The sequence below is a fragment of the Arachis duranensis genome, chromosome 10, assembly GCF_000817695.3.
Source record: "Arachis duranensis cultivar V14167 chromosome 10, aradu.V14167.gnm2.J7QH, whole genome shotgun sequence".
Classification (NCBI taxonomy): domain Eukaryota; kingdom Viridiplantae; phylum Streptophyta; class Magnoliopsida; order Fabales; family Fabaceae; genus Arachis; species Arachis duranensis.
The window spans coordinates 17,633,188-17,696,905 of record NC_029781.3 but is presented as its reverse complement, the minus strand read 5'-3'; the positions used below and the strand labels follow the sequence as shown (position 1 = coordinate 17,696,905).

General features: G+C 35.3%; 5 protein-coding genes and 1 pseudogene across 6 annotated transcripts in view; 3 read left to right on the top strand and 3 right to left on the bottom strand.

Annotated features, from left to right (window-relative positions):
• The first annotated feature begins 3,348 nt into the window (after positions 1–3,348).
• On the top strand, positions 3,349–8,802 carry LOC107469324 (uncharacterized). Its single transcript, XM_016088702.3, has 9 exons — positions 3,349–3,808; positions 4,602–4,796; positions 5,194–5,270; positions 6,238–6,291; positions 6,673–6,933; positions 7,043–7,105; positions 7,570–7,638; positions 7,721–7,766; positions 8,379–8,802. The coding sequence occupies exons 1-9, from the start codon at positions 3,775–3,777 to the stop codon at positions 8,438–8,440; spliced, it is 861 nt and encodes a 286-aa protein (XP_015944188.1). The 5' UTR covers positions 3,349–3,774; the 3' UTR covers positions 8,441–8,802.
• Positions 8,803–9,843: 1,041 nt separating this feature from the next.
• On the top strand, positions 9,844–15,186 carry LOC110277063 (uncharacterized). The gene is made up of 2 exons (XM_052255159.1): positions 9,844–12,546; positions 13,487–15,186. Exons 1-2 carry the CDS (start codon positions 11,585–11,587, stop codon positions 13,491–13,493), a joined length of 969 nt encoding a protein of 322 aa, XP_052111119.1. The 5' UTR covers positions 9,844–11,584; the 3' UTR covers positions 13,494–15,186.
• A 6,388-nt stretch (positions 15,187–21,574) lies between these two features.
• LOC107469322 (uncharacterized) lies at positions 21,575–28,045 on the bottom strand. Of its 2 annotated transcripts, none has more exons than XM_016088701.3 (12): positions 27,690–27,761; positions 27,152–27,335; positions 26,572–26,753; positions 25,619–26,476; positions 25,437–25,514; positions 24,927–25,227; positions 24,602–24,801; positions 24,259–24,335; positions 23,351–23,452; positions 22,497–22,683; positions 22,319–22,409; positions 21,575–21,853 (listed from the first exon to the last, which is right to left on the bottom strand). In XM_016088701.3, exons 2-11 carry the CDS (start codon positions 27,333–27,335, stop codon positions 22,320–22,322), a joined length of 2,259 nt encoding a protein of 752 aa, XP_015944187.1. In that variant the 5' UTR covers positions 27,690–27,761; the 3' UTR covers positions 21,575–21,853; position 22,319. The 2 variants fall into 2 exon arrangements, with proteins under 2 accessions (XP_015944187.1, XP_015944186.1); XM_016088700.3 differs by lacking the exon at positions 27,690–27,761 and adding an exon at positions 27,806–28,045 and having other exon boundaries at positions 21,576–21,853.
• Positions 28,046–28,632: 587 nt separating this feature from the next.
• On the top strand, positions 28,633–33,681 carry LOC107469320 (protein RETICULATA-RELATED 5, chloroplastic). Its single transcript, XM_016088699.3, has 7 exons — positions 28,633–29,475; positions 29,996–30,125; positions 30,603–31,130; positions 31,715–31,822; positions 31,928–32,476; positions 33,002–33,115; positions 33,314–33,681. The coding sequence occupies exons 1-7, from the start codon at positions 28,805–28,807 to the stop codon at positions 33,446–33,448; spliced, it is 2,235 nt and encodes a 744-aa protein (XP_015944185.1). The 5' UTR covers positions 28,633–28,804; the 3' UTR covers positions 33,449–33,681.
• A 291-nt stretch (positions 33,682–33,972) lies between these two features.
• Positions 33,973–36,070, bottom strand: LOC107469321 (arogenate dehydrogenase 1, chloroplastic-like; annotated as a pseudogene).
• A 26,792-nt stretch (positions 36,071–62,862) lies between these two features.
• LOC107469318 (cation/H(+) antiporter 15-like) overlaps positions 62,863–63,718 on the bottom strand; it is a 3,615-nt gene continuing 2,759 nt past the window's right edge. Inside the window, exon 5 of the mRNA XM_052255581.1 lies at positions 62,863–63,718. This exon is cut by the window's right edge and continues 48 nt beyond it. Coding sequence (XP_052111541.1) covers positions 62,863–63,718 — 856 coding nt within the window.

Sequence of the window (63,718 nt, the reverse complement as noted above, 5' to 3'; positions counted from 1 at the left end):
TTTAAAATTTATAAATTTAAATTATATTATTAAAAAAATTAATTATATTAATTTTAAGTATTTTAATTAATTAATTAATTGGGATCACAACAGGGACTAAAGTTAGTTCCTCCTAATAGAGAAGAGAGAGATGCTTTGACTTCCTATTTATTGTTTACGATGCAAAAGCTGATATGGAATTACTTTTTATAATAGGTGAGTCATAAACAGGCATGAGTTTTCTAATAGAGATGGTCTTAAGTGTTGTCCTTAAATATATATATAAAGATGCATAAAAGGTGACGTGTCTTTTGCTTGTGTTAGTGTCTTTTGTCATTTTTAGAAGTTTGTAGTTTACTTACAAATGCCATAAGAAGCTACTTGAAAATTATTTTGTCATTAATTAAAGGCTTTCTAAGATAAATAATTTTTTCGTGGCTTTATTAGCTTTTTGTTCCTAAATAGACACAAGGTGTGTTTTGAGATATCTAAATTTATTTCTAAACCAGCTCAGTAACTTTTAAGGGGGTCATGTGTTAGAATTTGGTTGAATTAGTCCCACATTACTTAGGATAGCAAATGGAGTGAGTGGCTTAGGCTATAAATATGAGGCTAAGTTCTCCATATTTTTTGCACCAGTCAGAAACACTTAAAGCTTGTATCTGATTTTTCTTTTCCTCTGTACCTTTTTATTAGAGAGTGTTGTGAGGTGTAGTTAAATATTTGCTTTGAGAGTGTGGGTGTACTGGGGTGCCGGTGTTAGAGAGAAAGAAGTCTATGTGTTGTAACAATTTTCACATAGTGATATTCTCTGGTTGTCATTTGGCAACGGCCATGGTTTTTTCTCCAGTAATTGGAGTTTCCACGTTAAATTCTTGTGTTGTGATTGTGTCTATTTTATTTCTCTGTGAAAAGTATTTTCTCAAAGGGAAATGGTGTATTATTCCCAACAAGTGGTATCAAAGTTTCAGTTCGGTGGGATTTATTCTTAGTATGCTCTGTGGTTGCAGCCTAATCTGACCTTCCACATCAGAAAAGAATTTTGTCCTGTAGCTTGAGGTTGATCTTTGGTTGCTGTTGTTGTTGCTGGAAGGCAGTGTGACACTATGAGAGTGCAGTTTGGAAAGGTTCTGGCTAAGGAAAGACCTGGTATTTAGATGTGTCCATTGTGACCCACCTCTTTTTCCTGGAGACCCTTCCTAGTGCACAGTCTACAGTTGAGTTATACTATTCCAGTATACGGTTGCAACAATGTCAAGATATTCAAGAGCTGTGAAGCTTGAAATAGAAAAATTTGATGGAAGAATCAATTTTGCCTTGTGGCAAATACAAGTCAAGGATGTGTTGATACAATCAAGTTTGCACAAGGCGTTGAAGGAGAAGATGTCTGGTATGAAGGATGAAGAATGAGAGGAACTAGATTTGAGAGCTGCAAGTGCTATTCGCATGTGTTTGGCTAAGAATGTTCTTGCAAATGTGCAAGGAATGAAAACAGCCAAGGAACTTTGGGATAAACTCGAAGGGTTGTATCAGGCAAAGGGCATCTCAAATCGGTTGTTATTGGAGGAGCAGTTCCATAATCTACGCATGGATCACAATGTGAAAATCTCTGACCATCTTAGTGCTATCAATGGTATTGTCTCTGAATTAGAGGCAATTGGAGTGAAAATTGATGATGAAGATAAGGCACTGAGACTCATATTGTCTCTTCCTTCTTCCTATAAGTATATCAAACCTGTTTTAATATATGGGAAGAAAACTATGAATTTTGAAGAAGTTGCCAGTAAGCTCATTGCTGAAGAAAGAAGAATGAAAAATGAGGGTAGCACTTCATCAGAAGCTTGTAGCTAGAAGTGACAATTATGGAAAAGGAAATCGTGGAAGGAGTGTAACATGCTGGAAATGTGGAAAGCTTGGGCATGTAAAGAGAAATTGTCCAGGTAATGCGATTTCAAAAAAAGGCTCTCAATCTGATACTTGCAATATTGCTCTCTCTATGAGAGAAGATGATGTTCTCTAGAAGACAAGAAGTATCCTCATGGTCTTGTCGCACTGCCATGGATAAGGATAAGTTGTGGCAATCGGGTCCACAATTGCACACGGGAATTGGTTGGTGTTGAGATGCAAGGCGTGTGGCAGAGTTATGTCGATGGCTGAAGAACTTCCAGGAAAAGCCAATTTGGAAGTTGCACCATGAATTTTCAGCAAGGTTTCGATCTGTACCAAGGCGAAATGCTTGGAGTGGTCTAATTCCAAGTGAGTATACTTTCATGGTGGAGTATGATAGTTCTCTGAACTATGATTGTCGGTATGGACAATGGCAGCAAAGAATTGTCGGTGTTGACTATGGAAGTTGAAGATGTGTAACTATTTCAATTAAGGTGGAGATTGTTAGAATTTGGTTGAATTAGTCCCACATTGCTTAGGATAGCAAATGGAGTGGGTGGCCTAGGCTATAAATATGAGGCTAAGTTCTTCATATTTTTTGCACCAGTCGGAAACACTTAAAGCTTGTATCTGACTTTTCTTTTCCTCTATACCTTTTGATTAGAGAGTGTTGTGAGGTGTAGTTAAATATTTGCTTTGAGAGTGTGTGTGTACTGGGGTGCCGGTGTTAGAGAGAAAGAAGTCTATGTGTTGTAACAATTTTCACATAGTGATATTCTCTTGTTGTCATTTGGCAACGATCGTGATTTTTTTTCCAGTAATTGGAGTTTCCACATTAAATTCTTGTGTTGTGATTGTGTTTATTTTATTTCTCTGTAAAAGATATTTTCTCAAAGGAGAATGATATATTATTCCCAACATCATGTTATTCAGTTTAACTTCTAAGGTTGTTCTTATATATATATTAACTTTTTCAAATTTATAAAATATCTAGTTTATTTATTACGTAAAGAGAGTTTCTTATTACGTTAACATACTTGAATAAACATTAATTAGAACATGATTAAAATTATTAACTTATATTTAATTTTATTGAGAAATGTTATTTGTACATTAAAATTTGTCACTAAAATTAGTCACCAATATATTTTTGTATAAATATATATGTAGTTTAATTTATTTTTAATGTATATTTTATATTTTAATATATATTTTATAGTAGTAGTTCACTTTAATAGCTGATTTTAGTGTACATGCAGCATAATTTTTTTTATTAATTTATCAAAATTTAATTTAAAATATTTTGGAGTTAACAAATTGTAGTAGTAGTGGTGTTATTATTGTTAGGGGAAAAAAAGGGGGCGAATGATAGTATTGAATTTCGATTTTGTAGATAATTTTATGAATATTCGAATGGCAGCATATTCCCCCACGTAGCTTATTCTTATGCATTTCACGCATTTGATCCCAATATTCGAAATTTTGAGCCTTTTGCTTATATTTATGAAGAAAAAATTGATCAAGCACAGAAAATTGCGAGAACCTACCAGGCTACCACACGCCACAAGGAGCAGAGAAATCGAACGGCAGAGTGCAAGAGATGCGCGTAGGTTAATATTACAACCCGGCGCAGGTTAGCCTCGGGTAGGTCCGAAATTAGAACGGAGAAAGTAATGAGGGGGGCGGAAATCTCAAAGACATAGCAGCTACTAAGACTGATTTATCCACTCTCCTCTTCTCTTCTCTGCTCAACACCTCAACTACACAGACTTTCTCACTTCTTTAAGACTCTAACCGTTTTCTCTTCTCCTTTCCTCACTCGTCACGCTTTTTCCATTGGTTTTCCCTCCCATTTCATTTCCTCTCTTTCACCCTGCGCGATTATTTCGATCTCTCTCGCTTTCTTCCATGGAGGCTTCCGCAGCTATTCGATCCTTGAACTGTATTCTCTCTCTCTCTCTCTCTTGCTCTTGCTCTTTGTATTTTTGATTCTGCTGTGTGCTTTGCTGAATGCGATATCTGTTACTGTGTTTACGATCTCTAATCTCGCTGTTGCTGTGTGTTGCGTTGCTTTTCTTTGTTTGCGTGAATGTGATATGTTAGCGAAATCGGAAATGTTTAAGAGTTTGTGTTCGATTTTTCGAGATTGTGCTGAGGCCAGGTTACGTGGAATCAGGGTTATAGAATTTGGATTAGGTCGTGATTTTCCGAACAAGGAACTAGGAGATGAATCTAAGGAGCTAATGGTTTTTAGTTTTGTAGCAATGTCTAGAGAGTAGAGGCACTTTGTGGATTTTCCGAAGCTTTTTAAAGTGTAAATTATAGTCAAATTAACTGTTGAACTTTAGGATGAAGCTTCTGGTTCTTGTGATTTAACTTTTATGAGAAATTAAATCATGCTTACTTACAAGGATAATACTGTATATACATCGCTCTTTTGGATTTTGATTAACCTTTGAAATTTCGTAGTTGAATCTTGCTTGACTAGTTGGTGACTTCTGTTAAATTAAGCTTTTATATATTTAGATTAGACTTTTGAAGAGGTAACTCTGGAAAGGTGTAAAGAACCAATCTAACACATATCTTAATTAAGGAAATTGAATTTAAATTTATTCCTTTTGATGTTTCAAATCAAGCACATGGTTGAAGTTTGTTTTAATTGGATGGCATAGTAAAATGTAAAAAATTAGTGTAATCAGATATTCAGATGTCTAATGTTTACTGCTGGATTTCAGATCCCATAGGCTCTATGGCCCCTATGCGATGCTCACTTGAGAAGCCAGCTATAGTTCCCAGCCATAATATAAGGTGGAACTCCAAAAGTAGGCTTTTTGTTCAGCGGTTGGTGAATGGTGAGAAATACAAAGGGAATAAAACCTTAGTGTTGTGTGCAAAAACTGCTGACACCATCAACACAACCAAGTCTGAGGGTGAGTTATTAAGATTGTGAAATGAACTATGTAATTATGCTTTTTTCTTTTGGCTATTGTTTTACTTAAGCTTTTGAAAGACTATTCACTTGCAAATATTTTATAAATAGGTTTATAGTATTTTTGTAGATGTAATCCCAAATTTATTTCCAAAACCTTCTATATGTATTAGAAAGAAGAAGGTCCAAGAGACCTATGCTCCCAAACAAAATCTGTGCCATCTTGTTAATGTGCTTAATTTTCAACTATTATGTTGTTTACATGGATATGTAATAGTAAGAACCAGGAATCATTTACTTCTGTTGCTGTTATTATGATGGTATTTTTGAAACTTGATGTGGAGGTTAAAAGCATTACCTAATGTTCTTATTGATTTAAATTATTATTTATGATGCAGCTTCTTCAGATACCACTTTACAGGATTCATTGGAGAAAAAGCCTTTGCAAAATGCCACTTTTCCTAATGGCTTCGAGGTTTATAGCTATCCTTTTTCTTTTTGTCGCTTGCAATCTCTACTCCATCTTTATCTTGTTGGGAATTAGCAATAGTATCCAGTGATTCTGAAAATTCACCTAGCTATTATAGTATAATCATAGTTGTTAGTATCGTATGATTTGCGATTGATCATCCCAGCAATACAAAAGCAAGACTGAATTGAACATGGCTATGAATCGCAAACGAATCATTAGAATCAATCTGATTCTGTATCAGTGATATGAATAGCTGATATGAGCGATACAAAAACAAGACATTTTTTCCCGTGTTCTACCCCCAAGAACCATGATAACAGCCACGTCTCATTGCTGTTGGTGGACACAACTGCTTCTGTTAGCCTTTGTGATCTCTTCTCTTCTTTGTCGTGGTTGGAATGATGGAGAAAGGAAGATGAACAGAGGCTGTGCAACTAGTTGATGCGTCTTCACTTCATTTTTGTTAAGTGCAGCACTGCAACTAGTTGTCTTGTTCATTAGGAGTTCCTGTTTGTTTTTTCTTTATGGGTTATCGGTGAAATGTATTTTTGGGCTAATTGAACGAGTTCTAGGTTTTTCCTCCCATTTCTTAGTTGGGCTTCCTCCTTTGTCAAAAATATATAACGGGTCTATATCAATGGATATTTAGTAGCTTAAATTTTCTCGGGGCCTGGTGGCGTATTTGTTTTTATCCCTTATGACTTTTTCTTAAATGTTAAACCTTATTCAATTTTTTATAGCATTTTCTTTATGTTTAAGGTATGACATTTTGTAGCTTTTTTTTAACATGTTTCTGTATTGTACAATTGGAAACGATTCTCAATTCCCGATTCTAAAATTGGGCAAGTGATTCACGCAACTATTTATGATTTGTTAACTATGAGTTAATTACAAGAGATAGACAATTATGGCCATGTTTTTGAATGTGAATTGATTAACTCCTACTTGTGTCTGGTTTCCTTGTCCTCAGGCTTTGGTATTAGAAGTCTGTGATGAGACTGAAATTGCTGAACTGAAAGTAAAGGTGATTTCTCTAGTCTCTTCTTTGCTACTTTTGCAAAATTTGTGTTACTTGAAAGGTGAAATATAACAGCAAGGATGCAAAGAAACTTCAAGTATATGCTTTAAAACAATAGGTTCACAGTTCACAGTTTGCACACACAAACACACATCAAATAGTTTAGCTGTATGTGTCCATAGCACTGTGATATAATATGCTGTGTGAATCTTTAGTCAAAGCAATGAATTTGATTATTCAAGATATGTCTTAGGCTTATCTTTATATTCGATCATAAAGATTTCTACCAATTTAGTTTTTAGTGATACAACAATGTAGACTGTACCAATAATTTTAATATAACCACATTTAATTTCTGTTGTGACCTTCATAAAAACACTCGTACAGGTTGGAGAGTTTGAGATGCATCTTAAGAGAAACATTGGAGCAACAAAAGCTCCTCTCTCTAACATTTCACCAACTACACCACCACCTATTCCAAGTGAACCCATGGTTGAATTGGCAGCTGGTACACCACCACCATCACCACCAAAGTCATCTCCAGAAAAGACCAACCCATTTGTAAATGTTTCTTTAGAAAAGTCATCAAAGTTGGCAGCATTGGAGGCTTCTGGTAACAATACCTATGTGTTGGTATCATCTCCCACGGTATTTCACCCCTCAATATATTTAATAAGCTCTGTTTTCACTAATTATCTACGACAATAGCTATGTGACATTTTTGATAGCTTCTGTCTTTTCTTCTCTCTTTTTTCAGGTTGGCTTATTCCGAAGGGGTAGAACAGTGAAAGGGAAGAAGCAGCCTCCCATATGTAAAGAGGTATATGTGACATGCTTGTCATTATCCTTCATCAACAATGGTTTCTTTGAGTCACATGCTTGCTTTAACCAAGATCTATGATTGCTTCCATTTACATACCATGTGATCTAGGTTATGACCACCAAAACAACGGATAAATTTCTTTTTATTTGAACTTTACATATTATTTTTCAGTTTTATGCTAATTTTCCGTCTCTTCCTGATATCTGAGTCTTCTGTAGTAATATAAAACAGATCATTGTAATATTAGTTTCTCAAACTTTTGCACAAAATTTGTAGTGTCAATAAGTTTCTAACAAAATGAATATTTTACATCTCGAGATGTGAAAGATTCAAATTTATATGCTTTGGTTTCATCAAGCTATTTGACTCGGTCTTGCTGAACTCATTTTCAATATCTTTGCTATTTCAAACCTAGCATTTCTGCTTAAATTCACTTTTCTGTTTTTAATTAACATCTGCAGGGTGATTTCATCAAAGAAGGGCAAGTCATAGGGTATTTAGATCAGTTTGGCACTGGACTTCCTGTTAAGGTAATGTGTCTCACTTTCTTTCAGGTGGCTCTTTGCTAAATATCTGAATATGCTGAATGGTTTTATTTTTAAAATCTTGCAGTCCGATGTTGCTGGAGAAGTGCTAAAGCTTCTTGTTGAGGATGGAGGTATAATGCATGTCTAAGTCGGTTTAAATATTTTGAGAGATAATGTTCAGTTTGGCACCCGAAAATTGGTCAGAAAAGTCAGTTTAATCTGTGACATTTTAAACTGACCAAGCCCCCCACTTTTAAAAACATAGTTCCTGTTAGGGGCTCTGCAAAATTTCATCTCACAGTTGTAAGTTAGTGCTTATGTGGACTGTTAAATGCTATCTTCGCACAAAGATGACTAATTGATGTCAACACTTTTCAATTATGGTCAATATAGTATCCAAAGTTGTTTCACAAGTTTTAATTAAATAAAATATGGTAGATACCAATTAAGTCACATGAACCAATTTCGGACACTATATTGACCACAATTAAAAGTGTTGACATCAAATATCAAAGTGAGCATTTAACTGTCCACATCAACACTATACTAGGGTTTGTGAAACGGAAATTTGCCAAGGGACTACAGGGAATCACATTTCTTAAAGTGGGATATTTAGTTGGTCATTTTGAAAAGTCATGAATCAAATTGACTCATCGGTTCAATTTTAAGGATCAAAATAGACATTTATAGGCATAAACTCTGTTTAAGTTTCTTACCGTTTTTCAATTGTTTCTAATTTACAGAGCCCGTTGGTTACGGAGACCCCCTTATTGCTGTCTTGCCGTCTTTCCATGACATCAAGTGAGCAAAGCCTAATGCTATTGTTCCTGGTTAGTCATGCTGCATTTATTTTTTGGGAAATATCGGCGAAAGTTTTAATTAATTTGAGAAACAATTATTAGTGCCTTTTTATTGGGAAAAGGCGTTCTTGTGAAAATTATGCTTTGTATACCAATTGCTTATATTATATTGGTTAGCTATTTCAAGACCATAAGTAAAGGTGAGCAAGCCAAAGGAGTTTGATTGCTTTCTTTCTTTTTGTCCCAAAACTGTGTGTAGGTGTTGCTTTTAATGTCTGAACCAGAACGATTCGTTTCATTGTTTGCATATTCGTCACTGATATGATCTAAATGAAAATCTTATAAAGAGAAAGTTAGCATTGAAGAATGTTTACAATTTTACTCTGATCAAGTCTTGCATTGTGATTCGTATCACAATCTGCCGCTTTAACCCAACACCTTCACCAATTTGATAACTACGATACATGGCATATTTTTGGATGTATTTAGATTCATTTTCATGCGGAGTATGCTGGACAACTCATTCGAGGGTAGTGTCAGTGTAATTTCTTACTACATCAAAACAATGGCTAAGCAAACACCGTCACATTTATCCCTTATATCTTACTTGGTCAACCAAACACGACTTATTGTTTAAAAGGGTAATTTAACAAAAGAGTAAATAGTCATTTTTGGCTATGAAAGATTTTGATGCTGACATTTTTATTCATGAAAGATGAAAATTAAAGTTATACTCATGAAAGATAGGTTTTTATAAACAAAATTATCCAAATCTTAAAATTAAATAAAATTTTCAAACTACCCTCTAATATAATCTAATTTTAACCTTTAACTTTACTCTACTCCACCATTTTCATCTTCAACAACTATTGTCACTATTGCCATCATCATCATCACCACTATTAGGAGTGTACATTAAAAAATCAAAATATAGTTAATCGGTTAAAAAATTATAACTACATTTTGGTTAATTAATTTAATAAAATTTTTAAAAACTATATATTTTTTTAAAATTGGTTAATCAAAATCAAATTTAAAAAAAAATAATTTTTAACTGGTTAATCAAAACCAAGACAAAATTTTAAGTTTTAGTTTCAATTTTTTAGATTAAAAATTCAATTTAAAAAATAGTTTTTTTAGAAAATCTATTTTTTGGTCCAAAAATTGATTTTTTTATCCAAAAATAGGTTTTTATCCAAAAACTGATTCTATTTTTTCCAAAACCAGCTTTTTTTATTCAAAAATTAGTTATTTTTTAAAATCGGTTTTTATTTTTATGATTAGTTTTTAAATTTTATAACCGATTAATAACCAGTTTTATCATATAAAACCAATTTGGTTACTTAACCAAGATTAAATTTTTGGTTAACAAAAAAATAGGTTTAGTTTTTAGATTAACCAAACCATGTATAATCCTAAGTCTACCATTGTCTTCACCACCTTTAAACACTTGCACCGGTACAGCGAGTCACCATACTTCAACAGCTTCACATAGTCTTTTGCAATCTTACCAATAAGATTCCTGGCGGCATTGATCTATCCAAGTGAAAGCTTGTAATGGTCTTTGTTGTAGAGCACATGGAGGAGACCTCCGTAGAACGGGTGAATATCATTGAGGCAAAGAAACTCATCAATAATGGTAGAGAGCTTGTCATGGAAATTTTGTTAAGTGTACTTCACTTATTTTGTAGACGGAAAATTGCATATTCTTTGTGCACGACGGTTGGTGTCTGGCGCTGGGTACGGGAGATGACGGTGATGGTGATGGTGATAGCAATAGCGATGGTGGTAGTTGAGGATGAAAGTAGTGGTAGGATTTAAGATTGGAGGAGTGGTAGTGTGGAGTAAAATTAGAAGTTAGAGTTAGATTATATTAGAGTGTAGTTTGAAAATTTTATTTAATTTTTTAGGATTTGGATAATTTTGTCTGCAAAAGTCTATTTTTTATGAGTATAACTTCAGTTTTCGTCTTTCATGGGTAGGAATGTCAGCTTCCGAATCTTTCATGGTCAAAAATGGCTATTTACTCTTTAATAAAATCATACTCGAAAATCGGGTAAACTATTATTTCCACCAACGAAAGTTCTAAATGCTGACAAATCTACCCATGAAACAACAAAATTAAAGTTGTACCTATGAAAGATGGACTCCGTACGACAAAACTATCCAAATCCTAAAAAAACTATCTAAAAACGGGTTTACACTTAAAATCGTCCTTGAAAGATCATGCGCTCTCCATTTTCGTCCCCGAATTATTTTCGTAATCAAATTAGTCCCTGAATGAATAATTTTAAATCACGTTCGTCCTTCCGTTAACTTCGCGACACTGCCGTTAAAAATCTGCTGACCTGGAACGTGAGCTAGCAGCCCATCCGACCAAACGTTGTCGTTTTGCACCTCAAGAGTATGCAAGTTGTGAAACACCACCGTTTTAAAAGTAGAGAGTGTAACAGTTTGCACTTTGTCTCCTAAACAAGTCCTCATTTGTTCTTCTTCATTCTCACCGTGACTCCCTGTTTCTCTGACCTATAAGCTACCATCACGAAGACGAAGAAGACCGCGCCGTCATCCGCAACCATTAGAGTAGTTGTGGAGCATTGTTTGTGCGTCAGTTTTGGAGCTTGGTGGGAATCTTGAAGGCAACGACACAACGTTGTTTCTGTGTTTGACGTGAGAGGCAAAATTTTTGTATCTTGTAAAAAAAAATTGGTAATACTATGTAAACTATTAGTTTTCCCATTATATGATTGAGTCATGGTGAAGAATTTGTTAGTGCATAGGGTTTAGGGTTTTATCCTAGGGTTTAGTTTATGATATGGGTAACAATGGCAAGACTCTGTTTTTGTGGCTTCGAAAAATAATACATGTTGTTTGTGCTAATGAAGTAATGGTTACCGATTTAGTTGTTGTGTTGGTGATGAGTTAGTGTTATGCATATTCTGTGTTAATTTTTGATATGGTTTGGAGGCATTGATAGTCGTAGATGGCTTGCTACATTGACTTTTTTTTCTTAATATTGTTGTTTGCTATTATGTAGATGGACGGTCTTCCGATGACATTCATATTTCATCATGGTGAAAATTTTAAAAATAATGAGAAAGGAAGTAGAATTTATGAACCAGGTAATACAGAAGTCTTGATGGGGGTTGATGGAGATACTCTTGATGTGTTTTTTGTTAAAGGATACTATAAAGAACTGGGATATGGTGGGGGGCATATGTTGGTGGAAAGTTCCTTGGTTGTTGCTTGAGAGTGGGCTGAGAAAGTTGGAGACTGATAAAGATCTGCTTAAAATGTGTAAGACTTATAGAAGGAATTACAACTTCATGAACATATTCTTTGAGCATGGAGTTTCAGAGCCACACGTGGTAGAATACATGAGTGAGGATGATGAAGTGATTCTGCCAAAGAATGCCTCTTTGTTGAAGCTGCCCAGCACACAGCCTGCAACCCAAGTTACCAAAAATACATTCCAGCCCACAAAGAGCCACTCACAGCCATCGAAGACTAACCTTCTCCACTCCCCTTCCAAAAATATAGCTAAAGCCAGTCCCACCTCTGCTGGACCCAATCCTCATCCCAAGAAAATGGACTATGTGCAGTCCAATACAAGGTCCTCCCAGCCCACACAGAAGCCCATTAACAAGCCCAATTCTCAGCCCACACAAAAGCCCAAATCCAAGCCCAAGTTCCAACAAAAAATTTTCTCTCAACCTGCAAAATCTTGCACTGATCCTTTGAAACCTATTGTTAAACCAAGAAGTGGCCATCAACCTCCAAAGAAGTCACATGCTCAAAATAAGAACAAAGACCCTCTGCAATTCGTAAGGTCTGGTCGACCTGTTAAACCACCCCAATTCAAGATGATAGTGACTCTCATGACTCATATGAGAGTACTGAGGACAGTCTGTATAAATCCACTAAAATCTTGGGAGATCTCAGTGACACTAACAGTGGCAATGATGACTTCAACAGTAGAGGGCCAAGGAAAACTGGCTGTGACTCATGGCACTCGGAAGATATGGATAAGGTGTTGGACTTTGATGAAAAGGAAGCTACTGTATATCCACCATACAATGAAAAGGCAAAGTTTGAAAACCTCAAACTTGAGGTAAGCATGATTTTTAAGTCAAAGCACCACTTTATGAATGCAACTAGGGATTACAGCATACAATGGGGGTAGAAATATCATTTTTACTAAAAATAACAACATCAGAGTCAAGGCTGTATGCAAAACAGAGGGATGTCCTTAGGTTGTGTATTGTGCATGTAACAAGCAAAATGGGGTTTGGCAGATTAAGGCATTAGTTAATGAACACACATGTGCTAGGAAGAGAAAGAACATGGTTGCAACACAAGAGTGGACATTAGGTAAGCTGGTTCCTAAGCTTAGGAAGTACCCAACTATGAAGCATAGAGAGGTTTATGACTGGTTTGTGAGGAAGTGCGACATTAAGCTAAACAGTACCTGCATTACTAGGGCCTTAAAATCAGCAAGGAAAGTAGTGAAAGGAGATGAAGTTGCACAATATGCACTTATCTAGGATTATGCTAACCAACTATGGACCACCAATCCAGGTTCAACAGTCCAAGTTGGTGTCATTTCCATGCCTGAAAGTCCTCCACAGTTTCAAAGATTTTATGTATGTCTCGATGCGTGTAAGAAAGGATTCAAGGCTGGGTGTCAACCGTTGATTGGCCTGGACGGAGCCTTTCTGAAGACCTTGCATGGAGGACAGCTGCTGACTGCTTGTGGCCAAGATGCCAACAATCACGTGTTCATGATTGCTTATGAAATTGTGGATGTCGAAAATAGATACAATTGTCAATGGTTTCTTGAACTGCTACACAATGACCTTGGTGACTACAAGAAAAATGGATGGACCTTTATCTCAGATATGCAGAAGGTAAGGACCAATTTGATCCACAAAAAGATTTTAAAGGACCAATTTGATGTATTGAAATATCTTTTGAGGACATATTTGATTTAATGAAATATCTTTTGAGGACTGTTTTAATGTAACATCTTTTCGTTGTAAACTGTTTTCCAGGGATTAATCCCAGCCATGCAGGAAGTAATGCCAAGAGTTCACCATCAATTTTGCGTGTGGCATCTCTGGAGGAATTTCTCAAAGCAGTGGGGGAGTATACAACTGAAGGAGTTGGTGTGAGAATGTGCTAGATCAAGGACTATGAGTGACTTTGATAGAAACATGAAGAGAGTCAAAGTGATAAACGAAAGGGCATGGGCTGATTTGGATAAGTGGCCGAAGAAAGCATGGACTAAAGCTCATTTTTATGAGGGACTAAAAATGGACACTATTTGTATAATGCTTGTGAGTTGTTTAATGCAAGGACAAAGCATGATAGGGCGAAGCCTATCCTCACCTTGGCAGAGGAAGTTAGGAGGATCATAATGAAGACCATGATCGACAATAGGCAAAAACTGGCAAACTACTAGGGAATTCTGCCTCTAATGCAACAAAACAGGCTTGAGGCAATGACAAAGCTTTCTCAGCATTGGTCCCTACAATGGAGTGGTGATCAGAATGAGGACTTATACGAGGTTCAAGGCTGGCCAAGTACAATGGTTGTTGACTTAGGAAAGCGTACTTGCACATGTAGATTCTAGCAACTGACAGGTATCTTTTCTCAATCTTTATGTAAATGTACTATATTAATAATGCAAATTGGTCTAAAAATACAACTGCATGCACAAGTATGCCTTATATGCATGCCATATCATATATACAAGATAAGAATGATAAGAGGGTTGAGGATTACTGCCATAAGTGATTAACCATGGAATCATACTGAAAAACATATGCTTTCCATTTAATCCCAATTAATCCCAAACCAGGTAGACCCACAAAGAGCAGAAGAAAAGATAAAGATAAAGGAGGCTCTGGTTCCAACACAAGGATGAAGAGAAAATATAACCCCATCCGATGCATATTTTATGGTGGGTTTGGACAGAACAAGAGAACATGCAAATTGAAGAAAGAAGCTGATGCTGAAGAAGAAGCAAGTTTAATGCAACTGCAACTTGCAGTTTTGATCCTAACACAGATGCTCCAAATGAACTCCCAAATGATGCTGCTCATGTTGCCCCAGTTAACCCTGTTCCAGTTTTTGTTTCTCCACCACCATTATGATCGACAGCAGCCTCACAGATAGTCCTGAACCAACCGAAAGGAATCCCAACAACCCAAGAAAAACAACCGTCACCACCCACTCAAGCTGTATCGGTTTGATTAATTAATTTATTTTCATTTTCATATACTTGAATTTGTGGTTGTCTATTCATATATTTACTTCATATGTCATGCAGGTTAAGGTGAGAGGAAGACCACCCAAGCTTCATGTTTCCAAGGGAAAAGGAAAAAGGGCTATCTCTCCCCAACCTGCTACAACAGCTGTAATAATTTCAATTTTTGCTAGAATAATCAAAGGATCTAGTGCCGTGACAACTAAGAAGCTTGCAAGTCTCATGACCTTTGTACCGACTCCGGGGTTCAAACGGCCAAGGAAGAAAGATAACACTATCTGAAGACCATCATCAGAACATATGCTTTTTTTTTTGTATAAGGCTATAGATTAGGAAAGATATCATGGTGTAAAACACTATCAAATCTCACTGTTTTGTAAGGCCTTTATTTTGAATGTATGTTTTGCCTTGGTATGCAGTGTTTCTGAGAAATCACTTTTAGTTTTAGGAACTTTACTATCTTTTGTGGTGACAAACACAATGTTGGCAACTTTATATTAAGAAAGTTTAGGAACTTTATTATCTTTTTATGTCTCTGATTTGTCATTTACTTCTTTACATATGACAGTGTGAGTGATGCATAAATATATTTCCTTCACAAGTGTACTCAAAATCCAAGTTGCCATTTATAAGCTTTCCTTTCAGGTTATAATAGTTTAACCATGATAATTTGAAACAAAAAAAAACCAAAACCCTAAATCACACCACCATATCACATTCACTGTCTCCTACTTGTACATATGACACGCAAAGTAAAGCTCCTACTAAGATGACCATTATCAGACCAGTGAACATGAAACAAATTAACATTCTGAGTACTCTAACTTCTGCTTCTAAACTACCTATTCTCCATACTAATTTAACCTTCCAATCTTCATAATTAATCTCCAGTTCTCCATCAGTTTCTGGGACTCCCCTTGGACCTTCTACAACAGCTACATGTTCATTTTTTTCGACCCATTTAAAAAATTTGCAATGGCTCCCTTTTTGAAAATATTGAATAAAATTGTTAACCCCATATAAAGAGTGAACGCCAAGATGATGCTATCATTCATACAAAATTAAACTCACCCAATATCTTGGACAAGTATGAAACAACCTATTTAGATTCTATGATGTCCCAGATTTCTTAATCAAAGTTTTTAAACCGCGGAAACAGGTTTTCTCATCGTTTTTCCTTCTTCTTCGCATGGATGAGCTCGAAGCATAGCTACCATGTGAGTGCGACGGCAACCCACCACCGGGACCTCCACTTTCACTCCCCATCATGGCGCCGAAATCGACTTCCTCCTCCCTAACAGCTGCTGGATCTGCGACAACACTCAAGCAAGGCATTCATGTTCGTGGGAAGATGAGAATTATGGTTTATTTATTTGAGGCTTAGGGACTAAATTGATACATAACCCTAAACATATCTCGTCAGCAATACACACACCATGCCAGGTGTTATTCGTATTGCCAGCTCATGTTCCAGGTCAGTAGATTTTTAATGGCAGCATCACGAGGTTAACGAAGGGACGAACGTGATTTAAAATTATTCATTCAGGGACTAATTTGATTAAAAAAATAATTACACGTGATCTTTCAGGGACGATTTTGAGTATTAACCCTTATTAAAAACCTAAATTACCCTCCCCTTAAAGCATTGAAGCAAGAACTTCTCCCTCCCCTCCCATGGCCGATACAAGTCCTCTTTGCAAGCCATACGATGGGATCATCAGCAGCCTACCAGACTCTATCCTTTGCCACATCCTCTCCTTCCTCCCAACAAGTACCTCTGTCAAAACCTGCATCATGTCCCACAGGTGGTGCCACCTCTGGAAGGATCTCCAGATCTTCAACTTCTCCTTCATCCCTGATCTAAGGTAACATGGTGGTGAAAGCCCAGAAAAACAGCACATCTGACTCTTAGATCTAGCGAATGCAGTTCTGGTCCAGTAAAACCTGCTCCAGATCTGAAACTTTATCGACCGTCCTACCATAACTTTAATAAGGACGCTGTTACAAGGTGAATTAAAGCTGCCATCGGACCCCATACCTAGAAGAACTTCAGCTCAGGGTGTGGAGCGGCAAAACTGGATTCAGGTTTGTGGTGCCACCCGGCGTGTTCAGCTACCATGCGCTGGTGAACCTCAACTTTCTTGGTGCGATTCTTGAGCTAACTCCGAAAGCATCGTCGTCGATTCACCTGCCATCGCTCAAGCTAAGGCCCTCCACTTATTTCTTGACTCTCCTAATAACGTGGATTCCATTCTCTCCGGTTGTCCTCTTTTGAAAACCATGCACCTCGTCATCCAGAGATTCCAGCACTGTGCCCCTAACATAAGCGCCCTCAAGATCTATGTGCCTTCCTTGAAACGTTTAGAGTTTATAAACTCGGGAGATTCTGGAATCGTGCTTTTTGAATTGGATACGCCATATCTTGAATACCTTGTTATCCGCCTATGGTATCTGTTTTATTGCCGCTTCTCAGTCACCAATACAAGTGATGGGGTTGATGGTTGGCGGTGAACGGCGGTGGTGTTGGTGAAGGTGGTGAAATCCAGAATAAATGGAGGGTTGAGATTTGGGGGAGGAAGGTTGTGATTAGGGTTATAGAAGGACAATTTGGGATTGAATTTTAGCGTTTGGTTAATTTGTCGTACAAAACTCATTTTTTATGAGTACAACTTTAATTTTTTTTTCATGGACTTGTCAATGTTTAAAACTTTTGTGAGTAAAAATGGTAATTTATTCCTCGAAAATTTATATCCTAATAAAAATAATTTTTAAGATAAAATTAATTTTTAAAGATATAAATGACAAATACATTTTTAAATAATTAAAAAATATAATAAAAATAACCAAATATTATATTTTTTATAAATAACAAATAATTTGTACATCTTATTCAAATTTTTGTAACAATATTTAAATAATTATTAAGAAGTGCAAAAACATAAAAGCAAAATTCAATCTTTAGACTCTTCTTTTTTATTTTTTTTAAAAAAGTTTGAACATTCACGATAAAAAAAATCAAATAAATTCTCTTGATATAAAAATCATTAAATTTTAAAAATTAAAATACTTAATTTTTCTTACGATATTTGTCAATTACATAAAAATTTTATAATCAAAATTATTTTAAAATATATATTTAATATCTACTTATTTTATTATATTTTTAAATTTTTTTATATATCATTCATATCTTTTCAAATTATTTTAGTTAATAATATAAACTTTCAGATAAGTTTACCTTTATTTAAAATCTTGGCATCTTGCAGGTTTTTGGTTAACACAATCTTATAAGTTAAGAGGTCATTACATAATAACAAAGAAAAGAGAACTCCTAAAGCCACATTAATTATTTCGAACTATAATTTGGAGGATACTAACAAATTTTTTTTGTATAGATTCTTTGTAGGCAAAAAAATATACTTGACTTAGGTCAAATATATCACTTTAATACTAAAAATTTAAAAGTTAATTTTTCGACATTTAAGTTGTTCAGACAGTAGTAGAGCATCTCAGTTCGCAGCTATTTCAGCCACAATTCAGTAATTTTAAAGTAAAAGTGATAGTTATGGGAGATTTTAATTTCATTACGTTTCAAGCTGAAAAAGAGGGTGATAGGTTAAAATCAACTACAACTATCTCAAATTTCAATAATTTTATTGATGATAATGAATTGGTGAATATTAGAATGATTGGCTGGCCTTTCACTTGGTCAAATAGAAGAGAGGGGTTGATTTGGTTAAAGAGAGGTTGAATCAAGTTCTAGTTGGGTTACACTGGAAGACACTCTATAAAACAACAGAGAATTTGGATTTGACCATGCACCCATACTCTTGGATATTAATCTGCAAATATGGAGAACTAAAAAAAAAATTTAAATTCCAAGAATGATGGTATGAAGAAGTAGAGGTTAGGAGGATTGTGAGTGAGGTTTAGAGCATGAAAGTTGTGAGATCAGCTATGTTTTCTTTGGCTCAGAAACTTAAAGAATGCCGACATAGGCTGGTTCATTGGCAGATGCACCATAAAACCAACTCGAAGAAGGAGATAGATGAACTCCAAGCAGCCCTTGAGGAGTGAAGAGCTTTCGGTGTTCATGGAGGAGAAGAAATTACTAGTTTAGAGAAAAAATTGGAAAGGGCTTATCTCAAAGAGGAACGGTACTAAAGGAAAAAAGCAAGGAGTAAATGGTTGAGAGAAGGGGATCAAAATATAGAATTTTTCATCAAAAGTTTCAGCCTAGAGTGAGGAATAGAATTTGGAGATTAGTGGATAGCAATAATGAGATAGCTTCTTGTCCAAAAAAGATTGCTAAAGTGGCTAAGGAGTATTTTTGCAATATTTTCTCCTCCATTTGTCATGCTAATCCCAATCAATTTCTAGAGGAGTTGAAGCCTAAAGTTACAGCTAACATGAATCGAAGGCTTCAAAGACCAGTGTCTATAGAAAAACTGAAGAGAGCTACTTTTAGTGTGCATGCTCAAAGTGCGGGGAGGATGATTTCACGGCTAAATTTTTTCACTTCTCTTGAGACATTGTTGGTGGGGACGCGTTTAGAGCAATTCAAAGTTTCTTTCATAGTGGCTGAATGCTTAGAAACTTCAATCATACCTAGATTTGCCTCATACCAAAGATCCCAGATGCTAATAACATAACTCAGGTGAGACCTATTTAGCTTGTCTTCAGTTATTTACAAGATTATTTCAAAAGTTATGGTGCATAGATTAAAAGGAATAATGAATAAGATTATTAGTGCTAATCAAAATGTCTTTCTTAAAGGGCACCTCATTTCTGATAACTTTCTTATTACACATGAATGTATGTACTATTTGAAAACCAAGAAGAGAAGCTCTGAGTTTGAAATGGCTATAAAACTTGACATGAGTAAAACGTATGATAGAGTTGAATAGCACTTCTTATGATATATTATGGAGAAATTGGGTTTAGTTCAAAGTGGATTAACTGGACCAACGAATTGGTGACAACTGTTTCTTATTCTACTGTTGTGGAAGGTCAATCGTTTGATTTTTTTAGACCAATAGGGGTATCCGTCAAGGTGATCCCTTATCTCCCTATCTTTTTCTATTCTGTGCTAAAGGTTTTTCCTTTTTGCTACACAAGACAGAACAAAATAGACTCATTAAAGGGGTTCAAGTTAATAGGTGATGTCCGACTATTAATCACCTCCTATTCATAGGTGACTCAATCCTTTTCTGTAGGGGTTTAGCTGAAACTAGTCAAAGCATTATGGATCTTTTGGCAAACTATGAAAGTTTCAGTGATCAGATGGTTAATTTGGGAAAGTCAGCTATATTTTTCGGTCAAAACATGCCTCAACATATGAGATTGAAAATTGCAGAAATCCTCAATATCAACTACATCAGAGCCTAAGATAAGTTCCTCGGGCTCCCTTCAATTGTTCAGCGTTCCAAAAAAAAAGACATTTAGAACAATTAACGATAAAGTTTGCAAGAAGGTGCAAAGCTGGAAACGAAGTTTGCTTTCCTCATGTGGTAAGTAGGTTCTGATCAAAGAAGTGTGTGTGAAGCTATACTTATATACACTCTATCATGTTTCGACTACTTGACACTCTACTAAATGAAATTCACAACATTCTCTCCCAATTTCGGTGGGGACAGCAAGGAATGTAAAATGGCATGGATCAAATGGAATACCATGACAAGAGCCAAGAAGAAAGGGAGATTAGGGATAAAGAACCTACGAGCTCAAAATTTGGCCTTACTAAGTAAACAATGTTGGTGAATCGCTAAACAATTTGATTCTATTCTAACCCAGATGCTCAGAGGCAAGTATTTCTACCATAATAACATTATGAATACTTAGATAGGCAACATACCTTCTTAGGACTGGAGAAGTATTCTGGAAGGTCGTAAAGTAATTGAGAAAGAACTGGTATGGAAAGTTAGTTCAGGTAAAAATATTCGAATCTTTTAGGATCCATAGCTCTTGCCACCGCACCCTTCAATATTCATGTGTCTGTAGTCCCAAATCTTCTAACACAGTTTGTGTTTTATGTTAAGGACACATTGAATGCTGACCGAAGTTGGAACCATGCCTTAATAACAGAAGCTTTTCTAACTGACATTAGCTCCCGCATCTTGTCAATTGAACCAACAGATGAAAAAGATAGTATTATACAGGTTTGTAACAAATCTAGTAGTTATGAGGTAGCCTTGGACTACAAGATAGCTTATCCTTTTTACCATGCTCCAATTTCTCAAGTGCCCACAATACATGCATCAACACCGAATTTGGAAAAAGTTGAGAGATGAAAATACCTCGTAAAATAAAAAATTCTCTAAAAGTGCTTGCAATTGCTCGACTCCCACTTCCTAGAGACGTTGAGCATGTGGCCAAGATGCTCCTCTGATAAAGAATCAATCCTCCATAACTTGCTCCATAACTTGCTTTGATGCCCACTCTCAGCTGCGATTTGGACCAATAGAAGTATCGGCGTCCAGATTTGGAGACATGATTCAAGTTCCTTCTTCAAATGATGGGAGAGAGCTTTTTCCACTTTAGTGGCAGATATAGAAGGAAGGAGAAAACTTTCATTAATAGCTATCCTCCGTTGGAATGGTTGGAAAGCAAAACACCATTTTATCTTTGAGAAAAATGGTCTTGCATCAACTGTGGTGGCTGACTCTGTGAAGCTAGCTCAACAACTTCAGGGTGTTTCAACCAAATGAATAGAATTGAGCTCTGAATGTTATTTTTCTATCTTAACTTTCTTATTCTTTGCCTTTTTAGTGACTTTTGGGAGACTCCCATTTCTCATTCTAATCCTTAGTTCAATGACATTTGTTATTACTCTTATAATTAATGAATAATAGTTATCTTTGGAAAAAAAAAAAAGGTTGCCCAGGTGTAAATTATTTTTAATAGATATTAGATTTAGACAATTTAAGTTGGCTTGTATAATAATTAATAAGCTAGTTTTCATTTGTTACTATCCTAAATTGATTTTTTTAACTTCTCAAATACTTCCATTTTCTCACCCACGTCACCGCGGTCACTTACAAAACATAACAATCCCTTTACAAATGGAAGTACGGGACACTTCTATATAGGTGCCCTTTTATATATTCACAAAAGCCTTTGCAGCCTTCTAGTGTTCAACCCAACACTCGTCCTGCAGTACACGATTGAACAGTGAAAAAGGTCATTTTATGTAAACAGAATTTTATTGAGTGAATACCTCACCCGGTCCCTAACAATTATTCCGAAAGGATAACGAGACCCCAGAAAAAAAAAAAACACCCAACCCGGCCCCTGATAATTTTTTAGGACTAATTAGCCCCTGTTAAAAAAAAAACATTGACTTTTTTGGCACAAGGACTAATCTGTCCCATGTAAAGCTTAGGGACCGAGTTGGTATTTTTTTTTGTCAAGGGCCTCATTGTCTTTTGACGTAATTGTCAGAGGCTGTTTTGGGTTTTTCTCAATTTTTTATTTATGTAAAAACTAATTTTCGTTCTCTAATGGACTTAACAAAGAACAGAGAAAATAAAGTTTAATAGAATGATTTTACATAATAGTATCCTTAATCTCTATAAGAAGACACTATAATTCTTATTATAAGTAGACAATAGAGTACCTCACAAGAGTATGGCAGATAAGTAGCATCTCCTTCCAAGAGCTTTCAGATTAGTTGATTCCCAGCCACGACCTTCTTTGTAACATTCAATCTGCCATCAAGATTAAATCTGTTAGAAAATAATGGTAAATTGAAGAGAAAAGAAATGTTGTATGAATTTAATGTAGAAATTGCATACCGTATCTAAAACTTCGTTACTTTCACTCAAACCACCGATGGCAAAAATTGAATTTCCAATTACTACAGTTGCAAAATATCCCCTGGAAGTGTTCATGGGTTCGCTCATTATCCATGAACCAGTGCGAGGATCAAATATCTCAACTGTTGAGATCATCTGTTCTCCATTATATCCTCCAATTGCATATCTGTTTAGAACATTGTATCTAATTATTTAGCAAAATAAAAGTATTCTTCTAAAGCTTATTCTAGCTTAAAAAATGCTAATCTATAGTAAGAATCCACGAGTTAAAAGAGTAGTGATATATTTTATGAATTCAATTTGTCTATTACATTAGCAAAAATAACTTTTCACACCTACTACTTGAGTGGTCATTTGAAAGAAGGATTTGATACCGATGATGGTGCATCACATTTAAACTCATTTCATTGATCTAACCATGACTGTATCCTTACATTTTCACTTTATATCAATCTTACTTAGACCCAAACCCTCTTCCTATGGCTTGCTCTTTGAAACAATATATTGTTATCAAAATTAAAAAGCAAAAAAAAAAAAGTCATAAAAACAATATTCAATAGATCCTTTGACTTGTCTCAACAACTACGTTGGTTTCCCTCCCAAAGATGGCTAGAGCATCCTTTATCAGAATGATATTAGTCTACTAAGCACAAAAAGGGGCGGGCATAAAGTTCCTTACTTTTTCTGTAGGTATATGAACTTTTCTTCTAGCTCAATTAAGCATTCTAATATTATTAAATGGCCTTTGTTCCTCCTAAGTGCTATTACTGTTTGAATGTCCGATCCTGTTAGCCACTAACAGCAGCCAAGAAACACATGGGATATTAACTTACAGCTGTTCATTTAGGACAGATAAAGAATGGCAGCCTCTCATTGTTGACATGTTTTGAAGTCTAGCCCATGAATTCCCGCGAGGGTCATATCTCTCCACTGACCTGAAAGAAAGAAGAGTTCAGAGAATCATTAGCTAGGACAATGGGGAAAACCAAAATGAAAGGAATCATAAAGCTAAATCTCTTTAAGGACAATTTCTAATCTTATGATTCATTTTTTTTGCTTTAAAATATTATATCCTATCCTATTTAAATTAAACACCCTAGCCAGGCCATAGTAGAGTCAAATGTTAGAATAAAATTAATCTTTTTGCTTTCAGGGGATATAGGATGTATTATCAGATAAAAACACAAACTAATCAGTCTGCTAAGTAATCGAATCGAGTATAACAATTTAACCATGTGCTACAAAATATGAAGACAAAACTATTGTTGGAATTTATATACAGACGAACTTTACCATAATGAACGGAAACCACTGGATCAGGATGGAACAATCAAAGCTCAATGGTTCTTTGTTCTAAAATTATTCAAGATATGAAGGAGTTCGAAAAAGAGTTGGGATAAAAACAAAATACACTTTTCAAATAAAAATAAAATAGTAGTCAAAGAATATTTTAGGCATCAACAAATCAAAATGATGAATACTTTTGAAATTTATGGGAGGGTTCCAAGTTTCATTTCATTATCAATTCAATTCAACAATCATAAAGCTGGTGATCACAACCGTGTGAACCAAAATTAAATATCGTATCATTTTCATAGTTGCACTGTCAACACAACACAACACAACTGGTTTTGGTTTTAGTGCTGGAGAAAATTCTAAGATCAGAGTGGAACGTAGCATACTGGTGGCACTAGCAATTAGATAACAATCAATTATTGAAAGCAATTCAATAGATTTTTACCTCAAATAATTATCTCCATCAAATCCACCTACAACATATATGACGCCATTAATTTCTGCTGCAGCTGGAGTAAATCTCTGAAAGAAATTAAATGTTAATCAACAAGAATATTAGTTGAGATATCCATCCTTTGGTACAGATTGTCATAATGAAGCATAAAGTGTGCATCATCCAAGAGCATGGGAATTACAAAACAGAATCAGAAGTTCAGTATGCTTGCAATAAGTTGGACATAATTACACAATTACCTTGAGTCTTGACATATAAAAACATCTAAACAAGCACGAGTACTAAAGATTAATAAAACTGAATTACTAAGTACTACAGAGGGAAAAGAAATTACTTTCATCATCATTGACCTTGTAGGTATCCACTTTCCAATGTTTGGGTCAAATAATTCAACCTCAGAAAAGCATTGTACACCATTTCCACCACCTATAGCGAAAATCTTGCCATTCAATGAAATTCCAGCAAGACTTCCTTTCTTTTGATTTATGGAAGGACGAGTGAACCATTGATTTTCCACTAGGTTGTATGATTCAACTTTCAAAAATGACACTCAGATGTTAGTCAATATAAACAAGGTATCAAATCCTCTCAAAGAAGAAGAGAGACTGGAAAAGTCTTTGCAAAAGAAGGTAAATAGAAAGAATGAATGGAGCTAATACCTGTGTCACACCACAAATTATCTTGTAAGCCACCAATTACATAAACTTCACCACTTAACTTCACAGTAGAGTTATATGATCGAATCGAACTCATTGGACAAAGGGTCTCCAACAAATCATTAGTTGGACAGTAGCAATCCAAAGTTGACACGCATGTTAACCCATCGAAACCTCCCATTATTAAAATTGATTCCTTATAACTAGATTTAGATCGCATTACAAGATCCTCTTTAGGAAATGTGACACAATCTGATGTCTTAAATTGCTGCTTCAAGCTCACTATCTCTCTTCTTGATTCAACCTGAACTTTTAGATGTGTTACTAATCTGAACAAAAATATCAAAATAAAAAAAAAAGGAAAAAAACAGCAACATGTGACATCACCCAATCCCCGTCCACCCCTCTTCTTCGATGAAGAACTTTAAAATCTATTCCATGATATTAATGAAAGAACTCACTGATGCAGAATTAGGCAAGAGATTTCAATCTGAATAACAAGAAGATCCATACCAGCTCTTTCTCCAAGGAACAGATTTGCAGCTCCTGTTTGAACTGCTTTAACCGCAATTCATTGACTTCTTGTTGTATCTTAAAAGTCAACAATACACAAAATGATATTAAATTAGTTTGGTTATGACACGATGATTTTAAAATTTAATAGAAGAAAAGGAATCCCAATGACAAAAAGTTACCTTGTCAAAAATAAAACGAAGATCAGGTGATTTGGCATTCAAATGCAACTCTGCTTCAGGAAAGCAAGAATTTTCTATCTCAGACTTGTATGACCAAGAAGTATTACCCTCTGAAGCACTGCTCTGCAAGCAAGGAGTGGACATACTCTCACATGGTGTGGACTGAGGCAAACACCGATCAGCTGAAACAGATAAGTATAGGTCTTCCATATGCTGCTTCAAGTATTCAAATTGTTCATCACATTGGGTAGACTCATCAATAAATTCCTCTGAAGTGTTGCTCCCTCCATTCAAACTAGATCCAATACATGGCGAATCCCATGCATTATTCATCTGATCTTCAGTAGGCAGATTCAACATGGTTTGCTCCAATGCTCCCTTGTGGTCTATTTCATCCACAGACTCATTGTGACCATTCAAACCATGAGTAGTTTCCAAGGAGGTCTGTCCAGTTTGAGTATGTTTCAAATCACTGGTAGGATGGACATCATTTCTTAAAAGAGATGAGTAAGAGCGGCCATCATATTCCAAATTAGTGACTGAATTAGACAACGGAACAATCTGTCCGGTCTGAGAATTTTTCAAATCACCGGTTGGATGAACATCATTTCTTAAAAGAGACGAGTAAGAGCGGCCATCATATGCTGAACTAGACGAAGGAAGCTTTGGTATACTTCTCGGGATTATACTCTGTGCAGCTATTGGTGTAGATGCCGAAAAAAGGGATATTAGCTTCTTAGTTTGAACTTGATCCAGTTCAAACCAAAACAACTTTGGAAGGTAATAGTTGTCCTCGATAACCGGACTAAACTGAACTTCCGACAAGGGCTGGAACTGCATTCTAGTCTTGAACTTTACCTTAAATTATACAAACAAAAAGAGGGTGAAAAAAAAAAGTAAATCCTAAACTGAGTAGCCAAACTGATAGAACAATAAAAACATCATGCTCTAACCTGGGCTGCATATGGAGTGCAATCCGAGCTACCCTCAGTCCAGCCATAAGGATTAATATTCAATCTTCCACTACTTGCAGCTTCAAATATACCATGTAGCATCCTATCACTATAGTTGAATAGAAACAGAGGCAAACCAGGACCAATATTCTTCACATATGATATATGTCCAGATGGCAAGCCTGTTTCCAAGAATTAAAAATTTTAAGTTCTCACAGTAAATACATTTCATTTGTGCCTGCTAACTAAGTTGATTGAAAACTGCAAGTATATCAAAATGAAAAAGGAATATATTATTTATACTTTGTTTAAAGTGCTTAATGCAGTCACTCGTTGTACCAAAAGTCCAAAAACAAAAATGTGTACACAAATAATAATAATAATAATAATAATAATAATTAGTTAAAAAAACTATTTTAGAAAAAGAAAGCAAAAAAGTTGTGATTTTTTCAATGCATTCAATAAATTAAAAAAGAACTTAAAAAAAAGTTTAACATTTAATTAACGTTTTCTATCATAAATTTTTGGTTTATAGTATATGCTTGACGAACCAAAATCCTTGAAATAAGGTGAAACTAACCAAATAACTGCATTTGAAAGCACTGGTTCATTGTATTATGCTTGCATCCGAAGATAACTCCCCCTAATTCAGACTTCCTCAGATTTCTTGCAGTTACGCTGCAATTTACCGATGAAGAAGATGATGAAGGTACTCGTGACCTTTCGCTCAATACATGAGTCTCTGTTCTCCTTCCCGCACCCATCTATTACCAAAATCACAAGTCTCAGTTATGCAGTAGAAATCGCCACATTCTGTACTACGAAACTAACCAAGAAATACTAATATAGATTACATGCATTTAAGATTTGATATTTAATTAATGATCTAAACATCATCTAATATAAAATTTAGTTGACTTATTTATTGTCTTAATTAAAATAATAATAATAATAAAAATAAAAGATCATACCAGAACAATGATTAAAAATATCAAGAGTTAAAGAACTTCAAATATTAAATACCAAACGATGAAACTGTAAATCGATTAACAGTAAATTAGTAATAAAATAAACTAAAATAAAATAAAATAGAAGTGGGTTGAGTCTCCTGGACTAACTCTGTATATATTTGAAACCTAAATAACACTACGGAACTGCATTCATGAGTAAGAGCATTTTGATCATTTTTGCCATCGTGAAAAAAGAAAAAATGAAGGAAGGAGAAAAAGGAAACCTTTGAGGCGGTGAATGTGTTTAATCGGCAAAGAGTAGCATAAGATGAACAAAAGAAGGAGGTTGAAAAAGTGGAGAAAGGAGAAGAAATGGAATATAGATCACGTGAGGGGGAGAGTAATCAAAGAGGCACAAGAAAGTCTGGTCTCTTGTCTTCTCTTGGAACTCAAATAGAAATTATATTCCTGAAGCTGCGAGAGAGAGAGAGAGAAGCAGAGTGGGAGAAGGTGTCACTTCATTTGCCTGGTATAGCGGGGCAGTAGTGTACTTGGCATGCACCCATGCATACTATTTGTATGTATGTATGTATGCATGTATATGGTTGTACTACAATCCATATTTCATAATGAATGCATGAAGTGGGACCCATTCGCTAACACTCTGTTTTTTTCTTTTTTGGTGGAAGTTTTTGGTTGGAGACTTCCCCGGATCAAATGAATACAGTTTTTGGTCTGAAAAGAACAAATAGAAACTGGGCTTTTTGTTTGTTTTGCTTCACCTTGCCCAATATCCCACAAATTTATTTGGCACCTGGGCTTCAGATATTCCATTCGTCAACACACTATTATTTGATTTTATTCAGCCCTGAGTCACATCTGAGTCAGCTCATCTCAATCGCACAGAGGAAATTCCGAAAACAAGGAAAATAAAAACGCACCACATTCATTATCACAAAATATAACAAAAAAGTGTTTGCCACTTGGCACCTGAATCCAATCTCCTGTATGGACACAAATGCTTCACGTAGAACAATTAGAGCCCCCTCCAAACTTACGTACCAATATGTTCATAACAATTTAAATTTATTGTGACCACAAAAACACCTCATCTTTATTCAGCAACAAAATTTTATGGTTACGGGTATTTTTCATTTTTCCCCCCAAGATTTTCTATGATAAGTGAGAACGTTGAACAAGAACACTCAGCTAATGGTTACAAAAGCTAATCGAAGTATCATAGTTGGAGTTAGTTGAAGTGAAAACCTGAGGTCACCAAGGAGATGAAGCCAAACACCCAGGCTTCTTCCTTCGCCACTACTAAACCGCCGCACGTGACCTCCTTTCGCCGCTCACGTGCTCCCGTTCAACGAAACGACGCCGTGCGGACCGTGAAATGCCATCGTATCAACTTGTCCCTTCGCCACTCCAAGACCATAACCATAACTGCAGCCGCGAAGCCCGAGAATGACGGCGTAGCTGAAAACTCGGTCGGTCCGACCCGGCGAGTCGTGTTGGCGGCGCCATTTCTTGCCGCCGGCGCGTCGTTTATGTTCTCGTCAGCAACGAGGGCGGATGATAAGGCTGTGACAGCGCCATCTCCTGTTTCGGCGCCTCCGCCTGCAGAATTGACGGCGGCGAAGGTTGAGGAACCGAAGAAGAAGCAGAAAGAGGAGGAGGCGATAACGTCGAGGATTTACGACGCGACGGCGATCGGGGAACCGTTGGCAATAGGGAAGGACAAGGGGAAAGTGTGGGAGAAGCTGATGAACGCGCGCGTGGTGTATTTGGGGGAAGCGGAGCAGGTTCCGGTTCGCGACGACAAGGAATTGGAGCTCGAGATCGTTAAGAATTTGCAAAAGCGGTGCCTAGAGAATGAGAAGCGTTTGTCTTTGGCTCTTGAAGCTTTCCCTTCGAATCTTCAGGAACCGCTCAATCAGTTCATGGATAACAAGTATGCATTTCAAATTTTTGCTGAATGAATATAGCTTTTGGGTTCATATCAGATAACTGTTGAATTGAGAGTGTAGAACTGTAGATGAATGTTGGTTAACGATTATGAAATTGTAAATTGAAGGAAATTGATCATTAGACATTAGTCACTGCGAGCTTGAACAAGAATCTTCAAGTTGAAGTGAATAAGAATTAACAAGTTTCTGTGTCACTTGAGCCATGAAAATGACTAAGCTTGTTACTGTCCTATTTTTTTTTTTGGTGACTGTTTTTTTTGGTGACTTAGTTACTGTCCTATTTAACTTTTGTTCTGCGGATTGCCAAATTTAGAATTTAATAATCAACTAGGAAAATAGATCTTGTTATTTCACACACACACACATGGCGAGCAATTCCTTATGTTAAATTTTAATCTGCCCTCCGTTTACTAATTTAATTACTATTTTACTGTTAATCTCTGTTTGTCTCTTAAGAGTAATTCTTTCAATTCCAGTGTTACTTATATTAAACTTTTGCTACAGGATAGATGGAGAAACCTTAAAGTCTTATACAATGCATTGGCCGCCTGAAAGATGGCAGGAGTATGAACCTCTTCTTAATTACTGTCGTGAAAATGGAATCCGCCTTGTTGCTTGCGGCACCCCACTATCGGTATGCTTAGAGTTTTCATTCACAAACTTATGCAGATATGTCGATTGTGTATTAACCTATGGAATTTCTGGCGGAGTATTGTGCTTAACTAACTCACAATATAAGCTAATGGTGTGCACAATAATGAGTAGCCCCCAGGGACTTAATTGCATTGTGACAAGAATAGCCTAGTCTGAATATCAATCCGAAATAATTTTTTTTTTTTAAAAAAGGGCAAACACTGAATAGAATTGAATTTATCATCCTCAAATGTCTCAAAAATAAGCAGAATGTTTAATAAAACATGCTTTTTCCCTAATTGGTAAGATGGCCTGTTAAAAGAACAGAGGAAAACCCAAGAGAACTTTAGGAACACCAAAAGAACCTTGTATTGAAAGCTTAACTGACCTAAGGTGTTGATTGTTATGTTTAACCAAATCCACTCTTTAATTAGATAAATCAAGTTGATAATTATGATGACCATTCACTCATCTACAGATCTTAAGGACTGTACAAGCAGAAGGAATTCGTGGACTTTCAAAAGCTGATCGTAAAGTATATGCACCTCCAGCTGGTTCAGGCTTCATATCAGGCTTCACTTCTATCTCACGTAAATCATCAGTTGATAGTATTCTAAATCCATCAGTTCCTTTTGGTCCAAGCTCATATCTTTCTGCACAAGCTAGAGTTGTAGAGGAGTATAATATGTCCCAGATCATCTTACAAAATGTGCTTGATGGAGGAGCATCGGGCATGTTAGTAGTTGTGACTGGTGCAAGCCATGTAACATATGGTTCTAGAGGAACTGGAGTGCCAGCAAGAATTTCAGGAAAAATACAAAAGAAAAACCAAGTTGTAATATTGCTTGACCCTGAAAGACAGTTCATTCGTGGAGAGGGAGAAGTTCCTGTTGCTGATTTTTTGTGGTATTCTGCTGCCAGACCCTGTAATAGAAATTGCTTTGACCGTGCTGAGATTGCTCGGGTTATGAATGCTGCTGGGCGCAGACGAGATGCCCTCCCACAGGTTAGCTAACCATTAAAGTTCAATATCCCACAGATTGCTATGTTTCTCATATCAATTCCTTTTGGAGGTTTTAGTTGTATTCAGTATAGCTTTGGTATTCCACAATCGTTTACAGTATATATTCTTGCCAGCTGACACAAATTGTGCACCTCAACAACCTATCAGTGTCAGGTTGTGTCCTTCAAAAATGTACCATTTCATAGTATCATGTCATGTCCCAGATCTTCCTTTTCCTTTAAACTCTTATTCCTTTATGGCTTTATCAGTTCAGGTTTAATGCAAAACACAATACATGATAATGGAGTTGAAAACTTTGGGATGGGGTAAATTGTGATCATGAAGTCCTTAGTCTGGGATTCTGATAATTTTTTAAAATCAAGTTCTCTTAGTTTGTAATTTATCATTCATGCATCCGAGAGTATAGGAGGTCTAATTAGCAATTGTTTGCATTTGATGATTTCGTAGTGAATGTCTTTTCTGATTCTTTTTATCTATGTTATCATCCTTTAGACGGTAGTGTATGACAATGCTCATTGTAAGTTGTAACATCATCATACAAAGGTATATTTTCCTTCCGGTTTCAGGATCTACAAAAGGGAATTGATCTTGGTTTGGTATCACCAGAGGTATTGCAGAACTTCTTTGACATAGAGAAGTATCCCTTAATTTCAGAACTCACTCACCGTTTCCAGGTAAGTCTATATATGAAAATAAACTCTTCTCTTTAACCATTTGAATGTTTCATATTTTTCTTCCTTTCATATTCATACCTCCTCATCAGGCTCTTCTTGGTGCAGGGTTTCCGGGAAAGATTGTTGGCAGACCCCAAATTCTTGCATAGATTAGCCATAGAAGAAGCTATATCGATAACAACTACTCTAATAGCACAGTATGAAAAGCGGAAAGAAAATTTTTTCCAGGAACTAGACTATGTTATCACAGACACTGTCAGAGGATCAATTGTTGATTTTTTTACAGTGTGGCTTCCTGCACCAACTCTGTCATTCCTTTCATATGCTGATGAGGCAAATGCACCTGAAAACATTAATTCACTAATAGGTCTTCTGGGCTCCATCCCAGACAATGCATTTCAAAAGAATCCAGCAGGGACAAACTGGAATCTCAATCATAGAATTGCATCAGTTGTATTTGGTGGTTTAAAACTTGCCGGTGTTGGATTTATTTCAAGCATAGGTGCTGTGGCTTCATCAAACTCTCTATATGCAATTCGTAAATTACTTAATCCGGCTGTCGTTACTCAACAACAGATTGTGAGGTCACCAATACTCAAAACAGCGGTTGTTTATTCATTATTTCTTGGAATCTCGTCAAATCTCCGATACCAGGTACATAGATAACCTGCCTTTTGCATTCAACTCCTTTGTTGTAGCTTGTAAATAATGTGTAACAGAGCGTTAAAGTAAGATTTGACCTAACTTCTGTGGGAAATAGATCTATATTATCATGATGGTTTGTCTTTCTATAGTTGCTGTCATGAATTGAATTTTTTGCAATATACAATTATTGGAGCAAGCAAAACATACTTGGAAGTTGGATTTACATCGTCATTTGAAAGCAGGGAGACATCAAATGTGTCATTGTTAATTACAATCTTTTTTGGATTATTGTAACACTTTGATGTTAAAATTGTGAAAGATATGTTCAATTTCAATAATAACTACTTTGTCTTGTCTATTTTTCTCTTTTTCACCTATTCTTCAGGATACTACTGGATAATTATTTAAGGACTTTTTCTTTCTGAAAATTATGAGTATATATTTATTTATTTGGTGTTATTGTACTATGAATTTGCATCCAGCTAAGGTCTGCAACTACCCTTCTTTATTAATACTGAACTATTTTTTGTGCAGGTAATTGCTGGGTTAGTGGAGCATCGCCTTTCTGAACAGTTTGCATCTCAAACCTTGTTTGTAAATATGGTATCGTTTGTCGCACGGACAGTCAATTCTTATTGGGGAACCCAGGTCAGATCAACTTTTCTTGTTTTGCTTTCCATATTCTTTCGTCACTTGCACATTTCTCATTGCATACTATTGCACATATATTGTTTATTTTTACACATTTATTATTATTATTATTATTTGTGGTAAACTTTATCTACCTATCAACTTGATTATCTGAGTAGAATATTTCAACTTTGGTTTTCCCATATATTCCTGCAGCAATGGATTGACATTGCCCGCGCTACTGGTCTGCAAGTTAGAAAGACAGAGTTACCTACATCAGATCCTCCAAATAATGCAGCAATTGTTTGCAGCGAAACAGAAGAAGCCAGCATTGATGAGATAAAAGAATAAATGAGATTCAATCTCCTTTCGTGATATATTCATAATTCTCATTTTTGTATTATTATTCTTAAAATTCTTGTATAATAGGCTCAAAAGTATAGGGTTTTTCGCTTTCATGATCTCTCTCTCTCGAACCTGTTGACAGTTCCTTTAACGGCTCAGTTGTACACATTTTGATAGGATCCCATTTTGGTGAATATAATTTTGATGTAAGTAATAAATGCAGGGCTGTTTCAAGATGAGACCAACAATACATGACTGTAACTACTTTATGGTTAGGCAATCACTCTTTTGTAAGACCTTTTAAACGGGTTGCGGGGTTAAAGAAAAGTTGAGGAGCACTTATACTGGAGTATAATGAAGTGATGAACCAACCTTTGGATTTGCAGCAACTATATTGGTAAGATTTTAAAGTTAACACTAGATCTCGTGCTCAATGCGTGGATATCATGGGATATGTTATGTACACATCTGGAACCCATTTAGATTGAGTATATCTCATCTAATGATAGATAGACTGCAAGTTAGCATGATTTTCCTACACAAAATATGTAGATATAATTTATTTCTTTATATGTTTGGCACACAAAGGGACATTGAGGTCTACATTTTTTCCCCTTAATTTTTGGGTGAAGTGAAGCAACAAAACCTAGTTATCTAAAACCAACTAGTGCTGGATTCTTCCAGGCATTGGGAATAAATGTATGCTTTACTAATATTGAAATTACTGAGCATGTATTGGGAATGGAACCTATTTATTACAAGTGATTGAATGTATCTATTTCTTTTGTTTCTTTCTTTCCACTTCTTTTTTTATATAATTTCTTTTGCTCAAGTACAAGTAATACATCAACTTTCAGTTTTTTCTTGACCCTGCTCCTCTTTCATCCTTTGAACCAGCATCTCTTTGACCTTGAACAAGGCATGCTCAAGGTTTTCCAGCTGCATATTGTCATGATAGATGAGTATATCTTAAGATGCTTGGTTATACACTTATGCTTCTAACAGTGATAACCTAAAAACAAGCATTTCATATGCAGTTCCATACCTCTTGTATGGCAAATCTGTTATGCGTGAACAATCCACTGTACAGATCAAAACTACATTTCATGGTGGTCTCCTTCTGCAAGAAAAATTTGATATGTTACATTTAGCGATTGTTGTACCATAGCTAGTTGATAAAATGAACAATATATATGAATTATGAATGACTACCAGTTGAACAAGTGTCTCAAAGCCCTTAGTGTCAATAGGTGATATATGTCGAATACCATGTACCTGCCTATTGTGTGTGTGATAAATTGGCTCCTAGCAGCTGCTTTATCATGTTCCTCACAGGACATTTCTACCATCCTGCAACCCTGTGTAATACATACAATGTACATGCGAAAATAATAATTGACCTTGCTTGAATTCATCACCAGGTTTGGGTCATCATCATTCGATTTTTTAACTTTTATCTCATAACTAATCCTAGGAGTATGTAAAGAACATGTTACTTTTCCTTAAGCTTTGTCTTTCTTTCTTGAATTACATTGATTTGTTCACTTTAGAATGTAACTAACTATGGATTAACGTACCTCAGTTTCAAAAATTTGGAGGAAACGAGAGCATTTGGCTTCATCTTGAATTCGAACTTTGTCATACATGAAAGTGAGATCTTTCCACCCATCCTTCCCACTGATTGGTCCAAACATTGGGTGCGTGCACAGTATGTCTAACTCCCCTGGCAACGTCTTTCCAACACAAACAAAAACAAATGGAGAAACTGATGAAACTAAGGTAACCATCCTCCAAATGAAACAAGTAAGAACCCAAGTTATGTAATGAATATAGGGTTACTGCAATTTCTCCTAAATTAGTAAATAATAGTAAGTCAGAAACACTTTTTTTTTTTTATAATGACAACGCCCATAAATTAAATGGCATTTTACAACTGCTTACTCGGAGTAGAAGGTTTCTAGGATGTTCTTTGACCGAAAGGACATCAACAAAGAGCGTTGGTCGCTTCAGACAGGTGAGTGGCATTGACCTCATAACTTCCGCTAGCGATAAGATCGATGTGCATAACAGTATTACATCGTTCTCAGCATCAAGGAATGCACTCATATCGCTGCAAAATATATATATATGAAATTGATGTGCATCTATGTATCTACATACTATACTATATGACTTATTGTGTATGTGTGCATGCATGTAATTATTAATTACCTGAAAAAATGGATACCCATTTGGAGGCAGAGATGGGAGTAATCTGATCGAGAAGTTGCCGTTATAGTGTGGCCTTGTTTTATAATTGTCTTTGCAAGAAACTGTCCGAAGGTGCCGAAACCCACTATGCCTATTTTCATGTTTTGGGAATGGGAAGATGACATGGTTTAGTGAAAGTGTGGATAATGTCCCAAAGAAGTGAAGAACAATGGTGTGTTATTACTATCACACAAGTATCAACCACTCCTACTTGTGGCGGCTATTCGTTATGGTGATCTAGGGTGAATTGGCCCTTTATATAGTTAATTGAAAAGGTTAAAAAGAAAAAAAGTACTACCACCTAACCATCTCACCCTTAGTTTTTCATCAAGCTTAAATTGTTAACCAAAAGGCAAGTCTTTTTTCTTTTTTCTTTTTTTTTTTTAATGTTGCTTTGTATTGAAAAAATTGCAATGATTCATCAATTCACCTCAAAATTATAGTGCATCCATTGGAAGTTAAGCATGAGCACAAAAATATTGTTTTGGGATAATTATAAATCTATTGGTAGTCCTACTAGGAGATCTCCTCCATGGAATAAATGCTTTTTATGTTCCAAATAAATGTCAACCACACAATATTGTAAAATCAAACAGAAGGTACAATAAAAATTGAATTTATGATTACAACCTTTCGTAGAATATGATTCTGTTGTTCCATAAGAGAGAATAGAATTTCTCGTCTTAGCAGGGTGGAAGGATTAAATAAAAAAAAGTCAAGAACAAGAAGTTGATAGTTTTGTAAAATTCAAGGAATAATGGGAACAAAAAGAAACATCCAATAGAGCAAAGCAAGGGAAAAATGAAAATAAAGGTTAGAAAGGAGCAGAAATATAATACAAATGTGAAATTTTTTTTTCCAGTGTGCAAAAATAATAAAATAATAAAATAAATTAATGATAACGAAAAACTTGTGATTCAATCTTTCTTCTCAAGTCCTCTAATATAGTCATTAACAAACTAAAAGAAAGGCATAAAGAAAGGACAAGTAAACTGCTACCTATAACTTCTTCAGTGTTTTTTCTCAAATGGAATGTCTAACTTCTTTTTCTAACAACCATCTTGGTTGTGTAATTGTCCTATTATGGAGCTCCTGCACAGTAGCCAGCTACCGGTAGTTGCTGATTTTTTTTCTATTTTCTTCTGTTTTCTATTTGAAACTTTATGAGTGACCAATTTGGCAACATGGATTAACCATATCATGAATTTAATTTTTCCATTGATTTAAACGCAATGTTGCATCTAACTACCTTACTTTAATGGAAGTCCATTATTAATTGATTAGCATACAGAAAAAATATCACTGTTTAAAAATTATTTACCAAATTGTAATTCTTTTGAAACATAATAAGAAACTGTCTTTTTTTTTTTCTCTCTCAATGGGATGGGATTCGAAGAGAGACTTTGAGATAAAGAACATCTTGGCTAATACTAGATCCGACTGCTTGTTACATATTATGTTTTCGGCCTCGTTATACGCTCAAATTTTTTTTGGCAACTAAATTAGTTTAAACTTAACAAAAATCAGTTTAGTAAAAGTGTGTAAACACGCTCCAATTCTTAGTGTCTTTGTGCGTTTCCTTTTTTTCGCGTTCTTTCTTCTTCTTCGCATTTCGTCTTTTTCTCTGTATACAGTTGTTGCGTTTTTTTTCTTTTCCTCTTTATCTTTTTGGTATTTTTGCAGCATTATATATATTTTCTTTTTCTTTATTTAATTTTTTTCTTTCTCTTTTTTTGTTTTGTTTTTATTCTTGTTAAGAGGGTGAAAAAGAAGAATTATGAGAATGTGAGATAAGAAAAGAAGAAGATGATAACGAAGAAGAAAAAAAGGATGAGTAGTTTTGACTTATGCAAAATTTATTGAAAAATAACACCGAAATATCTTAATAATAATACCGAAACTTCTTAATTTTGACACTGAAATTTAATTACAAAAATACAACTTCTTTAATGCTGCAATTTTTTTTTATGATGATGATGATGACGATGATGATGAGTTTTGAATTATTACTCTTACTTTTTTTTATGAGTATTGTTTCTCATATTAGACTTGAATAAACATGTATTACAATCTTATTTAATTGAATGAATGTAAAAAGTAAATTACATACTAGAAGATCACAAGATAACACCATTTAAATGAACATGTTTATACTATATTACAATTTTATTTAATTGAATGAATGTAACTTCACACTTATTATAATGAATTCTTGTTAAAAACAAAAACTACCAAAATTTTTAATTTGTACACCAAAATATTGCTACAAAAATAAAAAATTTCTTAATTTTGACATCAAAATTTTACTACAAACATAGAAATGTCTTCTTAATGTCTTCTTATGCTTCAATGAGAATTTCTTTTCTTTCTCTACTTACTTACTAAGATAATGAGAAGGAATATTCCAAATTGATGTTCTAATCTTGTTAAGTAATCATGATGATCAAGATAACAAAGAATAAGATGAGGAGAGGAAGAGTTGTTGTTTTGAATTGTTGTTCTTTTTTTCTTTTATAGGAGTATTGCTTCTCATGTTAGATTTGAATGAATATGTATTACAATCTTATTTAATTGAATGAATGTAAAAAGTAAATTGCATACTAACAGATCACAAGATAACACCGAAATTATTTGAATAAATATGTTTGTGCTATATTAGAATCTTATTTAGTTGAATGAATGTAAGTTTACATTTATTGGATTGAATTCCTGCCAAAAATAAAAAAATTGAAATTTCTTAATTTGACACCGAAATATTGCTACAAAAACATAGAAATATTTTTCTTAATGCTACATTTTTGCTTCTTCTTTTTTTCTATTGCTCTTACTTCTTTTAAGAGCATTGTTTTTCAACTAGACTTGAATGCTCGCTTATTGGATTGAAATCTTATATGTGCAAAAATTGAAAGAGAATGAAGGAGAAAAAGAAACACTGCAATTTACGTATAAGAAAAAATGATATTGACAACGATAACGATGATGATGATGATGGAGGAGGAGAAAAAGGAAGGAAGAAAATAAATTCAAATAAGAAAGAAAGGAGGAGGAGGAGGTGGTGCTGGTGATGACAACGATGATAATGAAAGAGAAATATGAGAAAAAAGGAGGAGAATAAGAAGAGACAGCAGCAGTGATGACGATAACGATGATGATGATGATGATGGGGGAAGAGGAGGATGAGAAGGAGAAAAGGAAAAGAGGAAAATAATTCAAATGAGAAAAGAAGGAGGAGAAAGAGGAGGCGAAGGAGGTGGTGGTAGTGATGACGATGACATTGGCGATAACGAAAGAGAAAGATGAGAAAAAAGGAAAAAAAATAAGAAGATGCAATAGCAGCAACGATGTACAAGAAGAAGAAGCGCATGAATAAAAAATACATTATAACAATTTAGTTAAAATTTGTTAAATAAATGACTTGAATGTAGAACTTTTTTTGTTATATTTTTTTAAATATATTATTTTTTAATTAATATATATAATTTAAAGCATTCATTAAATATTATTTTTATGTTTATTTAATTTTTATTTTATATTAACTCTTTCTTAAATTAACTATTGTTTTATTATACAAAATTATTAAAATAAATATTAAATTTTATTAAACACTTATAAATTAAAAAGGATAACAATTGGATAATATATTTTAAAAAGGTAACAATTTAACAAATAATTTTTAAAATAGTGACACTTCACTAAAATAGCCATTTAAATAACATCATCTGTTCTTTTTGAATCTCAAGGTTATGAAAATTGAATTTGCCATTGAATCAATAAGATTAGAAGTTCAAAAATTTAAAATTTTAATTGATATTGAACCAAATGTATAAAATATATTTAGAAAAATTAAATTTTTTTATTTTTATTATTTAAAATTAGTTAATAGGTAAAAAATTAGACTGATTTCATTCGGCTTACCCATTTTTGACTGATTATTAATTTATAGACAACTGAATTTAATCTTAAATTGTTGGTGATTCTCCAACTCAAGTTAGACCCACAGTTTAAAATAAAAGAAAAAAAGAGAAGTAGTTATAACCCACGTAAAAGAAAAAAAAGAGAGAGTGAGTCTCTCATTTTTAAATAGAAAGAAAGAAAAGAAAAGAAACAAAGAAAGAGGAGAGGATGAGCGATGGGAAGAGAAGAAGACAAAGGCAAAAAAGGCATTGCATTTTGATCTCATTAAACTGGTAAGCTTGTTCCATTTCTTATGAAATTTTAGTATGTTGTTTCTGTTGTAGAGATAAATATTAGAATATAACTTGCTAGTTGTATTGTGTTATTTTTTGTCTGGTTTGAGATATCCACTTTGTAGAGAATTTATGTTGATTTCATCAATTTTAACGATATAATTTATTGATTGTTGAGATCCCCTAGTGCTACTAGGAAGACTGATTCTGTACCCATTATTTTGATAGTAAAAGTTTTTATTGGATTAGATTTCGTGAATTTTTCGTCCCTCTTTTGGGAGTTTTTTCATGATAAAAAATTCCGGTGTCTATATTTTTAATTTCTGCCATTGAATTTGTTGTTTGGAGTATCTTTGGTGTTGCCTATTTAATTGTATAGGTTGTGAAAAAAATTATTTTTAGTACTTTCGCTATCAGACAGGTTCTTGTCTGAACTTCATTTTTTTCCAACATAGTGGTGTCCAAAGTTTTGGTTGTTTATTTTTATGCTGATTAAATGAAAAAAATATTTAAATTGAATTCTAAAAATTACTCAATTTGAAAGACCCTTATGGAAGATATATTGTATAGCAAGAACTTGTATGATCCTATAATGGGGATTAAATCTAAAGGTACCAAATTCGATGTTGAATGAAAGAAGATGAATTGAAAAAGCAGTTGCTTTGATTAGGTAATAGCTCGATCTTAGTATGTATCCACATGTTGACACTGAAACTAATACCGAGAAGATGTGAAAGAAATTGAAGGAGTTATATAGGAGGAAGAATGTGCAAAATAAAACATTCTTGATTAGGAAGGTGGTCAATATGAAATATATTAAAGGTAAATCAATGTTAGAGCACTTGAGAATATTTCAAGAGAATGTGAACCAATTGACAAATAATGACATCACTTTAAATGATGAAGTGCAAGCCTTGTTATTGCTGAGTTCTTTACTTGATAGTTGGGAAGTTCTGGTTGTAATACTGACTAATTCAGCTTCGAAAGAAAAATTGACGTTTGCAATGGTTAAAGAGAGCATGTTGAATGAAGAAGTCGGAACAAGAGAATGAAGTTTGATCAATACCTCCTCCCAGTTAGAAGCACTTATTTTAAAGTTACGGGAAAGAAGACAAAGTAGAAAATTTCACAGTTCTGACAGGTTAAAGAGTCTAAACAAATCAAAAAGAAAGTACAAGTCAAGAAAGGAGTTCATTTATCACCATTGTGACAAGTCGAGGCATATCAAGAGGTATTGTAGGTTCTTGAAAAGAGATCCATTAAGGAAAAAAACGAAGATAAAGGTAAAGATAGTGATAAAGAAACTACTGTGATTGTTTATAAAGATGTTCTTATCACATATGATGAAACTATATTAATCTTGTTTGTGATGATTCCCTTTGGATTATAAATTCTGATATCTCATGTTATGTTACTCTGAGGCATAAATTTTTCACTTCTTGTACTACTTTGTTGAATCAAAAATTGATTTGGTATCTTATGAAGATAAACATAATTAACTATTTCTTATTATAATTAACCATTATGATGAGAATTGTAGGAATCAATTAAGGATGAATAAATCAAGTAAGCTTGAAGTATGCAAAGCATATACATTTATAAGAAAATCATTAAGAGGATCTCAAGCCAAGTTAAGAAAGATGTTGCAAATCAAAATAGCTATAAATACGTTTCAAGGATAAAAGATTGGACAATTGCTGCACATTCAAATTGAATTAAAGAAGGAAAGAATTTCCCTCTCCATTATCAATGTTTTGGAAATTATATTTCAAATGATTGAAGAGATGCTGCACTAATGTTTAGAGAACAAAAAAAGAAAGCTTTCACATTTATAGCCATCGATTAAGAGCCTTAAAGAGTGCATCAGCTAGTCAACAAAAAAGAAAACTTCTCCATCTTGAAGAGAAGATATCAAGCTTTATAAAAAAAGATTTTATCTAAGGAAGAGATATCTATTTTCGTGCATAATTTCAAATCATACAAACAGCCCTTGTTTTTTTTATTTTTGAGTGTGTTCATACTTCTCTTTTGTCTAGATTCAAATTTACTTTGAGAGATGCAAAAGATAAATAGGGTAGTGCATACAAAAGTTATTTTAATTTTTATTTCAGTGTTTGATTTTGAAAGTATGCTGGGTTAGAGTACACTTAGTTCTCCTTAACTAGGTTAGGTTAGCACCTAGGTGATATACTAAGCTTGGGATAGCTTAGGTGGTTTACAAGAGTGTGAGCCTCTTGGAATTGGTATTTGTAATCAATCTTGATTATAGTAAAAATTCTACCTTTGTAGTGGTAGAGAATAGACGTAGGTCACATTGCACTAAGTAGCCGAACTAGGATATATCGTGGTCTCACTCTTCTTCTTTTCCTTTCTCTGCCATTTCAATTATGTTCTGCTATGATGAGACAAAATTCAAAATAATCTCCTAAAACCAAAATTTTGCATAACTTGTTTATTCAAGTCTAAAAAGTGATTCCTTGATTCAACCCCCCTTCTCAATTCACTTGGAAACCTTCATGCTGGAAATTTTGGTAAAATCAAGTTGGGAGATAAAGGGATGTGTGACATCATTGGTATGGGTGATGTGTGGCTTGAAACCAACATGAAATGCAAGTTGCAGTTAAAAAATATTATGCAAGCACCAAATATCAATCTAATTTTAGTGAACGCACACTACAACAAATAAGGGTTTTTGCAACGGTCAAAAACCGTTGCCGTAGATTGAAAAACCGTTCCTAAAACTTTAAGCAACGCTTTGGCAACGGTTTTTGACCTGTGGTATATGCGGCCGTTGCCAATGATCAAAGGCAACGGTTTTTTACCTAAGGCAACGGTAATAAAAAAATCGTTGCCAAAGTTACTAGCATAGACAACGGTTTTGAAAGAAAATTTTAAACAACGGTTTTAAACCGTTATTCGATAAGCAACGGTTTTAAACTGTTCTCTTTCATGATCCAACGGTTTAAAACCATAACTGAATAGGCAACGGTTTTAAACTGTTGTAGTTTTATTATTCACAAAGCCAACGGTTTTAAAGCATTACCGTTGGTGTCATTTTTTGGCAACGGTTTTAATACCATTGCCATTTTATAGTCTTCTAAGACAACGGTTTTAAAGCGTTACCATTAGTGTAGTTTTTGACAATGGTTTTAATTTCAATTTTTTTAAATTATTTAATGTCAATAAATAATCTAAACAATTTGAATAAAGTCACTAAAGAAAAATAATTGAACATTTCCATCAAATTTGACTTATAAAAATTGTTGTAAGATCCACAATCACATTATTTGCTAATAAGAAAAAAATGTGTACATTTTCTTAAGTTTCTAAAAGAAACAAGACTAATATTCTCACTTGAACATATTCCCAAATAGCTTCTTTATCTTTAATCCCCTTCCAGTTTGTGAAAATTAATGGACAAACATCTGATTCCTTGCCACTATGCCCAATTTGTTCAAGTTATTTACAGCTTCATCAGTAGGACCAATCCCTCTCCTTCAATATTTAGAGTAATTTATTCTCTATCTTCCAACTATCTTGCATGAATCTTCAACCATTGTGTAGGTCCTCATGTTTTCTTCACAGTTGTCTCTATACAAAGAGAATAATTAAAATTACCATAATATATTCAAAGAGACTAAAACATTAATATTTTTAGCATTATATACCATCCCTCTTATCGATTTATATATATTTAATTGAAAAAAAAAAGCTTCATCCATTTAGCCAGATGAATAAAATTCCATAATTTTACTATTGCTAATGATTTATTCCAGCTGCGTAGAGAGTTATTTATAGAAAAATCACAGCAATTACAACTCAATGACATAGAGAGAGAGAGTTATTTATAGCCTAGTGCACCAAGTAAAAGTCACAGACTCTCACAACTGCTATAAGAAAACTAACTATTTAACACTTGAGTCTTGGTTTTCTTGTTCGGGTTTTGCTATTTAACTTGAGTCTTGATTTTATTGAAAGCCTAGCTCAAATTAATCAATTCAAGTAAATTAATCGTGCTTATTAATGAAAATAACAAAAAGCGATGTCTTCACATACAACCATTTTCATCATCATGCTTACCAAACACTCTTTTTCAACCCCCGTCCTGCCGCCCCCACCAATTAATAGATCCAATAAATTATTTATTAAAATATATCCATATTATACAAAGAAGTCATTATATATAAATCTTTCACAGTAGTAAATTTAAAGAAAAATGATGTCATAAAATGTTTTTAAGGAGACCAAAAATTTACCTTTCACAGTATTGTCTATGACCTCAGCCTCAGTTGGATTAATATAATTTTCTTCTATATTATCTCCTTCATTCTCATCCAATTCTTCTTTACCTGTAGTGTAACTCAATTGTAGAAGATTTAAATTTTGGATTCATTGTGATTCAATATGATTAAAAAAAAGTTCAAATAGTAAAGACTATGATAGAGAATATAAAAAAATAAATAAATACGTTAAAAATTATAATATAAATGCTAGAAGAAGCTATAAAAGTACTAGTTTTTGAAGAAGATAAAAAGTATATACCAAGTCAATTTATGACTATTAAAGCCAAGACTTATTACGTACTCATCTTTTCATATATTCCTGAGTGTGGTATCTATATCCTTCTCGCAGTAAATAATCCAAAAGAAAAAAGATACCGTTTGATTTCTCTACAACACTCATCAAGAACTAAGAGTTAGTTATAGCATTTTCCAAGGCATCTCTTGCACACTGCTACCTCTGATATCAAGGTAACGCAAGCTTATCAAATCACATATGAATCTGGTAGTGTCTGCATTGGAGTGTTAGAAAGGTCAAGAAAATACAGATGAATCAGTTTTCCAATACTCTTATCCTATTCTGACCAAAATCAGAATAGCACTATACCAAATCAATATTAAAATCAAAATAAAATGAAAATAGCATTTCCAGAGAACCAATTTCCAAATCAAAATCAAACAGCATTATACTAAATATAACATTAATATTAAAATCAAAACAAAACCAAAACAACATTTTCAGAGACTTAATTACCAAATCAAAATCATAACAGTATTATAACATATTAATATTAAAATTAAAACAAAATCAAAGCAGCATTGACAGAGAACCAGTTACATACTAAATCAATATTAAAATCAAAATAAAATCACAACAGCATTTCCAAATAATAATTTAGTGAACAAAAGCAACAGCAAAAGATTAGCAAATCCCACATTCCCATACTTTATTCCGCTCCCTAATCGCAACACCATAATTAGTTAATCACGTCTTATCTCATAATCCAAACTCTAATCACTATTCAAAGGACTGAAACAAACACAAAAGCAGAAACTCACACACCGCTTTCCTTTCTTCTTCTCAACTCCAACAAAAATGGCCAACAGCCAAACACGCCCTAACTAAACAAAAGAAAATCAGAAAAAGACCACTTACCACAGATGACAACCCACAATCAGCCAAGGCAGTGAAGCAGAAGCAGCGAGGTAGAAGCAGTGAAGCAGAATTAAATATAATACTAAGTTCTCCCTCACCTTCATAATAATTTTCCAGTGAACAAAAAAGTTAGCAAATTAAATATAATACTAAGCCTAATGCTAATAATGTTTACTAATAGAGAGAGGGGATGAGGAAAACAAAAGATAACTATTAGGATAAAATTTGTGGAAAGAAGACTAAATAAAACATCTAAACAATTCGGCTACCTGGGGTTTCTCAGAGCAGTACCGCACTTGTCTGCAACTACTGCAGAGTTTATCTCCTTTCCATGTTCCACACCAATTGCAAAAAGCAGAAAAAGATTCCCATCTTTTAATAAGATGTGCCTAATCAATAGAAGTACTAATACACCAATCTTAATGTGAAAACAGGTCATATATTAGTCATATACAAAGCAAAAATAATAGTAGAAATAATGCACAGTATAGCAACAATAAAAATACAATGTTAGAGCAGCTTGTTCAGGGTATCAAATTAAGTCTGACATTGAAATATAGCAAAAGCATAGTGTTACAAAATCAAAAAGATGGATTGCATGTACTCATGAACTCTATAACTCATGCATAACTCTAGAATGCTACTCCTCATAAGGAAATAGTCACCAGTTATAATCCATCTCCATATTTACAGTATCTTTAGGGTGGTGAAGTGTGATAGTCCATCTCTATGTTTACAGGGAGTGTCATAAATCTTAATTTACATAAAAGTTGCATCACTCAATCACCTAGAATATTATCACTGAGAGAACCCATCATTTAAACTCAGAGAAGCAGTGACCAAAACAGGCAGCATTATACCAAATCAAAATTCAAATCAAAACAGAAACCAAACCAATTAAACTCCAACAACAGTGACCATGGTTGCAGCAAAATGGAGAATTCAAACTCAATAGAATCAAAAACAGAAATGAATTCAATGGAATTCAAAACAAAGATGGCTTACAATAAAAGAATGAAGCAGCAGCAACAGGAGAGGCAGCCCCCTTCTCTCTGGTCTGTGATTCCGGCGACCAGAGGCACAGCGGTACGGTGTGTTCTCCAGTGACAATCGACGGCGGCAGCGGCTCCTCTTTTGGTGGCGACAAGCATGAATGGCGGCTCCTCTCCACGGCCTCGGCGACGGACCTTCGACGGCGACAGTGGAGATCAGACGCGACAGAGCTGGCAGCACAGGCGGCGTCTTTTTTCTCCCCTACGAGCTTCCTTCCTCACGCATCTCTTCTCCCTTGCGACAGCAATGACATCACGGCAGCGGCAGTGTGACGGGTTCGACAGAGGCATAGCCACGGTGACGCGACGGTGCGGTTTCGACGGCGTTCGGCTCCTCGGCGGCTTCAGATCTGACGGTGACGTGACCTCCTTCGGCGGCATGAAGGCATGGCGGCGCGGAATAGAGCCTCCCTCCTTCCCTAGTTCTCGCGTTCTCTTCTCCCTCACGTCAGACTCTCTCTCTCTCTCTCTCTCTCTTTCGGTCACTCCTCCACCTCCACTCTACGGCGACGGCGACGGCGACGGCGACGGCGACGGCGACGGCGACGACGGTGGAACCCTTGCTGGCGCCGTCCCTTCCATCTCTTCCCTCTCTTCTTCTCTGTTTCTTCGCCCTTCTAGTTTCCCCCCTTCGAGCTCCCTTTTCACTTGTTTCTTTTCTTTTCATTATAAAATTATTTTAACTTTATTTTTTCTAAAAATAATATGTGTTATATATTTATAACAATAGTTTTTGAGTATTTTATAAATTTAGTATTTATAGAAAAAATAGTTTATATTTATATGATTATCTGAAATTATTTTTATTGGTATTGTTTAATTTTTATAATTATTTAAATAATATTAAAAATGGTTGTTTTATAAACAATTGTTATAATGGTTGTAAAACCGTTCTTTAAAATAGTCAAAGAGAACGGTTTTATTTTGTTACTATAGCGTAATAAAAAAATAAACTTCAACAGCAACACTGTAAAAACCGTTGTTTAAGACCATCTAATAGAACGGTTTTAAAGTGTAGCATTTCGGCAACGATTTTAATGCGTTTCTTTTGTACAATTCTTTAAACAACAATAAAAAAATGTTGCTTAAACACAAATCATGGTAACGGTTATAAAACCGTTCTTTAAAATAATCAAAGAGAACGGTTTTAATTTGTTACTGTAAATTGATGAAAAATTGAATTCAACAGTAACACTTTAAAAAACCGTTGTCTAAACCTATCTAAGAGAACGGTTTTAAGGTGTTGCAAAATTTGGCATTGCTAAAGGCCATATTTGTTGTAGTGGCATTGGATTAATAGGATATTGCACTTCTTTTTAGTAGTAGAAGATACAAAATTACCAAAGGGGCTCTCATTGTTGTTAAAGAAAACAATAGTCTCACTACTCTCTACCAATTGCAAGCAAAGTTATGCAAAGAAGAGATAAATATAGCCGATGATTCCTCCTCTAATTTGTGGCATATGCGTCTTGGTCAATTGAGCAAAAAAGGACTTAGCATTTTAGTCAAGAAGCACTCACTTCTAGTGAAAGGTACAACTTAAAATATTTGTACTCATTGTTTTGTTGGAAAGCATGCTGGAGTATCATTTCATAGTTCTGGACCTCATAGGAGATCACATGTTCTAGATTTAGTTCACACTGTTGTTTGCACTATGGATGCTAAAACACTAGGAGGTGCATCATATTTTGTTACTTTTATTGGTGATTATTCTCAAAAAGTGTGAGCTTTTGTTTTGAAATCTAAAGACTAGGTGCTCGGTATCTTCAAGCACTTTCATGCAAGTATTGAAAGAGAAACAAGAAGGAAGTTGAAATGTGTTCGAGTAGATAATAGTGGAGAAGACAGTTCCTAAGATTTCTCAACATAATGGAGCTACAAAGAGAACGAATCACACTATCAATGATAGAGTCAAGTGTACGCTCTCTCATGCAAAGTTGCCAAAATTCTTTTGGGCTGAAGTAGTGAAGATTGCAGTAGATTTGATCAACCTTTCTCCTTCAGTTCTACTAAATGGTGATGTTCCAGAGAAGTTTGGAGAGGGAAAGATGTCTCCTATAGTCACTTATGAGTGTTCGACTGCAGAGCTTTTATTCACATTCCAAGAGATGAAAGGTCAAAACTTGACAAAAAGTCAAATCAGTGTATCTTCATGGGTTATGATCATGAAGACTTTGGTTACAAATTATGGGATCCGATGAGTAAGAAAATGATTAGAAGTTGAAATGTGACTTTTTTTTAATACCAAACTATTGAAGACCTTGAGAATAGGGGTGTTCAAAACCAATTCGAACCGAACTAAATCGAGGAACCGAACCGAAAAAATTGAAAACCGAAATAACCGAAAACCGAAATAACCGAAAAAAACTTATTTTGCTATTTTTTGTGCGGTTCGGCTCGGTTTTCGGTTTTGACTTTGAAGACACTAACCGAACCGAACCGAACCGATTAGGGAAAAAACCCTAAATGTCATTACTAACCGCACCCAACCCCCCAGACCCCCCACCCCCAAACGAAACTGCGCTCTGCGCGAGTACCCTAACCCGCAAATCCCCATTGCGCTCATCGCTCTCTCTTCTCCAAATCTTCACACACCCAAGACCCAACCATACCTACTTAGTACCTACGGCACCCACTACCCAGCCACCCACCAGGCCACCACCGTCGCACATAAGGCCAACCCAAAGCCACGCCGTCACACATCAGGCCAAGATGAAGCCACGCCCGTCGCACATCAGGCCAACACGAAGCCACCACCGACTGACTCGACACGGCAGCACAGCACCACGCCGTCGCTGTTGAGACGCCACCACCCTAACCCATCAATTCAACCCAGCACGGCAGCACCTCCCAGTCTCCCACTCAGCCTTCCTCCCAAGTCAATATGGAGCCCGAGCTACCGATTCAGGTAATGTTTAGTTGTTTATCATTTGCTGTTTACTGGTAATTCTATTCATTAGTGTTGATTTGTTGCTACTTGCTATTGATTTGTTGATTTGTTGCTAAGTTTTGTTTATTTATAGCCTTTTTCTGGTAATGAGCCACCGATTCAGATAATGTTTTGTTGATTTGTTGCTAAGTTTTGTTGATTTGTTAATTTGGAAATGTCCTGCTTGCTGCCTTGCTGGTTGCTGTTTAGTGGTTCATTTTATTGTTATTTAATGGTTCAATATATTAGAAATGTCCTGCTTGCTACGTTGCTATTTAATAGTTCATTTCATTGTTGTTTAATGGTTCATTATCTTGAAAATGTCCTGCTTGCTGCCTTGCTGGTTGTTGTTTAGTGGTTCATTTTTTGCTGGTTATTGATTAATGGTTCAATTAAGTTTTGATTAATGGTTCAATTGAGTTTTGGAAATGTCCTGCTTGCTGCCTTGCTATATGCTAGTTATTGATTAATGGTTCAATTAAGTTTTGGAAATGTCCTGCTTGCTGCCTTGCTTGCTGCCTTGCTGGATGCTGGTTATTGATTAATGGTTCAATTAAGTTTTGCTGCTTGCTGCCTTGCTTAATGCCTTGTTGAATGTTGATAACTTGGTAATTGGTAATTGGTATTGCTGGATTGTTGGTTATTGATTTGTTGTGCAGTTTAATACTGGTTATTACTTTATTTGTTGTTGTGTTTCTTGCCTTGATTTATTATATTTATTTATGTAGTTTGAGGTCAGTTCAAGTGAGAATATGGGCGATTCTGGATTGCCGCCAGTTTCTCTTCCAAATAAATCAACAAGCATAAGATCTCCGACTGCATTGCCTCCTGTCCCAGCTCCACATCGAAACACAAGGAAGCTTGCTAGTAGAGGCCGAGGGAAAAGGCGGGCTGTTGAAGAAGCTCCCGTTGAAGTTGATGACTCTGCTGAAACTGAGGCCGATGAAGGTAAGAGAAAACCTTGTATACCTAGGTCTTGGACATGGGATCACTTTACTAAAGATGAAACTAGTAATCCACAGTATCCTAGAGCAAAATGTAATTGGTGTGGGACTAGTTATGCTTGTGATACACATAAAAATGGCACTAGTAACATGAAAAATCACTTGTTGTCGCAATGCAAAAAATTTTCGAAGGAAGCATTAGATCCTACCCAAAAGCTTCTTTGTTTTCAAGATGTGATAAAAGATAATAGAAAAGGGATAGGTAGTTCACTTTCTGCCGTGTCATTTGATGTTGATCGTTGTAGACAAGCACTTGCTAGAATGATTATTGTGGATGAATTGCCTTTTTCGCATGTTGAGGGGGAGGGTTTTTGTTATTATACGAGTTGTTTGCAACCCAAGTTTTCAATTCCTAGAAGGCTCACAGTTGCTAGGGATTGTTAGAAGTTTTATTTGAATGAAAAAATTAAGTTGAAGTGTGTTTTCTCTCAACCAAATCAAAATGTTTGTTTGACAACTAATTGTTGGTCATCTGTGAAAAACTTGAACTATCTTTGCCTTACTGCTCATTATATTGATGCTAATTAGAAACTGCAAAAAAATCTTGAATTTTTATGTTATCAAGAATCACAAGGGGGAAACAATTGGTAGGAAGATTGAGAGATGTTTGTTGAGCTGGGGGATATCCTGGGTTTTTTCTATCACTGTTGATAATACTAGTTCAAATGATGTTGCACTTTTTACTTGAAAAATAGAATGGAGGATTGGAACTCACATCCATTAAGGGGAGAGTTTTTACATGTTAGATGTTGTGCTCATATTTTAAATCTTGTTGTGAATGATGGGTTGAGAGAAATGCATGAGTCAATTTTAAAGATTAGAAATGCAGTTCGGCATGTGCGTGTATCACTGGGTCGTACTGAGAGGTTTAAAACTATGATTAAGGAAGCTAGAATTCTGAAAAAAGGCACTGTCCATTTAGATGTTCCTACTAGGTGGAACTCTACCTTTTTAATGCTTGAAAGTGCTTTGAAGTTTCAAAAGGCATTTAAACAATTGGGGGAGAGAGATTCTGAATATGCAATGATGGCGGGTGGGATTCCTACGTCTGAGGATTGGGAGAATGCAAGGCATCTTTTCAAGTTTTTAAAAATATTTTATGAGGTTACTAACAAAGTTTCTGGTTCAACGTTTGTGACATCTTCTCAACACTTTAATGACTTTTGTAAGATATTGTCTACACTTAAGCATTGGATGGGAAGTTTGGAGACGGTACTTTCAGGCATGGCTGAGAAAATGAAGTCCAAGTATGATAAGTATTGGGGAAATATAAAGAACACAAACATGATGATTTTCATTGCAGTTGTTCTTGATCCTAGGTATAAGCTTCAATTGATTAAGTGGAGTTTTGAAAAGTTGTATGAAAAAGAAGATGCTGAATTCTTAACTGCAAAGGTGAAGGAGACGCTTTTCAAGGTGTTTGATAGCTATAGGCTTTGGTGGTAACTATCAAAGATCTACTCGACAAGATCATCCTGAAATTAGCACACAAGAGCTTAAGGCACATGAAACTTCTTTTGCTATGGAATTTGAGAAGGAAATGCAATTCAATGAGAGTGTTAACAAGAATAAGGTGGAGTTATATCTCATGGAGGCATTAGAGAAGAGTGGCGTACAATTCGACATTCTAAATTGGTGGAAAGTGAATTCCACTAAATATCCAATTCTTGGGCAGATTGCAAGAGACGTCTTAACCATGCCAGTTTCCACAGTTGCTTCAGAATCGGCATTTAGTACTAGAGGAAGGGTGTTGAATAATTATAGGAGTTCTCTAACTCCGATGACAGCTGAAGCGTTAATTTGTACATAAAATTGGCTCCGAAACTCTCCAAAACTTGTCCTTGAGGAACTCATCGAAGAATTGGAGAAGTTGAAATTAGGTATGGTTAAGTTTCTACTTATAATTTTCTTTATTTTAATCTAGTTTTTATTAATATATATCATTTGTTATGAATGTTTCTTCTTTTATATATTGTGTAGAAGTTGCACCCACACGTGATCCCAATGAAGAAGATTCTGGTGTTGAGTCTGATTGAGTACATCTTGTTATGGTAGGAATTGTTCTCTTTATATTATTATTATTGTTGTTGTTGTTGTTGTTGTTGTTGTTGTTGTTGTTATGTAACTGTTTTTTTATTTCAGGTTGGTTTGCATTAAGAAGTTTAGCTACTTTTTTTGAGAAGACACCATAACTTTGCTATCAGTTTAATGACTTTTTTTTTATTTTCACCTGTGTTGACTGTTGAACTATTAAACTTCTTTAATTATCGTATTTGAATTCTGTTGTCATTAAATTTCATTAGATCAAGACGTTGTTAGCTATTGTGTATTTCGGTTTGTCAATTTCAATGTTATGACTTTGCATAATAGTATGGTAGAATTTTTTTTATTTGATTGAAAAAATCGAACAAACCGAACCAAACCAAACCAAACCGATATTAATTGGTTTGGTTTGGTTCGGATGACCTTGACAAAAAAACTGAACCAAACCGAACCGCAGTTTAATTAAACGATTGGATCGGATGGTTTTTCCCTCAAAAACCGAACCAAACCGCACCGCGAACACCCCTACTTGAGAAAATAGATAAGCCAACAACAACTGTTAGAATGTTCTGCTAATGATAAATCTGCTCCTTCTACTAAACCTCTTGTTGATGAGGAAGATTTACAAGTTATAATAATGGTGATAATTTACACGATGAACTTACACCTCAACCTGAGGTGCCAAATGTAGAAGCTCCACCAGATACTGAAGTTCTACCTGAACCACCAGTTGAGCCTGAATTGAGAAGATCTACTAGAGAGCGACATCCTTCTCAGAGATACTCTCCTCATGAGTATGTGATGAACACTGAGACTGGAAAGCCAGAGAACTATGAGGAAACTATGTCTGATAAGCATAAAGAAGATTGTTTGAAGGCCATGCAAGAAGAAATTAAATACTTGCATGAGAATCATATGTTTGAATTGGTAAAGTTATCAAATGGTATGAGAGCATTCAAGAATAAATGGGTGTTAAAATTCAAAGTAGATGAAAATAATTCACAGCCAAGGTACAAAGTTTGGTTGGTTGTAAAAAGCTTTGAGCAGAAGAAAGGTATTGATTTTGAAGAGATGTTCTCTTCAGTTGTGAAGATGTTCTCTATTTGAGTTGTGCTTAGATTAGTGGCTAGCTTGAATTTAAAAGTTGAGCAACTTGATGTGAAGACTGCGTACCTTCATGATGACATAGACAAAGAAATTTATATGGAGCAACCAAATGATCGAAGTTAAAGGAAAGGAACATCTTGTGTATGAATTGAAGAAGAGCTTATATGGGTTGAAGAAAGAGCCAAGACAATGGTACATGAAGCTTCATTCCTTCATGGAAGGTCATGGGTATAGTAAGAATTCTTCTGATCATTGTGTGTATGTCAAGAAATTCTTTGATGATGACTTTATAATTCTCTTGCTTTATGATGATGATATGTTGATTATTGGTCATGACACTAAGAAGATTGAAAATCTTAAGAAAGACTTGAACAAATCCTTTGCTATAAAAGATTTGGGTCCTGCAAAGAAAATCATTTGCATGAGTATCACTCGTAACATGAATAATGAAAAATTGTAGTTGTCGCAACAGAAGTATACTGAGAAGGTTTTAGAGAGGTTTAGCATGAGTAGTTCCAAACCTGCTAATACTCCATCTGCTAGTCATTTCAAGCTGAATTTGCAGCAATGTCCTACAAGTAAAAAAGAAAAAGAAGAAATAAAGAAGATTCTATATGCATCTGCGGTTGATAGTTTGATGTATGCTATGGTTTACATCAGGCCAGATATTGCTCATATTGTTAGAGTTGTTATTCGATTTTCCTCTAATCTTGGCAAAGAAAATTGGCAAGCAATGAAATGAATTCTCAGATATTTTAATGGTACTTTTGAAGTTTGTTTATGCTCTGAGAATGGTCAACCTGTGTTGGATAGTTTCACATATGCGGATATGGCTGGGGATCTTGATTCGAGAAAGTCTAATTCTGGTTATATGATGACTTTTGTAGAAGGAGCTGTAACACCCCATTATTCTAAGCCTTACCTCTAGCCATAAAGCAAAGAATAACAAAGTGCAACGACAGTTCTAAAGCTTATAATATATAATATATGTATGAAGGGGTAGTAATACTAAAACTCCGATGAAGGAATACAGCTTAAAGCCGCATAAAGCGGAATTACAATACGTGAAACGTTCACACACGATACTAATGCACGTAGTATGATATACAAAAGAGGACTAATCGCAGCTTGCGGAGTTTAGGCCGGCTAGTCAAACTGAATACAACAGAGTTTTGAAGTTTAAAACAGCAACAACATATCTCTCAAAGTGTTTAGAAATAAAGCCTCTAAGGCAACAAGGTTATATAAATACAAAGGATGAGAGAGAAAATACTACAATAAAATAAAATAGAAATGAACAAGGGAGAAACCAGACTCTGCTTTATCACCATATCTTCAATTTCATTGAGGTGAATTACGACCTGCATCTGAAAATCAACAACAATATATGATATGAGAACAAGAGATTCTCAGTATGGTAACAGTGCCCAATATATAAGATATAAGGTTCCGGGACACCAAAGGCAATCCTAGAACTTTACACTGATAGAGATATTCAACCTTAACATAAATAAATAAATTAAACCATAAATCATAAGCAGGGTTATCTAAACTTAGGGGATTTCTAACTAGAACTAGTCACATCGCTGTATCTCACAGCCTTCACCAACCTAACCTCCATGCGATCCCATCGCCACCGCCTACCTAACCTCTTCAGCACCAGACAATCACAGATAATGCAAGCAAGTAATACATAGGTAATATTCATATATAGCAAGTAATTCAAGAAGCAAGTAGGAATATTATACAATTAGGCAAACTCAAGTAATCAAATCAAACAAGCACATAAGAGATGCATATGATGAATGCCTATCCTATTGGCTCGTGATATCACTTGTCGGTCCATAATTGCCAACCCGACACATCCTCCCGGATGTAGCCTTTTCTGCCACGCCAGATATATAGTGTCATGCACACTCATACAACAGAAAAATCTGCTATGCCAGAGATATAGTGCCCTGCACACTCATGTAGAAGGGAGTCTACCATTCCAGGGATATAGGCCCCGCACACTTCATGCAGCAGAGAAGGAAACAACAACAACTACTCATGCAATAGAGGAATCTGCTACGCCAGGGATATAGGCCCCGCACACTCATGCAGCAGAGAAATCTACCACTCCAGGGATATAGGCACCGCATACTCTCATATAATCTAATAATTTCATTATTCCTTTCTAAGTTCTCAACTCGTCATAACCATCCCATCACCGGTTTCCAACTTTATCGGATTCTTCATAAGCATTCTCATTTCTCAGTAATCTCTTCAACCATAAACTACACAACTCAACATTCACCAATTTAAGCTAGAAATTTCACAAACCGTCCAAACCTGTGTCACTGGCTCTAAACTCATTACTAAAATACCCCTTTTCATTCCTTTGTTATTTTCTCCCTTGATTCAAGATCCTAAAACTGGAAAAAGGTTTTAAATAAGTATTAAGAAAGTTTGCAAGCTTGCTGGGAAGGTATAACTGCTAAAAACAAGGTTTTTATCGAAAAATAAGAAAGTGTGCGTACGCATAGGGTTGTGCGTACACACGCCCAGAAGAGTTTTTCCAGCTTGTGTGTACGCATGATGTCATACATACACACAACTTGCAAAATTCGTAGGGTGTGTGTGCGCACCAGAGTGTGCAAACACCCTCAACAGTAGGCATTTCTCTGTGTGTGCGTGCGCACCAGAGTGTGCGTACGTGCGTGTTCTAAAAATCACAGGGTGTGCGTGCGCACAAGGGTATGCGTACGCACAAGTCAAAACATAGCCACTGTTCTGAGCAGGCGCACAGCAGTGTGCGTGTGCACACAAACCAAAAAACACAAATTCTACAACATCGTAGAATTCAGATTTTTGTCACCAACTTCCATCGATCATATTTTTTTCTACAAAATTCCAATTTCTGTAAAATATATACCATTTCAAAGCTCTTTGAATTATCTTTGATTTGATATAAAAATCAATCAATTTCAAAAAGTGTAGCTCAAGATATGATCCGCCAAAGTTGGTCTAAAATTCATTTTTACCAAAACCACTAAAAACTCAATTTTTACCACAACTCTCAATTTAAAACCAAATCAAAGCCCACTCAACCATCATAAAGCACCACCACACACAACAACTTACCATTTTATATTATTTCCATCAATTCCACACATAATTCACCCAACCATTACACCATAAATCACTACAAATTCATAATTTCCAATTCACTCATTAATCAACACTCATAATCATTATTCACAATTCTCACCAATCCATTCAATTCATCAAATCTCCTTACTCATTTACTTTCAACATAAACCACAATGATCAACAATAAAAAATCATGATCAATATCCATTTTCAAATCTCAACACCAACCAACATAACTCATCAATAATCATCATCTAAAAATATATATGTCATCACATTCAAACTCATTCAACCTCCATCTAAACCATCATCAAGCATAGCATTTATATACAATTAATTATACAATCACATCATCAAACCTATCTTAAGGTCAACTAGTCTAAGCTTCTAGAAACATTACATATTACATAAAGAAAACCAAAACTATACCTTAGCCAATTTTCACACAACTCAAAACACCAAGCAAAGCCACCAAGCTCGAAACCACCAAGCATCACTCCAACAAACTCTAAAATTCAATCTAACATCGTACATATATCAAAATCAAAACCTAAAATTCACAAAACAACTAAAAATAAGGATTTAGTGAAATCTTACCTTATCCAACGAGATTAGGGGAAAAGTCTAACAAGATTCCAATGCTAGATCAACCCTAAACAAACAAAATCACAAAATCTACTCAAAAACCAAACCCAAAAATGCAAAAAAGTTAGGAAAGGAAACTAGAGCGTGAGTATAGAGTTCTTTCCAGAAAAACTTAGATATAAATCAAGAGCTCGATGAGAGCTTAACGTAGCCGCAAACGGCTCGTCAATTGGAGCTCTATAACTCAAGTTATGGATCACGGAAGGTGATGATGAATAGTGACAATGGGATTTTACTCTCCATCATTACCTATCCGAGCTCTCTCTCTCTTCCCATCAAAATAAGCTTAAAGCTCATTACACACACACACACACACACACACACACACACACACACACACACACACACACACACACACACACACACATATATATATATATGTTGGACCTTGGGTCCGATCCAACCCATTAGCGGTTTTAGCCCGTTTGACTTACTTTAGGCCAAAACTGTTAAGATTAGAGTCTGATTTTTTATTCTAAATTATTTTTGTCCTTTCAAAATAATAAATATAATTTTTCAAAATTTTATTTTCCAAAATACGCAGTATCAGGCAAACTAGAGCCGGTATTGTCGACTTAAGCTCCGGTACGTATTTTTACAAAAATTTTTCGCAAAAGATACATTTTCCAACTTCGAAAATTTTATTGAAATCAAATTTCATCTTTATATTTTAAAAAGAATATTTTTATATTTTTGAACCTATTTTGGGTAATAAAAAATTATTATTTTATTAAAGCAGTTAAGCCGGTTCTTACAGGAGCTGTATCGTGGCAATCTCGACTTCAGAAATATGTTGCTTTATCTATTATAGCAGCATAATATATTATTGTTGTTGAAGCTTCTAAGGGACTTTTGTGGATGAAGAAATTTCTACAAGAGTTAGGCATCAATCAAGAGAAATTTGTATTATTTTTGTGGCAGGCAAAGTGTTATCCATCTCAGTACAAATCTGATGTTTCATTCCAGATCGAAGCACATAAAGGTGAGGTATCATTGGATACTCCAAGTGCTTAAGATGAAATTGTAAGAACCGTGATTAATTAATTATTTAATTAAATAATTAAATTGCCCAAAATATGATTTAAAAATTTAGAATGTGAATTAGAAAATTTAAATATGATTTTCAAACTCAGTAGATTTTTCTGAGTTGGAAAAATAGAATTTTCTGCGAAAAACCGCATAAAATGTGAACCGGTAAATGAGCCGGCAATACCGGCTTAAATTGGTCCGGTACTGTGCGAGAATAATTAAAAACAGTAGAAAACTTTAGAAAAATATTTAGAATTAAAAATTAGGCATTAATTTTAAAGATTTGGCCCGAAATTGGGTCAAACGGGCCAAAAATGCTAACGGGTTGGACTGGGCCCAACTTGGACCCAAGCCCAACATATAAAAACACATTAATGACCCTATTCAGCCACCATAACCATTAGAGAGTGAGAGTTGCAGCTGAAGTGAGAAGAGAGGAAGGAGTTTCAAAAATACTATTCACTCCTAACTTCTGGTGGACATATCTCGAGTTACGGTACTCTGATTCGCATCCCGTCAGTGGCTACACAAAGCTCTCGCTGAGCCCGTCATTTTTAGCTAAGCCTTGTGGTAAGCTTTTTGAAATTTCCTGCCCAGTTTTCAGCCCTAAGAATTTCGAGTTTTGGGATTTTGTATTAAGTGAAATTTTGTGATTTTGGGTGTTTAAGTACACTCTAGCCTTTAGTTCCTATTGGATTTGACCCAAATCAATCTTGGATAAGGTGAGTTTATTCTCAACCCTTGTGAAATTATAATTTTGATGAAACCCTAGGTTGATTTAGTTATGAATTATGTATATATAGCTTGGATTGGTGTTGTATGGAGAATGTTGGTGACTTGAATAATTTGGAAGTGGATTTGGTGGCTTGAGAACTTGTGGAAGCTTGGTTGAGGACAATTTGGTGAATTGGTGCATATTGGGAATCAGCTAAGGTATGGTTTTGATTTTCTCTATGTAATATATAATATTTCTGGACATTTAGGCTAGTGACCCATAGGATAGGATTTGATTAAATTGGTTGTTGAATTTGTTGAATGATGATGTATGATGATTTGATGATTTTGGTTATTTTGATGGGTGTTGGTATTGATGTTGATAAATGATGTTGGATGTTGAAATTTAAATTGATTTCTCATGATTAGTCGTGATGGAACAATGATTGATGAGTTTGTTATGTGAGAAATGGTTTAAGGCGATATAATTGATAATTGGGTATGAGAATTTGATGATATGAGTGGTGAAATGCGATACATACGGTAAGAACTGATGTGAGCTGAAGTTGGTGTGGTTTTGGTTTGGTTTTGGTTGAAAATTTTGGTAAGTTGAGATCCTTGTGGTCTTTGGTAGAAATAAATTTTTAGTGAATTTTGACGGATTATATCTTGAGCTACAATTTTTTAAATTGAATAAATTTTATATCAAATTAAAGACAATTCAAAGAGCTTTAAAACCATATAGATTTTGTAGAAATCTAAATTTTGTAGAGAAAGATATGATCGTTGGAAGTTTGGGTCAAAAATCTGAATTGTGTGAAGTTGCAGAATTTGTGATTTTCGGTTTGTGTGCACACGCACACTATTGTGCGCGTGCTCTAAGCAGTGGCAATTTTTGACTTGTGTGTAAGCACAGCCTTGTGCACATGCACACCCTGTGTATTTTTGAAAATGTGCGTACGCACACTCTTGTGCACACGCACACATAGGAAAATGCCTATTGTTGGGAGCGCTAGCACACTCTGTGCGCACACACAATCTACGAAATTTTGCAAGTTGTGCGCACGCACACGCTGAGAATGGCGGTCTGTTCAGGGCGATCGCACGCATCTGTGTGCCCGTTTAAAATGAAAACTTTTACCTTATGTGCGTATGCACACTTCTATGCATACACACACTTCTTGGAAATCCGTCTGGGTGTGCGCACGCACAACTCTATGCGTACGCACACTGCCCTATTTTTCAATAAAAATCTTGTTTTTGTCTGTTTTACCTTTCCAACAAGCTTGTAAACTTCCGTAACACCTATCTAAGATCCTTTAGTTTGTTTTTAGGTGTCAAAACATGGGGGATGCCTTGGGTAAGTTTAATTAGATATTTTCTTGTAAAAAGTTTAGAAAATGGTGACTTAAGTTTTTGGAGTACTGAGGACTGATTTGGTTGAGTGAGAAGGCAGAGTATTGTGTTGATGATCACTGACTATGAATTGTAGAAATTATGAATTGATGGTGGTTGAGATGAGTCTGGGACTCGGAATGCAATGATGGATTATTGATATACTGAGGAATGATTTCTGAAAACCACTGAATTATTGATTTATACTGAGATTGTTCAGACGCTATGCGCCTGGCAGGGACAGTAGGTTAATCTCGCCTGTCGAGGTCGTAGCGGCGGCGTAAGGATGGTAGCTTTATCCCGCTTATGTTGAGATGTGAGGTCGGTGGCAAGAGTATCCTGCTCGCATCCCTTCGAAATCACTATAGTGTGCAGGCACTGACATCCTGGACCGTGATCCGGGCACGATATCTCGGGGATTCCCAATATGAGACCGCAGGGCGACATCTCCATGGAGATGTGTCGGGTTGGCAGTTGAACCGACAATGGGATATCACAGCCAATAGTACAATCATTCATCATGTGCATCTTCTATCTGTTTGTTTGCTTTGCCGACTTGAGATTGCTTGTCTAATTGTATAACATGATTAATTGCTACTTGAATTTCTTGATATACATGCTATACTTGTGCTTTACTTGCATTGTTATTTATCTTTGTATTCTACTGGGATTGAGGAGGTTCGGAAGGCGATGGCGATGGAATCGCATGGAGGATAGGTTGGTGAAGGCTGTGGGACAGCGCTGAAACGAATAGATTAGAAACTCCACTTAGTTAGATTACCCTTTTATTATTATGATTTTAAGTTATGTTTTAAAGTTTTAGTTATGCTTTAAGTTGAATCTCATGATGGATATGAAGCTCTAAGATGGCCTCTGGCATCCAGGAGTCTTATATCTTATATCACTGGGCACTGTTACCATACTGAGAACCTCCAGCTCTCATTCTATACTCTATTGTTGTTTTTCGAATGCAGATCGCAACCTACCTCTGTGAGTTGCTTTGATGGTGACAGAGCGGAGGATCCTGGCTATGTTTTGAAGCCTTTTTTATTATTTTGTTTAGCTACTCTCACTTTTGTATTTATTTTGCCTAGAGACTTACTTTAAGAGGAAGTTTGTATAAGCTATTTTATTTTCAAAATTCTGTATGTTTGTATATAACTAGCCGGCTTAAACTCCGCGAGCCACGGCTAGAATCTTATCACTATTATACCCTTATATATCTATATATGCCTTGATGTCTGTATGTATATCTTGTGCCTCGTTTAGTATAGCTTCATGAGAAGGTTTTGCGTTTTTTGAATTCTGTTTTTGCGCTTAAATTATTCATCGGGCTTTTAGAATATATATTATTTCCCTCTATACAATATGTGTAAGCTTTAGACTTGTTATAACCTTTGCTTTACGACGCGAGATAAGGTTTAGGGTAATTAGGGTGTTACAGAAATTATGTGCACTTGAGAAGATTCATATTGATGATAATGGTTCAGATATGATGACTAAGAGTTTATCTACAGTGAAGTTTGATTTTGCAAAGAGAAAGCGGTCTTAGTAGAGCGGCCTAATCCCGCTTAAGTCTGTGAGGGAGAGATTTCTTGGTGAGTCCCCAACTCAAGTGAGGTCCACAGTAGTTTAAAATAAAAGAAAAAAATAGAAAGGAAGAGAAGTGGCTTGTAGCCTCGTAAAAGAAAAAAAAGAGAGAGAGATAGAGGGAGAGATATCGAGTTTTTCACTTTTAAAAGAAAGAAAGAAAAAAAAAGAGAGAGAAGAGGATTGGCGACGGAAAGCGAAGAAGATAGAAAGGGAAAGGGCATAACCATTTGATTTCATTAAACTGGTAAACTTATTCCATTTCTTATGAACTTTTAGTATGTTATTCTTGGTGTAGAGATGAACATTAGGATATAACTTGCTAGTTGGTTTGCCTTATCTTTTATCTTATTTGAGATAACCACTTCGTGAAGTATTTATGTTGATTCTATCAATTTTGATAGTATATTTTGTTGATTGTTAAAATTTCTTAATGCTATTAGAAAGACTGATTGTGTCCTCATTATGTTGACCATGAAAATTTTTACTGGATTAAATACCGTAGATTTTTTATTTTTCTTTTAGAGATTTTTTTACAATAAAAAAATTTTAATGTCTGATATTTTTAATTGTTGTCATTAAATTTACTGTTTAGAGTATTTTTAGTATTATCTATTTAATAGTATAAATTATAAAAAAATTACTTTGTATTTCCATTGTGTGATAAATTCTTATCTGAACCTCAATGTTTCGCGACATGAATTAGACTGGTTCATTGGCGATTTCCGATTAACTCGGTGGAACTAGTAAGTTCGAATCCGGTTCTCACAACAATGCTTAATATATAAGTGGAAACCTCAACAAAGGAAGACGGAGAAAACGAGAGAAAAGAAAAAGGTGGGAAGACTCAAATTTCTTTACACTATAATATACAAAGCAATATAATTTACAAAATTTGTTTGTTTTCTCATCTGTCCACTACTGAAATAGAACAAGAAGCTCTATTGAGCTCATCATGAGGAAGAACAACATCAGGTACCATCATCATTTGATCCTTTTGAGGTGGCATAGGATTCACATTAGTGTTCTTAATAACCCTCCCTCTTACCCTCTGTTGTTGCACCACAAGCAACGAAGCCTTTGTCACAAAATCCTGTGAAGCTAACATGTCCCCAATTGTCCCTAACTCAGGACACTCACTCCATTGATCATGCCCTTGAAGCAGAACAGATTCAGGGTGTTCTCTTCCAACCATCACAAGGTCAAAATAGTCAATTATCCTTCTTATACAAGAACTCATCTCTATCCCATCTTTAACCACTTCATCCATCACTTCAAAGTGGCGGTTCCCTGCATTATAGTATCTGTACTCATCCACAAGGTCGCTGTCACGCTTCCTCTCCTTCGAATTCTCCTCTCCGAAGAGCAGGAATCGGACTAACGTCACGTGGACTATCTCGTGCCGGGCCATTCTTGAGCTGTAAGCAAGCGCCTCCGCGTCGTCCGCGCCGCCGATGAAGAACACGGCGACGTGGTATGTTGTCCGAGAGACTAAGAGTGATGAGGATCCGCACAAGATTCCCCTGTCAATGAGGATTCCAACTGAGCATGGCGCTTTTTCGAGGACTCGGTTGTTCATAATCTGCATTGCTCTGTTAATCACTTCAACTGTTCCATCTATCTCATAACGCTTGTGAAATGGCACGATTAGAATGTGAGCTCTTTTGTCAAGTGCTATTCTGCAGACATCATCGTGCATTGTGTCCAAGTTTGAGATCGATGAGAAGGACTCAACTGTTGCATAACCTTCGTTCTGTTGTGTA

Bases quoted from the DNA above. Each gene is read 5' to 3' on its own strand.
- LOC107469324 (XM_016088702.3), top strand. From the start codon at position 3,775: ATGGAGGCTTCCGCAGCTATTCGATCCTTGAACT. The intron at 4,797-5,193 runs GTGAGTTATTAA...TTTATGATGCAG, and splicing joins CAACACAACCAAGTCTGAGG to CTTCTTCAGATACCACTTTA. The intron at 6,292-6,672 runs GTGATTTCTCTA...ACACTCGTACAG, and splicing joins TTGCTGAACTGAAAGTAAAG to GTTGGAGAGTTTGAGATGCA.
- LOC110277063 (XM_052255159.1), top strand. From the start codon at position 11,585: ATGGAGATACTCTTGATGTGTTTTTTGTTAAAGGATACTATAAAGAAC.
- LOC107469322 (XM_016088700.3), bottom strand. From the start codon at position 27,335: ATGGGTGCGGGAAGGAGAACAGAGACTCATGTATTGAGCGAAAGGTCA. The intron at 24,336-24,601 runs GTAATTTCTTTT...AATTTCTTTCAG, and splicing joins CAAGGTCAATGATGATGAAA to AGATTTACTCCAGCTGCAGC. The intron at 23,453-24,258 runs GTAAAAATCTAT...TCTTTCTTTCAG, and splicing joins GATGGAGATAATTATTTGAG to GTCAGTGGAGAGATATGACC.
- LOC107469320 (XM_016088699.3), top strand. From the start codon at position 28,805: ATGAAGCCAAACACCCAGGCTTCTTCCTTCGCCACTACTAAACCGCCG. The intron at 29,476-29,995 runs GTATGCATTTCA...CTTTTGCTACAG, and splicing joins AATCAGTTCATGGATAACAA to GATAGATGGAGAAACCTTAA. The intron at 31,131-31,714 runs GTTAGCTAACCA...TTCCGGTTTCAG, and splicing joins GACGAGATGCCCTCCCACAG to GATCTACAAAAGGGAATTGA.